General features: G+C 43.8%; 2 long non-coding RNA genes across 2 annotated transcripts; both read left to right on the top strand.

The window, feature by feature from the left end:
- The first annotated feature begins 39,264 nt into the window (after positions 1 to 39,264).
- LOC148315104 (uncharacterized) lies at positions 39,265 to 42,182 on the top strand. The gene is made up of 3 exons (XR_015841271.1): positions 39,265 to 39,325; positions 39,413 to 39,562; positions 42,005 to 42,182. It is a non-coding gene; the product is annotated as an uncharacterized LOC148315104 (long non-coding RNA).
- An 18,631-nt stretch (positions 42,183 to 60,813) lies between these two features.
- Positions 60,814 to 63,028, top strand: LOC148315103 (uncharacterized). The gene is made up of 4 exons (XR_015841270.1): positions 60,814 to 60,989; positions 61,650 to 61,769; positions 62,377 to 62,540; positions 62,881 to 63,028. It is a non-coding gene; the product is annotated as an uncharacterized LOC148315103 (long non-coding RNA).
- Positions 63,029 to 72,089: the final 9,061 nt, after the last annotated feature.

Here is a 72,089-nt window from a genome sequence, read left to right as displayed (position 1 = left end):
TATATGTTTATATTCAGTTATACACCTTGCGCCAATCAATATCATTTTTTACATTTTGACGTACTGCATGGTGCCCTTTTAACGAATCCGATTGAAAATTGGCTAGAAAAGACTCAAGACATTGATCTTACTCTATCCCTATTTTTATGACTTTCCTTCAAAGGGCGTGGCTATTACGGTGCCGCAGAGTCTGATTATTCTCCGTGGCAACAAAAGTTCCTGCAAAATGATTCAGATGATCCATCTTCTGGAAATCTTTCACATTTGAGGATATTCAGGCCCTGAAGACGGCTGCCAACTTATTTTTGATCGCAGTGGTAGCGCCACCAACTGGTTAAAACAAATACAAATTATTTTCGTTGATGTTTTTCTCCGGGCAGGTGAACAAAATCTACCTTATATTTGCTCGGATGAGTGTTTAGGCCTTGAGCATGTCACAATACAAAAGTCTTTCGCCTTCTTCAGAGTGTCACATGATGCTGTCTTGTGACCCGTCTTTATCAGCTGATGTTCCATGAGGGCGTGACTTACCTGTCACAAGAATGAAGGCAAGTCACGCCCCCCGCTGTCCGTTCACTCCGCCAAGATGCTGGTCCAGGTGGTAGAGAGGATGAAGGCTCCCTTGTCTCTGTTCATGGTTTTTATGCCTCGCTTGCAGATCTCAATGGCCTCTCTGATCCAGCGCTGTTGTTTGTTCTCTTCTGTGCGGATGACCCTGCCCTTCTCCCGGTCCATGATGTGGTTTTCCCTTTTGCAGTGGTCAGTGATTGCTGATTTGTAATGTTCATGTTGTGCTTGTTCTTTTACTGCTCTGATTTTTTTCATTTTTTTGACAGGTAAGTCACACCCTCATGGAACATCAGCTCAAGACACCATCATGCGACACTCTGAAGAAGGCGAAAGACTCGCCGAAACATGTCAGGTAAAAAATTAACCTAAAACATAATTGTCTGCTTTTAATGAATCAGTCAAATATCAATAATAAGAAGACAAAATGAACCTAATACAAATAAATGAATGCTTAATAACTCCCCTGCACATGCTCCTAAAAATCCAAACCTTCACCTGTAAATAAAACGTCCCGACCTGAAGACATCGTAATGTTATTATTTTGTTATACACACAGTGCCGCCAAGTGGAATCAAAAATTTGTTTTTATTTTAATTTTCACGTACTGCACGGTGCCCTTTTGACGAATCCGACTGAAAATTAGTCAGAAAAGACTCAAGACAATGATCTTACTCTCTGCCGAATTTTGTGACGTTTTGGCAAAAGGCGTGGCTATTAAGGTGCTGAAAAGTCCGATTGTACTCTGTGGCAACAAAAGCTCCGGCAACATGACTCAGATGATCCTATCTTCTCGAAGTTGTACACATTTGAGGATACTTCAGCCCTGAAGACATCTACCAACTTATTTTACATCGTAGTAGTAGCGCCACCAACTGGTAAAAGCTAATACAAGTTATTTTCTTGGATGTTTTTCTCCGTGCAACTCAACAAGGTCGCCCTCATATATGCTCGGATGACTGTTTCGGCCATGAGGATGTCACAATACGAAATTCGTCCTTTTTCGTGAAAAGTTGTGGGAGTGGCATTGCACTGTTCGGCAATAAAACAAAGCTGATTATGAGGTTCTAAATATGAACGACAACTCGTAAAACTTTACACACATATCAGGCCGAGCAAATTTATCAATATTTTATACGTTAGTTGTGCAGCTTTTTTGAAATGGCTCGCCATGGCCCTCGAGAAATGTTAAAAAAAGCAGCTCTGGTTGAGTGTTTCACCTCGCTTTTTGTAAATTTTATGGAGTACAGTGAACCCTCGGTTATCGCGGTTAATGGGGACCGAGACCACCCGCGAAAACTGAAAATCCGCGAAGTAGCGGCGCACCTTCAAAAATGCTTAAAAAAAATATACAATATATATTATATATATATATATATATATATATATATATATATATATATATATATATATACGGGGAGAGAGAGAGTGAAATTCATGTTATAACAAAAAAACCAAATTATTATTAAAACGTATTATTTTTTTATTCCCCAGCCATTCTTTTAGTATTTATTTAATTACTCCGACTTTTACCTGCTGGTACGCCGTCCGGTGTGCCCTGTGAAATGAAAGGTGGCATTCTTTATTTATTTATTCATTTATTCATTCATAACTGACAGCCTCGCGCTCCGCTCGTGCCCGGGTAGAAGAGGTGCTCCAATTTGGCTTAACTGTGACACACGCCCGCCCTCCTCCCCCGGAGCTTCCATTCGGTTAAACTTAGGGGCCGCTTGGCACCGCCCGTGCCCGGGGAAGGTGCTCCTCTTCGGCTTACTGTGACGCGAGCATGCCCTCCTCCTCCGGAGCTTCCATTCGGTTAAACTTAGGGGCCGCTTGGCACCGCCCGTGCCCGGGGAAGGTGCTCCTCTACGGCTTAACTGCCACGCACGCTGGCCGGAGCTCTGGTACGGTCCGAACCGCGCGAAACGTCGCCACCGATCGTGTCCGGGGGAACGTGCTCTTCTTCGTCCACTCTCCTCTTCGCCCACGCTCTTCTTCGGCGCACGCCGGCCGTCTAACCGCTCCAGCGCCCCGTCGTGCCGCTCGGCGAAACTACAATGCCCCCGAATATTTTTTAGACCCGCGAAGCACTGAACCCGCGAAAGGTTTAACCGCGAAGTAGCGAGGGTTCACTGTATGTATAAGACCAAGACCTACAAAAAAGTCTCTTGGAGCAATGAGCTAGGTTTTACAGGAAGTCGGCCATTTTGAATTTACTTAAAAGGGGGCGGGTCACCACAATGGACTTTGTGTAGAAATTATTATTGGGGCCCGAGCAGCGACCGCGGCGAGGTCCCTATTGTTTTTGTAGAAAATATTATTACTTTTATTATTATTATTATTATTATTATTAGGGCCTGAGCAGCGACCGCTGCGAAGTCCCTATTGTTTTTGTAGAAATTATTATTATTATTATTTTTCCGATTGTTCGATCGCATTTTTGACCCCCGAAACATGCACAAAAACTCACCAAACTTGGCAGTCTCATCGGGCATGGCGAAAAATTTGATATTTTAACGTCTAATATGAACAGGAAGTGAGTTATGAATTTTTGAAAGTCCGACTTTTGCCCTTTTTTGCATGTTTACAGGGGTCATTCTTTTGCACCCTGATCCTAAAGGCTTCATCTGATTGCCTTAAAATTCTGTCTGTAGCATCTGAAGACCTGGGACAAACACTGGGGCTAAAATATTTTGTTTCCGAAATACTATATGACGGGGGCGGGGCATCAAAGTTTTCACTTAAGATTTCCTTCGCCGCAATGGACAAAATGCTTAATAACTCTCCTGCACATGCTGCTAAAAATCCAAAACTTCACATGTACATAAAGAGTCTGTACCTGAAGACATCTATATGTTTATATTCAGTTATACACCTTGCGCCAATCAATATCATTTTTTACATTTTGACGTACTGCACGGTGCCCTTTTAACGAATCTGATTGAAAATTGGCTAGAAAAGACTCAAGACATTGATCTTACTCTATCCCTATTTTTACGACTTTCCTTCAAAGGGCGTGGCTATTACGGTGCCGCAGAGTCTGATTATTCTCCGTGGCAACAAAAGTTCCTGCAAAATGATTCAGATGATCCATCTTCTGGAAATCTTTCACATTTGAGGATATTCAGGCCCTGAAGACGGCTGCCAACTTATTTTTGATCGCAGTGGTAGTGCCACCAACTGGTTAAAACAAATACAAATTATTTTCGTTGATGTTTTTCTCCGGGCAGGTGAACAAAATCTACCTTATATTTGCTCGGATGAGTGTTTAGGCCTTGAGCATGTCACAATACGAAAGTCTTTCGCCTTCTTCAGAGTGTCACATGATGCTGTCTTGTGACCCGTCTTTATCAGCTGATGTTCCATGAGGGCGTGACTTACCTGTCACAAGAATGAAGGCAAGTCACGCCCCCCGCTGTCCGTTCACTCCGCCAAGATGCTGCTCCAGGTGGTAGAGAGGATGAAGGCTCCCTTGTCTCTGTTCATGGTTTTTATGCCTCGCTTGCAGATCTCAATGGCCTCTCTGATCCAGCGCTGTTGTTTGTTCTCTTCTGTGCGGATGACCCTGCCCTTCTCCCGGTCCATGATGTGGTTTTCCCTTTTGCAGTGGTCAGTGATTGCTGATTTGTAATGTTCATGTTGTGCTTGTTCTTTTACTGCTCTGATTTTTTCATTTTTTTGACAGGTAAGTCACACCCTCATGGAACATCAGCTCAAGACACCATCATGCGACACTCTGAAGAAGGCAAAAGACTCGCCGAAACATGTCAGGTAAAAAATTAACCTAAAACATAATTGTCTGCTTTTAATGAATCAGTCAAATATCAATAATAAGAAGACAAAATGAACCTAATACAAATAAATGAATGCTTAATAACTCCCCTGCACATGCTCCTAAAAATCCAAACCTTCACCTGTAAATAAAACGTCCCGACCTGAAGACATCTTAATGTTATTATTTTGTTATACACACAGTGCCGCCAAGTGGAATCAAAAATTTGTTTTTATTTTAATTTTCACGTACTGCACGGTGCCCTTTTGACGAATCCGACTGAAAATGAGTCAGAAAAGATTCAAGACAATGATCTTACTCTCTGCCGAATTTTGTGACGTTTTGGCAAAAGGCGTGGCTATTAAGGTGCTGAAAAGTCCGATTGTACTCTGTGGCAACAAAAGCTCCGGCAACATGACTCAGATGATCCTATCTTCTCGAAGTTGTACACATTTGAGGATACTTCAGCCCTGAAGACATCTACCAACTTATTTTACATCGTAGTAGTAGCGCCACCAACTGGTAAAAGCTAATACAAGTTATTTTCTTGGATGTTTTTCTCCGTGCAACTCAACAAGGTCGCCCTCATATATGCTCGGATGACTGTTTCGGCCATGAGGATGTCACAATACGAAATTCGTCCTTTTTCATGAAAAGTTGTGGGAGTGGCATTGCACTGTTCGGCAATAAAACAAAGCTGATTATGAGGTTCTAAATATGAACGACAACTCGTAAAACTTTACACACACATCAGGCCGAGCAAATTTATCAATATTTTATACGTTAGTTGTGCAGCTTTTTTGAAATGGCTCGCCATGGCCCTCGAGAAATGTTAAAAAAAGCAGCTCTGGTTGAGTGTTTCACCTCGCTTTTTGTAAATTTTATGGAGTACAGTGAACCCTCGGTTATCGCGGTTAATGGGGACCGAGACCACCCGCGAAAACTGAAAATCCGCGAAGTAGCGGCACACCTTCAAAAATGCTTAAAAAAAATAAACAATATATATAATAAATATATATATATATATATATATATATATATATATATATATACGGGGAGAGAGAGAGTGAAATTCATGTTATAACAAAAAAACCAAATTATTATTAAAACGTATTATTTTTTTATTCCCCAGCCATTCTTTTAGTATTTATTTAATTACTCCGACTTTTACCTGCTGGTACGCCGTCCGGTGTGCCCTGTGAAATGAAAGGTGGCATTCTTTATTTATTTATTCATTTATTCATTCATAACTGACAGCCTCGCGCTCCGCTCGTACCCGGGCAGAAGAGGTGCTCCAATTTGGCTTAACTGTGACACACGCCCGCCCTCCGCCCCCGGAGCTTCCATTCGGTTAAACTTAGGGGCCGCTTGGCACCGCCCGTGCCCGGGGAAGGTGCTCCTCTTCGGCTTACTGTGACGCGAGCATGCCCTCCTCCTCCGGAGCTTCCATTCGGTTAAACTTAGGGGCCGCTTGGAACCGCCCGTGCCCGGGGAAGGTGCTCCTCTACGGCTTAACTGCCACGCACGCCGGCCGGAGCTCTGGTACGGTCCGAACCGCGCGAAACGTCGCCACCGATCGTGTCCGGGGGAACGTGCTCTTCTTCGTCCACTCTCCTCTTCGCCCACGCTCTTCTTCGGCGCACGCCGGCCGTCTAACCGCTCCAGCGCCCCGTCGTGCCGCTCGGCGAAACTACAATGCCCCCGAATATTTTTTAGACCCGCGAAGCACTGAACCCGCGAAAGGTGAACCGCGAAGTAGCGAGGGTTCACTGTATGTATAAGACCAAGACCTACAAAAAAGTCTCTTGGAGCAATGAGCTAGGTTTTACAGGAAGTCGGCCATTTTGAATTTACTTAAAAGGGGGCGGGTCACCACAATGGACTTTGTGTAGAAATTATTATTGGGGCCCGAGCAGCGACCGCGGCCAGGTCCCTATTGTTTTTGTAGAAAACATTATTACTTTTATTATTATTATTATTATTATTATTAGGGCCTGAGCAGCGACCGCTGCGAAGTCCCTATTGTTTTTGTAGAAATTATTATTATTATTATTTTTCCGATTGTTCGATCGCATTTTTGACCCCCGAAACATGCACAAAAACTCACCAAACTTGGCAGTCTCATCGGGCATGGCGAAAAATTTGATATTTTAACGTCTAATATGAACAGGAAGTGAGTTATGAATTTTTGAAAGTCCGACTTTTGCCCTTTTTTGCATGTTTACAGGGGTCATTCTTTTGCACCCTGATCCTAAAGGCTTCATCTGATTGCCTTAAAATTCTGTCTGTAGCATCTGAAGACCTGGGACAAACACTGGGGCTAAAATTTTTTGTTTCCGAAATACTATATGACGGGGGCGGGGCTTCAAAGTTTTCACTTAAGATTTCCTTCGCCGCAATGGACAAAATGCTTAATAACTCTCCTGCACATGCTGCTAAAAATCCAAAACTTCACATGTACATAAAGAGTCTGTACCTGAAGACATCTATATGTTTATATTCAGTTATACACCTTGCGCCAATCAATATCATTTTTTACATTTTGACGTACTGCATGGTGCCCTTTTAACGAATCCGATTGAAAATTGGCTAGAAAAGACTCAAGACATTGATCTTACTCTATCCCTATTTTTATGACTTTCCTTCAAAGGGCGTGGCTATTACGGTGCCGCAGAGTCTGATTATTCTCCGTGGCAACAAAAGTTCCTGCAAAATGATTCAGATGATCCATCTTCTGGAAATCTTTCACATTTGAGGATATTCAGGCCCTGAAGACGGCTGCCAACTTATTTTTGATCGCAGTGGTAGCGCCACCAACTGGTTAAAACAAATACAAATTATTTTCGTTGATGTTTTTCTCCGGGCAGGTGAACAAAATCTACCTTATATTTGCTCGGATGAGTGTTTAGGCCTTGAGCATGTCACAATACAAAAGTCTTTCGCCTTCTTCAGAGTGTCACATGATGCTGTCTTGTGACCCGTCTTTATCAGCTGATGTTCCATGAGGGCGTGACTTACCTGTCACAAGAATGAAGGCAAGTCACGCCCCCCGCTGTCCGTTCACTCCGCCAAGATGCTGGTCCAGGTGGTAGAGAGGATGAAGGCTCCCTTGTCTCTGTTCATGGTTTTTATGCCTCGCTTGCAGATCTCAATGGCCTCTCTGATCCAGCGCTGTTGTTTGTTCTCTTCTGTGCGGATGACCCTGCCCTTCTCCCGGTCCATGATGTGGTTTTCCCTTTTGCAGTGGTCAGTGATTGCTGATTTGTAATGTTCATGTTGTGCTTGTTCTTTTACTGCTCTGATTTTTTTCATTTTTTTGACAGGTAAGTCACACCCTCATGGAACATCAGCTCAAGACACCATCATGCGACACTCTGAAGAAGGCGAAAGACTCGCCGAAACATGTCAGGTAAAAAATTAACCTAAAACATAATTGTCTGCTTTTAATGAATCAGTCAAATATCAATAATAAGAAGACAAAATGAACCTAATACAAATAAATGAATGCTTAATAACTCCCCTGCACATGCTCCTAAAAATCCAAACCTTCACCTGTAAATAAAACGTCCCGACCTGAAGACATCGTAATGTTATTATTTTGTTATACACACAGTGCCGCCAAGTGGAATCAAAAATTTGTTTTTATTTTAATTTTCACGTACTGCACGGTGCCCTTTTGACGAATCCGACTGAAAATTAGTCAGAAAAGACTCAAGACAATGATCTTACTCTCTGCCGAATTTTGTGACGTTTTGGCAAAAGGCGTGGCTATTAAGGTGCTGAAAAGTCCGATTGTACTCTGTGGCAACAAAAGCTCCGGCAACATGACTCAGATGATCCTATCTTCTCGAAGTTGTACACATTTGAGGATACTTCAGCCCTGAAGACATCTACCAACTTATTTTACATCGTAGTAGTAGCGCCACCAACTGGTAAAAGCTAATACAAGTTATTTTCTTGGATGTTTTTCTCCGTGCAACTCAACAAGGTCGCCCTCATATATGCTCGGATGACTGTTTCGGCCATGAGGATGTCACAATACGAAATTCGTCCTTTTTCGTGAAAAGTTGTGGGAGTGGCATTGCACTGTTCGGCAATAAAACAAAGCTGATTATGAGGTTCTAAATATGAACGACAACTCGTAAAACTTTACACACATATCAGGCCGAGCAAATTTATCAATATTTTATACGTTAGTTGTGCAGCTTTTTTGAAATGGCTCGCCATGGCCCTCGAGAAATGTTAAAAAAAGCAGCTCTGGTTGAGTGTTTCACCTCGCTTTTTGTAAATTTTATGGAGTACAGTGAACCCTCGGTTATCGCGGTTAATGGGGACCGAGACCACCCGCGAAAACTGAAAATCCGCGAAGTAGCGGCGCACCTTCAAAAATGCTTAAAAAAAATATACAATATATATTATATATATATATATATATATATATATATATATATATATATATATATATATACGGGGAGAGAGAGAGTGAAATTCATGTTATAACAAAAAAACCAAATTATTATTAAAACGTATTATTTTTTTATTCCCCAGCCATTCTTTTAGTATTTATTTAATTACTCCGACTTTTACCTGCTGGTACGCCGTCCGGTGTGCCCTGTGAAATGAAAGGTGGCATTCTTTATTTATTTATTCATTTATTCATTCATAACTGACAGCCTCGCGCTCCGCTCGTGCCCGGGTAGAAGAGGTGCTCCAATTTGGCTTAACTGTGACACACGCCCGCCCTCCTCCCCCGGAGCTTCCATTCGGTTAAACTTAGGGGCCGCTTGGCACCGCCCGTGCCCGGGGAAGGTGCTCCTCTTCGGCTTACTGTGACGCGAGCATGCCCTCCTCCTCCGGAGCTTCCATTCGGTTAAACTTAGGGGCCGCTTGGAACCGCCCGTGCCCGGGGAAGGTGCTCCTCTACGGCTTAACTGCCACGCACGCCGGCCGGAGCTCTGGTACGGTCCGAACCGCGCGAAACGTCGCCACCGATCGTGTCCGGGGGAACGTGCTCTTCTTCGTCCACTCTCCTCTTCGCCCACGCTCTTCTTCGGCGCACGCCGGCCGTCTAACCGCTCCAGCGCCCCGTCGTGCCGCTCGGCGAAACTACAATGACCCCGAATATTTTTTAGACCCGCGAAGCACTGAACCCGCGAAAGGTGAACCGCGAAGTAGCGAGGGTTCACTGTATGTATAAGACCAAGACCTACAAAAAAGTCTCTTGGAGCAATGAGCTAGGTTTTACAGGAAGTCGGCCATTTTGAATTTACTTAAAAGGGGGCGGGTCACCACAATGGACTTTGTGTAGAAATTATTATTGGGGCCCGAGCAGCGACCGCGGCGAGGTCCCTATTGTTTTTGTAGAAATTATTATTATTATTATTTTTCCGATTGTTCGATCGCATTTTTGACCCCCGAAACATGCACAAAAACTCACCAAACTTGGCAGTCTCATCGGGCATGGCGAAAAATTTGATATTTTAACGTCTAATATGAACAGGAAGTGAGTTATGAATTTTTGAAAGTCCGACTTTTGCCCTTTTTTGCATGTTTACAGGGGTCATTCTTTTGCACCCTGATCCTAAAGGCTTCATCTGATTGCCTTAAAATTCTGTCTGTAGCATCTGAAGACCTGGGACAAACACTGGGGCTAAAATTTTTTGTTTCCGAAATACTATATGACGGGGGCGGGGCTTCAAAGTTTTCACTTAAGATTTCCTTCGCCGCAATGGAAAAAATGCTTAATAACTCTCCTGCACATGCTGCTAAAAATCCAAAACTTCACATGTACATAAAGAGTCTGTACCTGAAGACATCTATATGTTTATATTCAGTTATACACCTTGCGCCAATCAATATCATTTTTTACATTTTGACGTACTGCATGGTGCCCTTTTAACGAATCCGATTGAAAATTGGCTAGAAAAGACTCAAGACATTGATCTTACTCTATCCCTATTTTTATGACTTTCCTTCAAAGGGCGTGGCTATTACGGTGCCGCAGAGTCTGATTATTCTCCGTGGCAACAAAAGTTCCTGCAAAATGATTCAGATGATCCATCTTCTGGAAATCTTTCACATTTGAGGATATTCAGGCCCTGAAGACGGCTGCCAACTTATTTTTGATCGCAGTGGTAGCGCCACCAACTGGTTAAAACAAATACAAATTATTTTCGTTGATGTTTTTCTCCGGGCAGGTGAACAAAATCTACCTTATATTTGCTCGGATGAGTGTTTAGGCCTTGAGCATGTCACAATACAAAAGTCTTTCGCCTTCTTCAGAGTGTCACATGATGCTGTCTTGTGACCCGTCTTTATCAGCTGATGTTCCATGAGGGCGTGACTTACTTGTCACAAGAATGAAGGCAAGTCACGCCCCCCGCTGTCCGTTCACTCCGCCAAGATGCTGGTCCAGGTGGTAGAGAGGATGAAGGCTCCCTTGTCTCTGTTCATGGTTTTTATGCCTCGCTTGCAGATCTCAATGGCCTCTCTGATCCAGCGCTGTTGTTTGTTCTCTTCGGTGCGGATGACCCTGCCCTTCTCCCGGTCCATGATGTGGTTTTCCCTTTTGCAGTGGTCAGTGATTGCTGATTTGTAATGTTCATGTTGTGCTTGTTCTTTGACTGCTCTGATTTTTCATTTTTTTGACAGGTAAGTCACACCCTCATGGAACATCAGCTGATAAAGACGGGTCTCAAGACACCATCATGCGACACTCTGAAGAAGGCGAAAGACTCGCCGAAACATGTCAGGTAAAAAATTAACCTAAAACATAATTGTCTGCTTTTAATGAATCAGTCAAATATCAATAATAAGAAGACAAAATGAACCTAATACAAATAAATGAATGCTTAATAACTCCCCTGCACATGCTCCTAAAAATCCAAACCTTCACCTGTAAATAAAACGTCCCGACCTGAAGACATCTTAATGTTATTATTTTGTTATACACACAGTGCCGCCAAGTGGAATCAAAAATTTGTTTTTATTTTAATTTTCACGTACTGCACGGTGCCCTTTTGACGAATCCGACTGAAAATGAGTCAGAAAAGATTCAAGACAATGATCTTACTCTCTGCCGAATTTTGTGACGTTTTGGCAAAAGGCGTGGCTATTAAGGTGCTGAAAAGTCCGATTGTACTCTGTGGCAACAAAAGCTCCGGCAACATGACTCAGATGATCCTATCTTCTCGAAGTTGTACACATTTGAGGATACTTCAGCCCTGAAGACATCTACCAACTTATTTTCCATCGTAGTAGTAGCGCCACCAACTGGTAAAAGCTAATACAAGTTATTTTCTTGGATGTTTTTCTCCGTGCAACTCAACAAGGTCGCCCTCATATATGCTCGGATGACTGTTTCGGCCATGAGGATGTCACAATACGAAATTCGTCCTTTTTCATGAAAAGTTGTGGGAGTGGCATTGCACTGTTCGGCAATAAAACAAAGCTGATTATGAGGTTCTAAATATGAACGACAACTCGTAAAACTTTACACACACATCAGGCCGAGCAAATTTATCAATATTTTCTACGTTAGTTGTGCAGCTTTTTTTAAATGGCTCGCCATGGCCCTCGAGAAATGTTAAAAAAAGCAGCTCTGGTTGAGTGTTTCACCTCGCTTTTTGTAAATTTTATGGAGTACAGTGAACCCTCGGTTATCGCGGTTAACGGGGACCGAGACCACCCGCGAAAACTGAAAATCCGCGAAGTAGCGGCGCACCTTCAAAAATGCTTAAAAAAAATAAACAATATATATAATAAATATATATATATATATATATATATATATATATATATATATACGGGGAGAGAGAGAGTGAAATTCATGTTATAACAAAAAAACCAAATTATTATTAAAACGTATTATTTTTTTATTCCCCAGCCATTCTTTTAGTATTTATTTAATTACTCCGACTTTTACCTGCTGGTACGCCGTCCGGTGTGCCCTGTGAAATGAAAGGTGGCATTCTTTATTTATTTATTCATTTATTCATTCATAACTGACAGCCTCGCGCTCCGCTCGTGCCCGGGCAGAAGAGGTGCTCCAATTTGGCTTAACTGTGACACACGCCCGTCCTCCTCCCCCGGAGCTTCCATTCGGTTAAACTTAGGGGCCGCTTGGCACCGCCCGTGCCCGGGGAAGGTGCTCCTCTTCGGCTTACTGTGACGCGAGCATGCCCTCCTCCTCCGGAGCTTCCATTCGGTTAAACTTAGGGGCCGCTTGGAACCGCCCGTGCCCGGGGAAGGTGCTCCTCTTCGGCTTACTGTGACGCGAGCATGCCCTCCTCCTCCGGAGCTTCCATTCGGTTAAACTTAGGGGCCGCTTGGCACCGCCCGTGCCCGGGGAAGGTGCTCCTCTACGGCTTAACTGCCACGCACGCTGGCCGGAGCTCTGGTACGGTCCGAACCGTGCGAAACGTCGCCACCGATCGTGTCCGGGGGAATGTGCTCTTCTTCGTCCACTCTCCTCTTCGCCCACGCTCTTCTTCGGCGCACGCCGGCCGTCTAACCGCTCCAGCGCCCCGTCGTGCCGCTCGGCGAAACTACAATGCCCCCGAATATTTTTTAGACCCGCGAAGCACTGAACCCGCGAAAGGTGAACCGCGAAGTAGCGAGGGTTCACTGTATGTATAAGACCAAGACCTACAAAAAAGTCTCTTGGAGCAATGAGCTAGGTTTTACAGGAAGTCGGCCATTTTGAATTTACTTAAAAGGGGGCGGGTCACCACAATGGACTTTGTGTAGAAATTATTATTGGGGCCCGAGCAGCGACCGCGGCGAGGTCCCTATTGTTTTTGTAGAAAATATTATTACTTTTATTATTATTATTATTATTATTATTAGGGCCTGAGCAGCGACCGCTGCGAAGTCCCTATTGTTTTTGTCGAAATTATTATTATTATTATTTTTCCGATTGTTCGATCGCATTTTTGACCCCTGAAACATGCACAAAAACTCACCAAACTTGGCAGTCTCATCGGGCATGGCGAAAAATTTGATATTTTAACGTCTAATATGAACAGGAAGTGAGTTATGAATTTTTGAAAGTCCGACTTTTGCCCTTTTTTGCATGTTTACAGGGGTCATTCTTTTGCACCCTGATCCTAAAGGCTTCATCTGATTGCCTTAAAATTCTGTCTGTAGCATCTGAAGACCTGGCACAAACACTGGGGCTAAAATTTTTTGTTTCCGAAATACTACATGACGGGGGCGGGGCATCAAAGTTTTCACTTAAGATTTCCTTCGCCGCAATGGACAAAATGCTTAATAACTCTCCTGCACATGCTGCTAAAAATCCAAAACTTCACATGTACATAAAGAGTCTGTACCTGAAGACATCTATATGTTTATATTCAGTTATACACCTTGCGCCAATCAATATCATTTTTTACATTTTGACGTACTGCACGGTGCCCTTTTAACGAATCTGATTGAAAATTGGCTAGAAAAGACTCAAGACATTGATCTTACTCTATCCCTATTTTTGTGACTTTCCTTCGAAGGGCGTGGCTATTACGGTGCCGCAGAGTCTGATTATTCTCCGTGGCAACAAAAGTTCCTGCAAAATGATTCAGATGATCCATCTTCTCGAAATTTTTCACATTTGAGGATATTCAGGCCCTGAAGACGGCTGCCAACTTATTTTTGATCGCAGTGGTAGCGCCACCAACTGGTTAAAACAAATACAAATCATTTTCATTGATTTTTTTCTCCGGGCAGGTTAACAAAATCTACCTTACATTTGCTCGGATGAGTGTTTAGGCCTTGAGGATGTCACAATACGAAAGTCTTTCGCCTTCTTCAGAGTGTCACATGATGGTGTCTTGTGGCCCGTCTTTATCAGCTGATGTTCCATGAGGGCGTGACTTGCCTGTCACAAGAATGAAGGCAAGTCACGCCCCCCGCTGTCCGTTCACTCCGCCAAAATGCTGCTCCAGGTGGTAGAGAGGATGAAGGCTCCCTTGTCTCTGTTCATGGTTTTTATGCCTCGCTTGCAGATCTCAATGGCCTCTCTGATCCAGCGCTGTTGTTTGTTCTCTTCTGTGCGGATGACCCTGCCCTTCTCCCGGTCCATGATGTGGTTTTCCCTTTTGCAGTGGTCAGTGATTGCTGATTTGTAATGTTCATGTTGTGCTTGTTCTTTTACTGCTCTGATTTTTCATTTTTTTGACAGGTAAGTCACACCCTCATGGAACATCAGCTGATAAAGACGGGTCTCAAGACACCATCATGCGACACTCTGAAGAAGGCGAAAGACTCGCCGAAACATGTCAGGTAAAAAATTAACCTAAAACATAATTGTCTGCTTTTAATGAATCAGTCAAATATCAATAATAAGAAGACAAAATGAACCTAATACAAATAAATGAATGCTTAATAACTCCCCTGCACATGCTCCTAAAAATCCAAACCTTCACCTGTAAATAAAACGTCCCGACCTGAAGACATCTTAATGTTATTATTTTGTTATACACACAGTGCCGCCAAGTGGAATCAAAAATTTGTTTTTATTTTAATTTTCACGTACTGCACGGTGCCCTTTCGACGAATCCGACTGAAAATTAGTCAGAAAAGACTCAAGACAATGATCTTACTCTCTGCCGAATTTTGTGACGTTTTGGCAAAAGGCGTGGCTATTAAGGTGCTGAAAAGTCCGATTGTACTCTGTGGCAACAAAAGCTCCAGCAACATGACTCAGGTGATCCTATCTTCTCGAAGTTGCACACATTTGAGGATACTTAAGCCCTGAAGACATCTACCAACTTATTTTTCATCGTAGTAGTAGCGCCACCAACTGGTAAAAGCTAATACAAGTTATTTTCTTGGATGTTTTTCTCCGTGCAACTCAACAAGGTCGCCCTCATATATGCTCGGATGACTGTTTCGGCCATGAGGATGTCACAATACGAAATTCGTCCTTTTTCATGAAAAGTTGTGGGAGTGGCATTGCACTGTTCGGCAATAAAACAAAGCTGATTATGAGGTTCTAAATATGAACGACAACTCGTGAAACTTTACACACACATCAGGCCGAGCAAATTTATCAATATTTTATACGTTAGTTGTGCAGCTTTTTTGAAATGGCTCGCCATGGCCCTCGAGAAATGTTCAAAAAAGCAGCCCTGGTTGAGTGTTTCACCTCGCTTTTTGTAAATTTTATGGAGTACGGTGAACCCTCGGTTATCGCGGTTAATGGGGACCGAGACCACCCGCGAAAACTGAAAATCCGCGAAGTAGCGGCGCACCTTCAAAAATGCTTAAAAAAAATACACAATATATATATAATAAATATATATATATATATATATATATATATATATATATATATATATATATATATATATATATATATATATATATATATATATATATATATATATTCGGGGAGAGAGAGAGTGAAATTCATGTTATAACAAAAAAACCAAATTATTATTAAAACGTATTATTTTTTTATTCCCCAGCCATTCTTTTTGTATTTATTTAATTACTCCGACTTTTACCTGCTGGTACGCCGTCCGGTGTGCCCTGTGAAATGAAAGGTGGCATTCTTTATTTATTTATTCATTTATTCATTCATAACTGACAGCCTCGCGCTCCGCTCGTGCCCGGGCAGAAGAGGTGCTCCAATTTGGCTTAACTGTGACACACGCCCGCCCTCCTCCCCCGGAGCTTCCATTCGGTTAAACTTAGGGGCCGCTTGGCACCGCCCGTGCCCGGGGAAGGTGCTCCTCTTCGGCTTACTGTGACGCGAGCATGCCCTCCTCCTCCGGAGCTTCCATTCGGTTAAACTTAGGGGCCGCTTGGAACCGCCCGTGCCCGGGGAAGGTGCTCCTCTTCGGCTTAACTGCCACGCACGCTGGCCGGAGCTCTGGTACGGTCCGAACCGCGCGAAACGTCGCCACCGATCGTGTCCGGGGGAACGTGCTCTTCTTCGTCCACTCTCCTCTTCGCCCACGCTCTTCTTCGGCGCACGCCGGCCGTCTAACCGCTCCAGCGCCCCGTTGTGTCGCTCGGCGAAACTACAATGCCCCCGAATATTTTTTAGACCCGCGAAGCACTGAACCCGCGAAAGGTGAACCGCGAAGTAGCGAGGGTTCACTGTATGTATAAGACCAAGACCTACAAAATAGTCTCTTGGAGCAATGAGCTAGGTTTTACAGGAAGTCGGCCATTTTGAATTTACTTAAAAGGGGGCGGGTCACCACAATGGACTTTGTGTAGAAATTATTATTGGGGCCCGAGCAGCGACCGCGGCGAGGTCCCTATTGTTTTTGTAGAAAATATTATTACTTTTATTATTATTATTATTATTATTATTATTAGGGCCTGAGCAGCGACCGCTGCGAAGTCCCTATTGTTTTTGTAGAAATTATTATTATTATTATTTTTCCGATTGTTCGATCGCATTTTTGACCCCCGAAACATGCACAAAAACTCACCAAACTTGGCTGTCTCATCGGGCATGGCGAAAAATTTGATATTTTAACGTCTAATATGAACAGGAAGTGAGTTATGAATTTTTGAAAGTCCGACTTTTGCCCTTTTTTGCATGTTTACAGGGGTCATTCTTTTGCACCCTGATCCTAAAGGCTTCATCTGATTACCTTAAAGTTCTGTCTGTAGCATCTTAAGACCTGGGACAAACACTGGGGCTAAAATTTTTTGTTTCCGAAATACTATATGACGGGGGCGGGGCTTCAAAGTTTTCACTTAAGATTTCCTTCGCCGCAATGGACAAAATGCTTAATAACTCTCCTGCACATGCTGCTAAAAATCCAAAACTTCACATGTACATAAAGAGTCGGTACCTGAAGACATCTATATGTTTATATTCAGTTCTACACCTTGCGCCAATCAATATCATTTTTTACATTTTGACGTACTGCACGGTGCCCTTTTAACGAATCTGATTGAAAATTGGCGAGAAAAGACTCAAGACATTGATCTTACTCTATCCCTATTTTTGTGACTTTCCTTCGAAGGGCGTGGCTATTACGGTGCCGCAGAGTCTGATTATTCTCCGTGGCAACAAAAGTTCCTGCAAAATGATTCAGATGATCCATCTTCTCGAAATTTTTCACATTTGAGGATATTCAGGCCCTGAAGACGGCTGCCAACTTATTTTTGATCGCAGTGGTAGCGCCACCAACTGGTTAAAACAAATACAAATTATTTTCGTTGATGTTTTTCTCCGGGCAGGTGAACAAAATCTACCTCATATTTGCTCGGATGAGTGTTTAGGCCTTGAGCATGTCACAATACGAAAGTCTTTCGCCTTCTTCAGAGTGTCACATGATGCTGTCTTGTGACCCGTCTTTATCAGCTGATGTTCCATGAGGGCGTGACTTACCTGTCACAAGAATGAAGGCAAGTCACGCCCCCCGCTGTCCGTTCACTCCGCCAAGATGCTGGTCCAGGTGGTAGAGAGGATGAAGGCTCCCTTGTCTCTGTTCATGGTTTTTATGCCTCGCTTGCAGATCTCAATGGCCTCTCTGATCCAGCGCTGTTGTTTGTTCTCTTCTGTGCGGATGACCCTGCCCTTCTCCCGGTCCATGATGTGGTTTTCCCTTTTGCAGTGGTCAGTGATTGCTGATTTGTAATGTTCATGTTGTGCTTGTTCTTTTACTGCTCTGATTTTTTTCATTTTTTTGACAGGTAAGTCACACCCTCATGGAACATCAGCTCAAGACACCATCATGCGACACTCTGAAGAAGGCGAAAGACTCGCCGAAACATGTCAGGTAAAAAATTTACCTAAAACATAATTGTCTGCTTTTAATGAATCAGTCAAATATCAATAATAAGAAGACAAAATGAACCTAATACAAATAAATGAATGCTTAATAACTCCCCTGCACATGCTCCTAAATATCCAAACCTTCACCTGTAAATAAAACGTCCCGACCTGAAGACATCGTAATGTTATTATTTTGTTATACACACAGTGCCGCCAAGTGGAATCAAAAATTTGTTTTTATTTTAATTTTCACGTACTGCACGGTGCCCTTTTGACGAATCCGACTGAAAATTAGTCAGAAAAGACTCAAGACAATGATCTTACTCTCTGCCGAATTTTGTGACGTTTTGGCAAAAGGCGTGGCTATTAAGGTGCTGAAAAGTCCGATTGTACTCTGTGGCAACAAAAGCTCCGGCAACATGACTCAGATGATCCTATCTTCTCGAAGTTGTACACATTTGAGGATACTTCAGCCCTGAAGACATCTACCAACTTATTTTACATCGTAGTAGTAGCGCCACCAACTGGTAAAAGCTAATACAAGTTATTTTCTTGGATGTTTTTCTCCGTGCAACTCAACAAGGTCGCCCTCATATATGCTCGGATGACTGTTTCGGCCATGAGGATGTCACAATACGAAATTCGTCCTTTTTCGTGAAAAGTTGTGGGAGTGGCATTGCACTGTTCGGCAATAAAACAAAGCTGATTATGAGGTTCTAAATATGAACGACAACTCGTAAAACTTTACACACACATCAGGCCGAGCAAATTTATCCATATTTTATACGTTAGTTGTGCAGCTTTTTTGAAATGGCTCGCCATGGCCCTCGAGAAATGTTAAAAAAAGCAGCTCTGGTTGAGTGTTTCACCTCGCTTTTTGTAAATTTTATGGAGTACAGTGAACCCTCGGTTATCGCGGTTAATGGGGACCGAGACCACCCGCGAAAACTGAAAATCCGCGAAGTAGCGGCGCACCTTCAAAAATGCTTAAAAAAAATATACAATATATATAATAAATATATATATATATATATATATATATATATATATATATATATATATATATATATATATATATATATATATATATATATATATATATATATATATATATATATATATATATATATATATATACGGGGAGAGAGAGAGTGAAATTCATGTTATAACAAAAAAACCAAATTATTATTAAAACGTATTATTTTTTTATTCCCCAGCCATTCTTTTTGTATTTATTTAATTACTCCGACTTTTACCTGCTGGTACGCCGTCCGGTGTGCCCTGTGAAATGAAAGGTGGCATTCTTTATTTATTTATTCATTTATTCATTCATAACTGACAGCCTCGCGCTCCGCTCGTGCCCGGGCAGAAGAGGTGCTCCAATTTGGCTTAACTGTGACACACGCCCACCCTCCTCCCCCGGAGCTTCCATTCGGTTAAACTTAGGGGCCGCTTGGCACCGCCCGTGCCCGGGGAAGGTGCTCCTCTTCGGCTTACTGTGACGCGAGCATGCCCTCCTCCTCCGGAGCTTCCATTCGGTTAAACTTAGGGGCCGCTTGGAACCGCCCGTGCCCGGGGAAGGTGCTCCTCTTCGGCTTAACTGCCACGCACGCTGGCCGGAGCTCTGGTACGGTCCGAACCGCGCGAAACGTCGCCACCGATCGTGTCCGGGGGAACGTGCTCTTCTTCGTCCACTCTCCTCTTCGCCCACGCTCTTCTTCGGCGCACGCCGGCCGTCTAACCGCTCCAGCGCCCCGTTGTGTCGCTCGGCGAAACTACAATGCCCCCGAATATTTTTTAGACCCGCGAAGCACTGAACCCGCGAAAGGTGAACCGCGAAGTAGCGAGGGTTCACTGTATGTAAAAGACCAAGACCTACAAAATAGTCTCTTGGAGCAATGAGCTAGGTTTTACAGGAAGTCGGCCATTTTGAATTTACTTAAAAGGGGGCGGGTCACCACAATGGACTTTGTGTAGAAATTATTATTGGGGCCCGAGCCGCGACCGCGGCGAGGTCCCTATTGTTTTTGTAGAAAATATTATTACTTTTATTATTATTATTATTATTATTATTATTAGGGCCTGAGCAGCGACCGCTGCGAAGTCCCTATTGTTTTTGTAGAAATTATTATTATTATTATTTTTCCGATTGTTCGATCGCATTTTTGACCCCCGAAACATGCACAAAAACTCACCAAACCTGGCTGTCTCATCAGGCATGGCGAAAAATTTGATATTTTAACGTCTAATATGAACAGGAAGTGAGTTATGAATTTTTGAAAGTCCGACTTTTGCCCTTTTTTGCATGTTTACAGGGGTCATTCTTTTGCACCCTGATCCTAAAGGCTTCATCTGATTACCTTAAAGTTCTGTCTGTAGCATCTTAAGACCTGGGACAAACACTGGGGCTAAAATTTTTTGTTTCCGAAATACTATATGACGGGGGCGGGGCTTCAAAGTTTTCACTTAAGATTTCCTTCGCCGCAATGGACAAAATGCTTAATAACTCTCCTGCACATGCTGCTAAAAATCCAAAACTTCACATGTACATAAAGAGTTGGTACCTGAAGACATCTATATGTTTATATTCAGTTCTACACCTTGCACCACCCAGTGGTGACAAAAATTATAATTTTTTACATTTTGACGTACTGCACGGTGCCCTTTTAACGAATCTGATTGAAAATTGGCCAAAAATGACTTTAGACATTGATCTTACTCTATCCCTATTTTTGTGACTTTGCTTCGTTGGGCGTGGCTATTACGGTGCCGCAAAGTCTGATTATTCACCGTGGAAACAAAAGTTCCGGCAAGATGACTCAGATGATCCTATCTTCTCGAAAATGTTCACATTTAAGGATATTGCAGCCCTGAAGTCATCTACCAACTAATGTTTGATTGTAGTAGTAGCGCCACCAACTGGTCAAAGCAAATACAAATTATTTTTGTTGATGTTTTTCTCTGAGCAGGTTAACAAGATCGCCCTCATATTTGCTCGGCTGAGTGTTTCGTCCTTCAGGATGTCACAATACGAAATTCGTTATTTTTTGTGAAAAGCTGTGGGCGTGGCATCGCACATATCACCAATAAAACAACACGTATTTTGAGGTTCTAAATATGAACGAAAACTCATGGAACTTTGCACACACATCAGGCCTGACAAAATCATGAATATTTCATTAGTTTCTCGTGCAGTTTTTTTAAAAATGGCTCTCTATCGCCCTCTAGAAATTTTCAAAAGAGCAGCCCCGGTTGTGTGTTTCACCTAGCTTTTTGAAAAATTTATGTTGATTGTATAAGGCCAAGACCTTCAAAAAAGTCTCTTGGAGCCATGAGCGAAATAGCACAGGAAGTCGGCCATTTTGAATTAACTTCAAAGGGGGCGTGTCACCACAATGGACAAAATGCTTAATAACTCCCCTGCACATGCTCCAAAAAATCCAAAACTTCACCTGTACGTCAAACGCGGACCTGAAGACATCTATATGTTCTTATTCTGTTATACACATAGCGCCACCTAGTGGAATCAATCTTTTTTTTTTTTTTTTACACGGAGCCCTTTTGACGAATCTGACTATATTTTTTGTCACAACCACCTCTAGACATTGAACTCTCTGCCAAATTTTGTAACTTTTTGGCGATGGGCATGGCCGTTACGGTGCGTACTGCACGGAGCCCGTTTAACACATCTGACTGAAAATTTGTCAGAACAGCCTCAAGACATTGATCTTAGTCAATGCCGAATTTTGCGACTTTTCAGCAAAGGGCGTGGCCACGACGGTGCCGCATTGTCTGATTTTTCTCTTTGGCAACACAAGTTCCTGTAACATCACTCAGATCATGCTATCATCTCAAATTTTTTCACATTTGAGGAGAGCCCAACCCTGAAGACATCGACAAACTAATTCTTAATCGTAGTGGTAGCGCCACCAACTGTTAAAATCAAATACAGGTTATTTTTGTTGATGTTTTTCTCCGAGCAGGTTAATAAGGTCTAACTCATATTTGCTCGGATGAATGTTTAGCCCTTCCGGATGTCGCAATACGAAATGTATCATTTTTTGTGAAATGCTGTGGGTGTGGCTTTGCATAGTTCGCTAATAAACTTAGGCTTATTTTGAGGTTCTAAATATTCATGAAAACTCATGAAACTTTGCATACACATCAGGCCTGGCAAAACCATCAATATTTTATTAGTTTCTCATGCAGCTTTTAAAAAATGGCTCTCTATCGCCCTCTAGAAATTTTCAAAAAAGCAGTTGGTTGAGTGTGATACCTAGGTTTTTGAAAATTTTGTGGAGTATTTATAAGGCCAAGACCTACAAAATATTCTCTTGGAGCCATGAGCTAAATTGCACAGGAAGTTGGCCATTTTGAATTTACTTAAAACATCGATGACGCTTTGACAACAAAAGCTGCTCTAAATTTAACAACGCAAAAATTTCTCTTGAAGGTTCCTCACGTTATTTCTCGTAAATATTTAACATTTCCAACAAAACTCGCCAAACTTGGCAGTCTCATCGGGCATGGCGAAAAATTTGATATTTTTGCGTCGTCATAAACGACGCAAACAAAATGGCTCTCTAGCTCCAACTAGAGTGGGAAACATCAAAGGAAAAACTGGCCCGTTTGACGTAGGCCTCCGAAAATTGCCAGGCACGTGTAGTACCCCGAGATGTACAAATACTTTCTTTGATGACAATAGTCTATAATGAACAGAAAGTGAGTTATGAATTTTTGAAAGTCCAACTTTCGCCCATTTTTGCACGTTTACAGGGGTCATTCTTTTGCACCCTGATGCTACAGGGTTCATCCGATTGCCTTACAATTCCGGCTGTACCATTTTAAGACCTGGGACAAACACTGGGACAAAAATCTTTAGTTTCCGAAATACTATATGACGGGGGCGGGGCTTCAAAGTTTTCGTTGAATATTTCCTTCGCCGCAATGGACAAAATGCTTGATAACTCCCCTGCACAAGCTGCTAAAAATACAAAACATCACAGGTACATAAAGAGTCGGTAGCCGAAGACATCTACATGTTTGTATTCAGTTATACACCTTGCGCCACCTAGTGGTGACAAAAATTTTTTTTTTTACAATTTAACGTACTGCACGGAGCCCTTTAAACAAATTCGGCTCAAAATTGGTCAGAACAGACTCAAGAAATTGATCTTACCCCATACCAAATTTTGTGACTTTTTGTCAAAGAGCGTGGCTTTAATGGTGTTGCAAAGTCTGATTATTCACCGTGGAAACAAAAGCTCCGGCAACATGACTCAGATGATCCCATCTTCTTGAAATTTTTCACATTTGAGGATATTCCAGCCGTTGAGACCTCTAGCAACTTATTTTTGATCGTAGTGGTAGTGCCACTGTCAGGTTTAAATGTCCTGACGCCTTTTGGGCGAGCTTATTGAAATGGCCAAGGCCAGAGAGGAACCAAGCTACGCTCATGTGTCACTCTTGTTACTCCTTTCAACCAATGAATTAGGCAGCCAGGATTTGCCATCTACCAATTTGCGGAACCTGTCCTCAGCAATGTTTGCACCTTTGTTATCCCAATGTGTGCGTTCAAATAGTGGTGCATTTTTCCTGGTGTGAGATCAAATTGTCAAGTTGATTTGCTGTTCAAACTTTGACTTTCTCACACCCGCCTACGCTCTTCCTGCTTATTCTAACAATTTCTCTCTAACAAGTTATCTGTTTTGTGACCTTGGTTCTCAAACGCTTCTACTTCTTATCAGTCTGGAATGTGCACCTGGTTTTGTGTCTTACAAGCCTGAATCAGTGCAAAACATTCTGCTGCTTGTCCTGAACATACAGATTTTAATATCCCTTGAAACTAAATTTCAATTTGCAATCCTAATAAAAATGTCTCTCCAGTCGGGAGAAAAGTGTCCAAAAGGTCAGGTCGCGGCTTGGTGGCAATTTGGATGCGGCCTCCACAGTCGTGAGGCATGTTCTACTGGTGCGGGAAAAAATGACGCAGAGCGCACCCCACCTTATCAGTGTAATGTGTCCCTGTGACAATTAGGTCGCCGTGCAATGTGAATGTGGTGGACAAGGATGTCATTTTTGGATTCCTTAAAGCAGCGGTCAGGACTGCTTGATCACACTCTGACGTGGCTCTCGCCACGGGATCCAATTGTTGTGACTAATATACAAATGGATTCACTTTGCCCTGGTTCCTTCAGTAACCCAGGCTAATGAAGTCATTTTTTGCAGTCACTGTTTGCTCAAATGGCTCATAGTAATTTGGTAGTGCGTTAAGATGCTTTGTCAATACAATCTTCTTTTTGGTCTCATCTTCCCTTGAACATTATGTTTACTACACACTAGACATGACCTACAATTTTTTTATTTTAATTTTTTTTTTAATTTGTAGAACTTGTGGTACAGCAAATGTCCTGTACTCTGGCTATCAATCATCATACTATGGATATCAATCATATCAATCATCATACTATGGATATCAATCATCATCCCCCCCCTGTTGAGACATGGGAGTTCCCATGACTCAATTTATCAATTAAATATCAAGTTGGTAATGCTAATACATTGTAATCAATGATTTCATGCGTGACAAGTTCAAAAGCTTTGTCAGCCGCAAGTGTTCAAACTATTTTTTGTCATTGGCTTGTCATAAATGATGTCCAGCAATGGTAATTTCAGAAATCAGAAATCCCTTTGTCATTGTACTCAAGTGTGCAACGAGATTAGAGAGTTCCCCTCTCCAGTGCAATACAACAATAATTCAGATAAATATATAAATTTGATAAATAAGAGAATAGTTAGTGCGGGAGGGAGAGCCGTTAGCCGCTGCGTCTATGCGTGCCGCCATCTTGTATTCTTGAGTATTCTGAGTAATTTGCAATCCATGCCCGACAATAATTGCACACTTCTTTCAAAGACATCATTTACTTCTCTTTTATTTCTTTTAAGGCTTTGGCACAGTTTTTTCTTTTTGCTTATCACTGACAATGCGCCCTTTTTTAATCGAAATGAGGCCTCAGTAAGTCACTTACTTTTGATACATTGTATCTGATAGTCCCTTGCAGACTAACCATGTGTTGCACGTCATCGCCCAAACAGACTCTATTGTGAGCTACTTCTAATAATTTATTGACGTCCTATTTTGTTCTTCCAAATGTAGCAACCGATACTAATGTGCCCTTTTAAAGTTTTGACGTTTGTTTGAATTCGCCCTTGCTTATTGACTCTGATATTAAGGTCCAATTGTGTCAGTGTATCACGGCCTAATAAGTAAAACGCACGTTGATGTAGAACTGCTTCTCCACTTGCTTTTTTTGTTTGTTTTTTACGTCACGTGATCCTCCGTTGCTTTCACGACTGGTCCTGACAAATCACAAATTTCTTATCAAACTTGATTCTGTCTGTGTAAATTGTAATCGGTTTTCCTGGATGGTTGACGGCAGTTTCGAGCAAAGTGGCCATGTTTCCTACAGTTGTAGCAGACGTCGTCTTTTGTTGGCAGGTGTCCTCTTCCTCTTCCACGTCCTTGGTAGAAGATCGGTGCTGACGGGGTGGTCGTGAGGCCCGCAGCCCATTTACGCATATTATCTTGGATTGGTGTGATTGTTTGGCAGGCCGCTTTGCATTCATCTCTTGTGGCAGGCTTCCCAGGGCGCTGTTGTCCACTTGTTGAGGCAATCCCGGCTCCTTTTCTCGCTGGCCCTCCTCCTCAGCTCTCTCACCCTGACTTCCTTTTTCACTGTCACTGTCTCTTTGATCCTCGGCTGGTGCATTTCCTCCTTTTTTTCTCGCTCCTGTTTCTTCGTCTTTCTTTATCTCCATATTAAGTACTTTCTGCTTCTTCTCTTAAACGTCTTTCACTCTCTTTCTAAATCAGCACACATCTTTCTTGGAGATGATAACCACCGGACTGCACCACTCCGACTTGGAAGGCTCAATGACTCCAAGCTTCAGCATTTCCTGGAGCTCCTTGGTTAGTCTCTCCACCAAGTGTTGCAGAACTCGGTAGGGGCGCTGACGAATTGGTAATCCTTCTTTGAGACGAATGACGTGTTCTACCACCGTCGTCTTCCCTGGGCTGGCGGAAAAAAGAGAAGGCACCGTCTTGAAAATTAAGCACATCTCTGTGACTTGCTTGGGTTTCCGACGTGCCAGTGCAGGCGCATCTGTCGTCGTCGAGGACTCCAGCTCTGCCTCGTCATCATCATCATCATCATCATCATTGTCGTCGTCCTCGTCCTTGTCGTCGTCGTCGTCCTCCTCCACCTTCCGCGCGAGTATGACCTCCTTTGGAGCCTGGTTTGAACGCTCCTTCCACTCTTTGAGGAGGTTCACATGATAAGTTTGTTTATTTTTTTTCTTCTCCGGATGGAAAATCTCATAGGTCACTGGACCCATCTTCCGGGTGACCTCATATGGCCCCTGCCACTTTACTAAAAGCTTGTTGTTGCATGTGGGGAGAAGCCGCAATACTTTTTGGCCGGGTTTAAACTCCCGGTGGCGAGCTTGCTGGTCATACCAGGTCTTCTGGCTTTTCTGGGCCTCCCGCAGGTTGACCTCTGCCTCCTACTGGTACCTGGCCAGTCTCTCCCTCATTTCCAGCACAAATTTCACCACCCCCCGATCACTTCACGTGGTGGAAGGTGCCTCCTAGGCCTTTCGGAGCAAGTCCAATGGCCCCTGAACCTCCCAAGCATGCAAGAGTTCAAAGGGAGAGAAACCTGTTGACGCCTGAGGAACTTCGCGATAGGCAAACAGCAAAAAGGGCAGCCACCGGTCCCAGTCTTTTCCAGTATCATCCACAAATTTCTGGAGCATCTTCTTTAAGGTCTGATTGAACCTTTCCACTAGTCCATCAGTCTATGGGTGGTATGGAGTGGTTTTGATGGCGGAGATGCCCAGTTGTTTGTTGAACAGTTGCATTAACCTTGAAGTGAAATTGGTTCCCTGGTCTGTTAGAATCTCATCTGGTATGCCAACTCTGGAAAGGAGTTGCACCAAGGCACAAAGTACTGCCGGAGCAGTGATTGTGCGCAATGGAAATGCCTCTGGGAAACGTGTGGCGTTGTCACACACTACACCACTGCTTTTTGTCAAAGGACCCACAATGTCCATAGCAATCCTGCGGAATGGAATGTGCAGCTTTTTTAAAATGGCTTGCCATGGCCCTCTAGAAATATTCAAAAACATCAGCCCTGGTTGAGTGATTCACCTACTTTTTGTAAATTCGATGGAGTATGTATAAGGCCAAGACCTACAAAAAAGTCTCTTGGAGCCATGCGCTAGGTTTTACAGGAAGTCGGCCATTTTGAATTTACTTAAATGGGGGCGGTTCACCACAATGGACTAAATGCTTAAAAACGCCCCTGCTCATGCTCTAAAAAAATCCCAAACTTACCCTGTACATAAAACGTCCCGACCTGAAGACATCTATATATTATTATACTGTTATACACACAGGTCCACCTCATGGTTTCAAAACAATATTTTTTTTTTACATTTTAATATGCTGCACGGATCCCTTTTCAGGAAGCCGAATGAACATTTGTCAGAACAGCCTCAAGACGTTGATCTTAGTCTATGCTGAATTTTGTGACTTTTCAGCAAAGGGCGTAGCCATTACGGTGCTGCAGAAATTTATTAATCTCTGTGGCAACAAAAGCTACCGTAACATGAATCAGATGATCCTAACTTCTATAATATTTTCAAATTTAAGGATAGTCCAACCCTGAAGACATCTACCAACTTATTTTTCATCGTAGTGGTAGTGCCACTTACTGGTTAAAGCAAATACAAGTTATTTTTGTTGATATTTTTCTCAGAGTAGGTTAACAAGTTTGCTTATTTTGAGGTTCGAAATTTAAATGAAAAATCAGGCCTGGCAAATTCATCAATATTTTATTAGTTTGTTGTTTAATTTTTTTTAAATGGCTCGCTATCGCCCCCTTGAACATTTGAAAAAAAAAACAGCCCCGGATCTGTGTTTCTTCAAACTTTTTGAAAATTTGATGATGCATGTATAAAGCCAAGACAGAATAAGAAGTGTCTGGGAGCCACTTTCTAAATTGACAGGAAGTCAGCCATTTTGGACTTACTTCAAACATGGACGAGGCTTTGACAACAAAAACTGCTTGAACTTTAACTCCACAAAAATTCCTTGTGAGGATTCCTCACGTTTTTTCTCGTAAATATTTCACATTTCCAACGTGCCGGTACCCCAACGTTGCCAGGGCTGCGAGGGCCCTTTATCGCAGCTCGCAGCGCTAGTTATTATTTTTTTTCTATTTTCCGATCGTTCGATCGCATTTTTGACCCCCTAAACATACACGAAAACTCACCAAACTTGACAGTCTCATATGGAGATGGTGAACGACCGTGGAAGAACAGTCAGTTAGCGATGACGCAAGAGAGGCTGTGCACCGAGAACGTTTTCTGAATATCACTATTGTGCCCTGACAGGTATGTGTTGGTAATGTATCAACCAAGCTGAGGCACGAACGAACTCTGAGGAGACGCAACCCGTGACGTCACTAGTAGTAGTTTCGTGTGGTTTTCACACCTCCTGTCTCATCCCTGAAAGCCATCCCTTGAATTCATCTCCACACTGGAATACCGTATCATACCCTCCCTCTATCGATGTATAAGGGCAGTCTATAATCAGATGGTCCATATTTTGACACTCATGGTTACACCAGGGGCATGCTTGCGTAGCCACTGCCCCCCATCTTTGCAAATTTTGGGCTGTACGTCCTTGTTTGCAAAGGATCCTGTTGTAGGATGTCCACTCTCTCCTGCTGGTTCCATTGTAGCCTGGGAGCTTCTCAGTGGGGTCTCCAATTCTCTCGCCTCCAACAGGTACATTTCCTCTCCATAGGTCGCGCCACCTATCTGCTGACGTGTGCTCTGATTCCCGTTCTTGGCTGAAGGGTCTTCTGGATCTCAGGCGGTGCCCTCCTGGGTTGTGTGCTAGGGCCCGACACAGGGGAGCCTCCTCCGGGAGTGCCAATATATTTTTTTGCATGATCTGTGTTGCCTGCTCTCTTCTAACTGCTGGAGGTTCAATGTTGCACATTGTTGGAAGCCAGTTTATAGGAGTAGAACGTATGGCGCCCGATATCAGTCTCATTGCTTCATTCAGCTGGACATCAACTTTGGATGTATGTGCACACCGGCCCCATACGGGGCTGCAATATTCAGCCACGCTGTAGCACAGTGCCATGACTGACGTCCGTAGAACGTTTTGGTTGGCACCCCAACCTGTTCCCGTAAGTTTACGGATTAGTGCCACTCTTGATTTCAGCTTCTGGGCTGTATTTTCTAGGTGTTTCCTGTAGGTGAGAGTTCTGTCTAGAGTTACCCCTAGATATTTTGGTTCACAATCCACCGGCAGGTTTCCCCCCTCTATTTCCACCCTTAGCTTGTAATTAGCTTGCTGGTTGGTTAGATGGAATGTTGTTACCACTGTCTTGGTTCTGTTCATTCTTAGGTACCATCTTTTAAAGTAATTTGAGAGCAACGCTATGTCCAGCGATAATGTTCTCTTGATTGTACCAAAATCCCTGTCTTGGGTTACCAATGCCCAGTCATCCGCATAACCGAATTTCCAGGATTCGTATCTGGAGGCAGGCCCTGGCATAAAGCGACCAGTTAATAGTTCGAATGGCGCAAAACCTGTTATTTTGTGAACAGTTTGGCGGACGACCAACAGGGCTAGGGGCAAAGCTTGCAACCACGTCATTTTTGTTTGAGCCATGATCTTAGCCAATTTTTCTTTCAAATTCCTGTTAAACCTTTCAACTTTGCCTTGGCTCTGGGGGTGGTAGACACACCCAAAGCGATGCTTCAGCCCCAACAGCGCCTCCACTTTAGCCAGCGCTTTGTTGTTAAAATGTGTCCCATTATCAGATCTGATTAAAGCAGGGAAACCATGTGTCGGAATATAATGATTTACCAAAGCTTTAAGGACTGACGTGGTATCTTCCTTTGCACACGGATACGCCTCCGGCCAGCGTGAATAAGAATCCACAATGACCAGAAGGAACCGCTTCCCGTTCACCCTGTCAATCATGTCCGTGAAATCAATTACAATTTCTGCTCCAGGCCAGGCCACAGGGGAGAACGCCCCTGGCTTGGGTTTTAATGTCGGTCGTGCATTAAATGTTTGACATAGTTCACAAGCCGCCACAAACTGCCAGACCACCTCCTGTAACCTTGGATGCCACCACTGACGAAGTTTTGGAAGCATTGCCTGAGGCCCCACATGTGCCACTGTATGGGCCTCAGCCAACACTGAGGTCATGAGTTGCCCTTCAGGGAGGACCGGCTGGCCCCTGGGACCCACCCGCCTGACCGCCTTAGATGCGATCCACATTTATTTTTGTTCCGGCGACGACTTACCTTGTGCATCCATAATATCCTCCAGTGCCACTTCGGGTGCCACTGGAAGATCCGGGGGTTCCCCATCCCAGACCACAGCTGGGGTTGTTAACATCATCCCGCCCTGAGGGGTGTATCCAGCCACCTCTTTCGCGAGAGCATCCGCCCTCTCATTACCTTTCGCCACCATGGTGTTGGCCTTTGAGTGTCCCGGGACCTTTACAATCGCCAATTCGTGTGGACCCTTAATTGCTTCATACAATCGCTCCATCAAAGTTCTATGAGCAATTTCTTTGCCTTTCGCTGTTAGCCAGCCATTGTGCAACCACCCCTTTAGGTCAATCAGGGCAGCTGACGCTGCATATGCCGAATCAGTATATACAGTTAATTGCTGTCCTGGACACTGTTCCAAGGCCAACACCAGCGCCAACACCTCTGCCGCCTGGGCGGAGGGTTTTATTGTCAACTTCTGAGCTGTCACTGGGAGGAAGAAAGAACCTTTCCACTCCACCACTGCCGCGGCCGCGTGGAGTGTCCCATCCTTGGCACGCCAACAACACCCATCGGTGAACATAACCCGTCCACCTTCCAATGGTTCCGCATACAAGTCCTCACGGACCTTCTGATCTTTCTGTACTTTCAGAGCGCACTCATGTGCCCCTTCCAGGAGGTGATTAGCCATGTTCACACCATCATGCACATAAGTAACGTTTGGTGCCATCAATGTTTTCATCATCCGTGTTTGTCGCAGGGGTGTCAATGTAAATGCCACCGATGCTACAAAAGCTGACACCCCATGATCTGTCAACACCTGGACGGGATACCCCATGACCACATGAGCTGTTTTCTGTAGGACCTTTGCCAGGCCTGCTGCGTACCTAACACAGTCTGCTTGTTTCTGTTCAATTCCGTCTGATGGCACACTACAATACAATAAAACTGCCCTGTCTGTTCCATGTCTTTGGTACAATGCCGCATTCACTGTTTTCTCACTGCTCGCAACGTCTAAATAAAACACCTTAGTGTAATCTGGAGTGGCCAAAGCTGCTGCTGATGCTAATTCCTGAATTAATTGCACAAACAATGCATCATCCTCAGGGGTCCACTGCAATGTGGCCTTCAAATTTCGGACCCCTTGTTGTTTGACCAGGGCCCGCAAGCCTGCTGTTTTATCCACATAACATGGGATGTATGCTCGGCTGTAGCCACACAATCCCAAGAAAGACAACATGTCCTGCACTGTGTGTGGACGTGGGTGTTGCAGGATGGAGCTGCGGTGATTTGGGGACATAGCCAAGCCGGCTGGGGTGATGACACGCCCCAGAAAAATCACAGACTTACGACAGCACTGTAACTTTTTCCTTGACACTTTGAAGCCCAGGTCAGCAAGCTTCAACAGCACTGCTCGTGTGGCTTCCACACACTGGTCGGATGTTTCGGCCGCAATGAGGAGATCGTCCACATACTGCAGGATCACTGAGCCTTGGGGTAGCGCACATGAAAATAACAAGTCCTTCAAGACCTGATTAAAAATTCCTGGCGAATTCTTAAAGCCCTGAGGGAGTCTTTTGTACTGCAATTTCACCCCTTTGTAAGAAAATGCAAACACGTGTCGTATTGATTCAGCCAGCGGTAAACAGAAATATGCATTCGCCAAATCAATTACCGTATACCACTGTTTCTGCGGGTCCAGGGAGGACAGGATGCGATGGGGGTCAGGAACTGGCAAAACTGGAGTTATAGTGATGTCATTCACTGGCCGCAAATCGTGGGCCATCCTCCATGTCACCCCATCAGCCTTCTGGACCGGCCTCAGAGGTGTGTTCCAAGAGGACGCCGACGTTTCCAACACCCCCGCATCCCACAATCCTGCCGCTGTGTCCTCCATTCCTTTGTCTGCTTCCTTCGGCCATCGATATTGAGGACGGCGAACCGGAATGGAGCAGTCAACTTCCAATTGGATTGGCTGAACCGTCCGACAAAAACCAACATCAAATGGACCCTGTGACCACACGGTCTGTGGCATTTGATCCAACATTGCCTGTGCGGACTCATGGTCCGTCTGTTCCCGCCCATGATGGCGGTCCAAGAATACCAATTCAAGGTCTGACTTATCTACCATTTTTGCCATTATCCTGTAACTTTTGGTTGCAGCTGAGTGCCACACATCTAGAATTTCAGTCATCATCCAGTCATGTTGTTGTGTTAATCGTTTCACCATGGGCCCCAATTGGCGGGGATCATGGCCTGGCGACACAGCTAGTGACACGTGAGGCAAACCTTCCTCACTCATTCGATACCATTGCTCTTGCTCCGGCGACAACTGCACATATGCTGCCACCCCCTCGGGGCCCACAAAGATGCATGGTGCGCGCAATATCCAACCATCCCCCTCAATTTCTTCGAACGCATCTCTATATATGTCATCTGATTCTCTATCATAATATAGAGTGCAGTGCAATGGATCCAGTGGGGGGTGGTACGGTGCCAATGTCTGGATCCACGGTTTCCACAAGAGGTATGTGGAGTAGACACCTCCCCCAAGTGGAGTCTCAGGATTCAATCTAGCCCAGTAGATCCGTGCCGTTTCAGGTACTGTGGGGAGTGGTGCCATCAACCACTGACCCCTAGGTGTCACAGGCTGGAAGCATTCCAGTACCTGTCCGTCAGGAAATGTCACTGTAAGTCCCTTCTCGCCGCACAATATCTGGGCTCTCAATGCTGACAACATGTCTCTGCCCATTAAATTGATGGGTGTGTCCATTGCATGAACATATGAATGATATAGTCTCTGTCCAGTGTTTGTAATTTCCGTTTTCAGTGGCCGAGTAAAGGGCAGAGTCTGAGGACGTCCCGAGAAGCCGACTAACGTTGTAACTCGCCTCGACAACGCTGTACTTGGCAGTGGCATGTTGATTGATGAATGTGTTGCTCCAGTGTCCACCAACATCTGGACTGGAGTGTCCGCCACTGTCAACTGAAGCATTGGCTCTGCCTGGCCAGTGCTTCCCGAGCTTCCCAGGCCCCCCTATTCGTCTGGGCCGTACCACTGGTCAGCTTGGAAATACTGACCCCTTGGATTCGGCTGTGGCCACGGGCGGGGCTGCTGCGGTACCCCTTGGTGTGGTGGCCCTGCTTGCTGGTTCTGCTGCTCCACCCCTGGTGGTGGGTTGCCATGACAATCACGTGCCCAGTGGTCAAGGGACCCGCAGTTGAAGCAAGTCCCTGGAGCGAACCCATTCCGCCCCCGGCCTGGGGGGGCGCCACGACCACGCCCTCTGTATCTACCACGGAACCCTTGACCTTGGCGCCGTTCAGCCCCCACTGGAGTTTGATACATCTGTTTTTGTTTCACCTTTTCTTGTTTTGCCTCACCATGCAACTTTGCCAACTGTAGTTTAACCAAACTAGTCGCCAGAGCGTCAGATTCCTTTTGATCTTTATTTGCTTTTTCCATGTAGATGCGGCAATGGTGTATCAAATGCCTCTTAAATCTCGGTTCCGGACAAACCAAAATGTCCGGATCAATTCTCAAAATCGCCTGCACCTCATTTGGGAGGCCGTTCAGCATCGCCGTCCTGAACATCATTTCAGCTTCAGGATAGTTGCCTGGGTGTTTACCTGTGGTCTCAATCCACAGCTCCAATGCCTGAGCATAATGTTGCTCGGGAGTCACATCTTTTCCGTAATTAAAAATTGTTGGCGCCACATCCACTGGGGAGGGAAAGGCCGCCCTCAGCTCCCGAAACAACGCCTCAGAAGTCTCAGCCAAGGGGGTTTCTCTCCCCAGCTGGCGGGTGCCAGCTGCCCCCTCAATATTCTGTAATTGAATCAGGGAACACAATCCCAAAATGGCTTGTCTAAAATCTCCCAATGCTACTCCCTGTCCTGACATGGCGGCTAAGAATTTAGTAATCCAGGCTCGTGCCCCTTTATGCAGCGGAGGCAATTTTTCCACCAATGCAGCCACATCCCGAAGCACCAGAGGCTCATAGTGACGGCCAGCGTGAGTCACCACTAGGGGTGCCATTGTTTGAGGCTGCTCCTGCTGTGCCATCATCTTATCTTTACTGCGTGTATTATAGCCTCGCTCAGCCCTGGACATGCTCTCCTCTTTATCGCCCAGCCTCTCTCCTTCACTCAACGCTCTGAGCATCTGCCGCTGTTCACGTAACACTACCTCGGCTTCCTCATCACTTTCCACTTCCTCCTCGCGGGGATCTGCGTCACTGGGCATTGCCTGCCCATGTTTCCGTGTCCCCGTCATCACTCCCTCTAACATCTCTCTTTCCTCACTTTGCACCCTGTGTCCTTCCAACAACTTTCGCGACGCCTCCTTCATCAGTGGTTTCGAATTTCTCTCACTCCCGGCACTCGGGGTGCCCCCACCTCCTGCGAGCGCTGCCCCTGACGTCAGCACGGGCGACTCCACATTCCCCTGCTGCTCTCCGCGCACTCTCTTCCTTTCATTATTCACAGCCTGTTCAATCAACTGTATGGTCGCTGGCGTCATCCGTGAATCGTGATCTTCTACATCCAAAACCATCCTGCCGCCCAAAGTGACTACGGGGGCCATTATTTGCGCCATCGGATACGGCGGCGGCTCATACACATACTGTCGCGAGTCAGGCAACTGTGGATAAATGCCTCTCCGACCTTCCGTCTTTTCTTCCACTTTTCCAATCACTTCATCCTTCTTTTTCACTTCATTCACACTCTCTTCCTCTTTTATTGCCCCCAGCGCAGTGGCAATAATTGCCAATTGGTGAATGCCTCGTCTATCTTTGTCCAATTCCTTCACTTCCTTCTCAAGTTTAATACGCTGTCGCCATCCAGCTTGGCTCTGATCCTCCTTCATATCTCGAATATTTGCCAACATTCTGGTTTCCTTTTTCTGTAACTGCCTCGCTAACTTCGACATGTCCCACGTTCCGGGACCACCGCAAAACAAATCATCCTTTTTTAATTTCAGAAACAACTTCTGACTCCGTTCTTTCACCTTCTTAATTTTCTTACTTTCCATTCCACTAATCAACTGTGATTCCAGCTGAGCATAATGACCATTAATCTCCGACCAGACTTCCGCCCGCTCGTCTGAAGCGCCAGACACAAGAAAACCCTCACATTTCCTCCCATTTTCCATCTCCAAATCCACTCGTGCGTGTCCCAAGCACTTCATACGCAGAACAAATTTAGGCTTCACATTCACACCGCTTCCACACAGACACGTAAATCCCAGATTTTAAACCGTGTCCTGATACGTAAATCCCAGATTTTATATCGTATCTTAACCACGAATAGTTCCAAACTATTCTAGTAGGTAAATCCCAGATTTTATATCCTCCTAACGTCCACACTGTTACACTTTTTTTTTTTTTTTTTTTTAATTTATTTTTTCTTTTTATTATGCCGTTCCGCTCCTCCTTCCTCTTATAATTTAGCGTTGCCAATGTGCAGAATTTGAAAAGGATCTGCTTACCTTATGTCACTGTGGGCCCAAAGAGGAAAGACGGTCGGATGTGCGGCTCCTATCAGGTCGTCACCTGGTGTGGACATGCGAGACCCAGTCTCATGTGGTCTTTCTCGAAGTTCCAAACTTCTTTTACCTCTCATGCATCGCGTCGGCGTCACCATAAATTGTTGGAATTTATCTTTAAATCAATGTTAGAATTTAATTTTAAACCAATGTAAACTCAAATTAATAATCTGACTCCAATTTGTGACTTTACCCAACTCTCACTCATCCAACAATATGCGCGCTCGTTCTGCAATAGAAAGGTATCAGGAAGCCGGCATTTTCACACACGAGTGGATTTATTCCTAACACACAAATCTACAACTTGAGTTTGGGTCCCTCTCAATACAGCTCTCTTTGTCTTCGCTGTTCAGCATTAATTTATAGACACAATATGCAAATGACACAGAGACAAAGGCATCCTGGCATGATTCTATTGGCTATGTGTATGCTGCAGTTAACTTTAGCTTGCTTCTCTTGGTCTTTCTTCAAGTGGTGGCCCCTCCTGCTTGTGGCTGGAGGGTCCAGTTTCTTGTGCATCCCTTCCCCCTCGAGGTATCTGTCTGCGCCAGGCACCGACCTAAAACCTCCCAAACCTCACATTCTTTCACTTTCTTTTTCCAGCTTCACCAGCCACCCACACAGCATTCCACAGAATAACAGTGACACAAGATGCAGGACATCGAATAAAACTAGCCAGGTTTAAACTCTTCCACTCCTTTAAAATATAGCACCACTTTTTAGTTTTCTTTGGTATCCTGCCTCTATGAATGTTGTTAGAGCCAGTACCTGTTCTGTGGTGCTTCTGTGCTTTCTAAATCCTGCCTGCTGGCAAGGAATATTCAGCTCCAGGGTTGGTGTTATTCTGGTTAGGATTATCCTCTCCATTATCTTATACATACTGCATAGCAGGGATATTGGTCTGTAGTTATTTGGGTCTTCTGGTGATTTCCCCGGTTTTAAGATGGCTATGACCCTAGCTCTTTTCCAGAGATGGCAGTATCTACCCATGTTTATTGCATCAGTGATAGCAGATGCCATCCATTTAATCGCAGCTGGACCCAGGTGTTTCAACATATCTGGGTAGATCCCATCAACTCCTGCTGCCTTGCCTGACTTCGTTGCTCTGAGTGCTGCTTTCACCTCCTCTTCGCTCACTGGGTGGGAGAACCCGTCTTCTTCTGGCATGTCTCTGATTAGCTGCTGGTACTTTTTCTTTATGGTGGTTTCGAACTTGTAGTCAGGGGTGTGAGCTCCTCTTCCTCTTATATTAATTGCAACACTATCAGGGCTCACTACGTTAGACTGTTTGCTCTTTTTTCCACCCCCGTCCAGTTTTTTAATCAGTTTCCATGCATGTCTACTGGATCTTGTGAAATCCATGCTCTCTACCGTTTCCATCCATCTTCTCTGTCTCTCCTCCTGCAGTCTCTCCAGCAATTTCTCTCCAGTATCTGGATTCTGGGTTTCCTCATAGGATTTTAATATTTCCTCACATTCTGGTGTCCAGCATGGTATATATCTTTTACGGACTCCCCGGGGTATGTGCTTTTTTCCACTGCTCTGAATGAGTTTATTGAACCTAATTATATTCTCCTGTTTTGCTGGGATTCGCTTGCATGTCTTATCAACTTGCTCTGCGAAACCCTGCCAGTTTGCCTTTCTAAAGTTTAAAGGATAATGTAAATGGCAGTCAATTTAAAAACTGAACAAAGAGTAGACTGCTAGGAACCACTTTTGTGATCCCGGCATGGAAGTCCATTGTTTCAGAGGGGTCTCGTTCACACCTCCTGTGGTGCAGCTGTGATCCAATCTTCCTGCATTCCAATCCTGAGGGTTTGGTCATTAGCATGGTCTAAACTTCAGTTACACTTAAAGGATTTCATACATTTGACTATTAAAGGAATATAAGAGTTTGAGCTTAACATAGTTCATTAGATGTTGGTGCATCCAATGTATGAAAATGTGATATTGTAAAATGCTGAGAGTGTGACTGGTGAAGCGAAACTGGTTGCGGGGGTTGTGCAAGAATGGAATGTTTTAGAAGCAGAAGGTGCTGAGCGAGACAAGATGACTCCGGGAAGGAGCGGCCATCGGGGGATCGCACGCAGGAGGAGCCACGGGATTCGGCGGGAGGAGAAAGACCAATGAGAGCGAGCTAAAGTTAACTGCAATAAACATAGCCAATAGAATCATGCCAGGATGCCTTTGTCTGTGCCATTTTTGCATGTTGTATAGTATGAATCAGTACTGGGCAACTCGGGGGTAGAACACATTCGCTGGTGGCAAGAGAGGTGTAGAGTTGTATTGAGAGGGACCCGAGATCCAGGTGCCATGTAGAAAATCTGTATTGGGAATAAATCCACTTTGTGCGTGAAAATGCCGGCTTCCTGATACCTTTCTATTGCAGAACGAGCACGCATATTGTTGGATGAGTGAGAGTTGGGTAAGGTCGCAAATTGGAGTCAGATTACTTATTTGAGTTTACATTGGGTTAAAGTTAAATTCTAACATTGATATCAAGATAAATTCCAACAAGTTCCATCTTGGCAGGGGTAGAGATTGTGTGACTGGTATGTTGATTCCTGTTTTTATCAATATTGGTCGGTGCTGGGACCTTGGGAAGTTACCCAGCACTCTTCGATGTGCTGGCATTGATATGCCATCTGTGTCCCTCGTAACGAAGGTCAGGTCAGGTGTGTATTCCCTCTGCCATCGTGCTGAGTGGAAGGTGCCTGGTTCATTTGGATGGTAAAGGAGGTGGAGATTATTTATTTCTGCCCAGTTGCTGAGCTGGATTCCAGCTGGGTCGGGCTCTGTGTATCCCCACGATGTATGGTGGCTATTGAAGTCTCCTAATATTATAGATTGATGTTGGTATTGTGGGAGGACACTAATTGGCCAGCTTGTATTTGGAGGCTTGTATATGTTGACCACTGTTGTACCCAGCACCTCAATCTCTGACCTGTGTATATTGTGTTCGTCCATAGAGGATCCTCTGTCTATGGCAGGGATGTCTTCATGTACATATATCATGGTTCCGTACTGTTGATGATCTATTCTCGTGATGGGTATGAAGCTGGATATACTGTATCTCGATGGGGGCGATTCTTTAGTCAGATGAGTTTCCTGCAGTGCCAACACTTGTACATCTTTCTCCCTCAGCATCTGCGCCATCAACTCACACTTAGCCATCGATATACCCTCCACATTCAATGAGATTATCCTCAGTCCTCCTCCTACTGTCACTACATTGTCATTTAGGTCATCATTAACTGAGTCTAGCGTATTTTTCGAAGTTGCAGGACTCTCTACTGCACCAACGCGGACCTGGTTATCCTGGGCGACGGCCGATCCAGTATGAATATTCCTTCTTTGAGCTTCCATTTCCATTTTTGAGGTGTGTAGTCGAGAGCAAGTTTTTAACGCTTGGTTCGACCACCAGGGTGGGATTCCTCTTAGTCAGGCCCCCAGAATGCTGGCTGCACTCCAGGGAGCCGCTCAAGCCTCCACACGACGACAACGTGGGAATCCCGGTCGTGGAGGGTGTCGTCACTTTCGGCGCGACATCTGTTCGTCTGCTTTCATCCACCAGGCGAGTAAACGCAACTATGGTTTCGTGCACCACCACATGCAACACTTGCACCATTCTCATGGAAAGACTCTCCCTGCTGGAGGGACGTGTCCGCCAGCTAGAGCAGAGTAATGTGGTAAGCGTAAATGTGGCGGACAGCACCGGTTAGCATTGGCCGTAAACGGCTTGCTAATCGCGTTGAGCCTGTTAAGACACAGAGCAGTTCCATTCCACCTCGGTCTCCTGGCTCCCGCACTTTAGTGAAAGGTGACTCCATTACTCGATACATTAAGCTTGAAAATCCAACCACAGAATGTGTATTGCTGGGGCCAGAGCACCCGACATTGAAGCTAATCTTATGGAGCTAGCACGCAAGAGACCTAGACACCAGCGCAGTGCAAACAACGCTAGCTATTCAGATATAGTGATACACGTCGGCTCCAATGACGCTAGTGTTACTGCCGTTTCAATGATACGCTGGCTAAAGAAAGTTTTAACGCGCACTCACTCACCATGGGTTGAAGTTGCGATGACGTTCGCTCGGCTTCACTGGTCTTGATGTTGATGTGTAGTTATGTATGTCACGTCAAACAGTCAAGGGTTAGTCTTAATCGTAGTCATTTCAGTCCAGATGTCATGCCGTGAAGTCAAGTAAATCAAATAAATAAATCAATGGCTACGGTCTTCCAAACTTCAAATCAAAAACATCCGTGCATATGCGGTAATCAATACAATATACTATCTTCTATCTTCCAGTTTGTACATAAATAATGCGTCTTGAGTAAGTGCGGTTGAAAAACGGTATCCGACCAGCGTTCCCCCACCTGTCCTGCATTTGTTATTTATGGATGAACGCAACCAGTGCTGACGTCATCAATTGCCCTAGTGGTGGTGTTGCCATACTGCATTACTCAAAAGAAAACTGCTCCAACAACTAGGATGAAGCAATCAGAGATCACAAAGAAAAAACATAGCAAGGACTTGTGATCTCGCCAGAAAGATGAGTCTGAGTCGAGTAATTGTCTCTGGCCCCTTGCCTGCGAGAGGCAATGATGAGAAAGATGGGGGTGTAGCCCTCATTTCCGAATTTAATCTAAAACTTAGTCCTCGTCCTAGCAATTCCTTCAAAACATTTGAAGTTCTCATTATGCGATCCACGGCCGCACTGCCGTTTTATCTTGCCGTTTTTTACCGTCCCCCTGGCTCTTACTCAGGCTTTTTAGATGAATTTTCTGAATTTGTGGCTGATTTGGTAACTCATGCGGATAATATATCATGGGCGACTTCAACATTCATATGAATCTCCCGTCGGAACCACTTACCGTGGCGTTTCGGACAATAATTGATATGTTTGGTTTCATGCAAATAATAGATGAAGCAACGCATATAAATGGTAACACGTTAGATTTGGTATTAACCCGGGGCTTAGCATCCTCAAAAATAATTGTATTACCATATACTAGTGCTATAGCTGACCATTACTTAATCAAATTTGAAGTCTTGGCGCATTGCCATCGTTCTGACCATGATCAAAGCTATAGCAGCCGCAACATTAGCTCCTTAACCACCGCTGCGCTCTCTGAGCTACTCCCTTTAGTAACCGATTCGTTTCCTAATTATATTGGTCCGATTGATGATCTTACAAACAACTTTAATGTCGCTCTGTTAAATGCGCCTGACTCCGTCGCACCTTTAAAAACTAAAACTTGTCCAAAGAGGCTGACTCCGTGGTTTAATGAGGAAACACGCATACTGAAACGATTCTTGTAGGAAGCTTGAGCGCAAATGGCGTGCGACCAAACTGGAGGTCTTCCGTCAGGCATGGTGCGCTAGTTTATACAAGGAAGCGCTCAATCTAGCCAAAACTAATTATTACTCTAGATTAATTGTTTTACATAAAAACAACCCTAAATATTTATTTGCTACTGTAGCAATGCTAACGCAACAGCAACCAACCTCGGATAGCTCTTCCTATTCAGCTCACGATTTCATGCAATTCTTTACTCAGAAGATTGAGTGTATTCGTGATGAGATTAAAGACACTGTTCTTACAATTCCGTTGAATTCCGTCATAAATGGTGTTAATAGGGACATTAGGGCTGATAACTGTCCGATAACCTTATCTCAATTTAAAAAAGTATCTCTTGAAAGCCAAACAAAATTGGTTAGTGGGGCAAAACCGACAACTTGTGTGCTCGATCCGCTTCCTGGCAAACTAATTAAAGAACTGTTTATGACCCTAGGACTGTCTGTCTTAAATATTATTAATCTATCACTTACCACGGGTATAGTACCAGCAGCTTTAGGACCGCCATTATGCGACCGCTACTTAAGCAACCAAACCTCGACCCAGAGAGTCTCAACAACTATAGACCGGTTTCAAATCTTCCGTTTATTGCAAAAATCTTGAAAAACTTAATGAATATATGACTAGTAATAATCAATTTGAACCTTTCCAATCAGGTTTTACCGAATGGAAGCTACGGAGGAGGAGGGCATGCTCGCGTGACAGTTAAGCCGAAGAGGAGCACCTTCCCCGGGCACGGGCGGTGTCAAGCGGCCCCTAAGTTTAACCGAATGGAAGCTCCGGAGGAGGAGGGCATGCTCGCGTCACAGTTAAGCCGAAGAGGAGCACCTCTTCCCCCCGGGCACGAGCGGAGCGCGAGGCTGTCAGTTATGAATGAATAAATGAATAAATAAATAAATGAAGAATGCCACCTTTCATTTCACTGGCATGATCCGTGCCTGTCATGCCGCGTGTGTTTTTGTTTTTTCAGCTGTGTGGGCGTTCCTCCAGCGATCATCTCGCGCCATGCGGTCAGCTGCTGCGAGACGCGCCCACCAGCCCCGCACCGGATTCCCATTCACTCACTGATTACACTCACTACCACCTACACTGACTACCTGGCGTCGGATTGTTATCCTACTTGTGTCTGCGTTTGGAGAGTCCTGCTCAATCCTCCAGCTCTGCTGGAGGATCATAACATTCACAGGGCACACCGGACGGCGTACCAGAAGTTAAAAGTCGAAGTAATTAAATAAATACAAAAATAAGTAATTGAATAAATACAAAAATAATGGCTGGGGAATAAAAAAATAAGAAGTTTTAATAATAATTTTTTTTTGTTATAACATGAATTTCACTCTCTCTCTCTCTACCCGTATATATATATATATATATATATATATATATATATATATATATAATTTAAGCATTTTTGAAGGTGCGCCGCTACTTCGCGGATTTTCAGTTTTCGCGGGTGGTCTCGGTCCCCATTAACCGCGATAACCGAGGGTTCACTGTATTACTCTGACTCGATCTTGGCGCCGCTTTTGACACTTGATCATAACATATTATTAAAACGCCTTGAAACTTGTGTTGGCATTTCAGGTTCAGCGCTTTCTTGGTTTAATTCGTATCTGTCGGAGAGGACGCACCGTGTAATTCATGGCAATGCGACTTCTGATCTTTGTAAGATCACACGCGGAGTTCCGCAGGGATTGGTACTAGATGCTACCGCTTGGTGATATTATACGGAAATATAACATTAGTTTTCATTGTTATGCTGATGATACGCAATTATACATGCCGTTGGATATAACGAATCCGTGTGATTGCTATAAATTAGAGGCATGCCTTGCCGAAATTAAACTATGAATGTCTTTCAATTTTTTGCGTCTTAACTCAGATAAAACCGAGATGCTGATCATTGGACCAGCGCGTCATCTGTACCTTTTTCAAAGACACCACTATGAGTATCGATAAATTGCCCAAAAGGATTCAACAAAAAATCTCGGTGTTATATTTGACACAACTATGTCGTTTCAAATGCACATTAAAAATATTACTAGAACTGCATTTTTTCATCTGCGTAACATTGCTAAAATTCGCCCAATTCTATCAACTTGTGATGCAGAAATCTTAATCCATGCGTTTGTTACGTCTCGCCTCGACTATTGTAACATTTTGCTCTCGGGTCTCCCCATGTCTAGTATTAAAAGTTAGTTCAAAATGCAGCAGCTAGACTCTTGACTAGAACGAGAAAGTTTGATCATATTACCCCGATACTTGCCAATTTGAATTGGCTTCCGGTCCACTTGAGATGTGATTTTAAAGTTCTGCTACTTGCCTATAAAATATTGCATGGCTTAGCTCCTTCCTATCTCGTTGACCTCGTGGTACCATATGTTCCGTCCCAAAACCTTCGCTCACAAAATGCTGGTCTTTTAGTGATTCCGCGAGCCAAAAAGAAGTCCACAGGTTCTAGAGCGTTCTCTATTCGGGCACCAATGCTTTGGAATGCACTACCCTCAGGTATTAGAGGCGCCACCTCAGTAGAAATGTTCAAAACACTATTAAAGACGCATTTATACTCTTGTGCATTTAGTTGAACTATTTGTTGGCCTGTTTACTGCCGCTTTTTCTCTTTTCTTCTCTATTCTGCCCCCTTTTCCCCGGCTGGGGGATTAGGTGACGGTGACCCACTAGGAAGTTTAAGGCATTGACAAACTGGGCATGCACCTGTTCCAGTGATGTCGTCTTCCTGCAGCGTGACATTTGATCAATTTATTTATATACTTTAGCATCTAATTTAATTATTTGTTGGCCTGTTTACTGCCGCTTCTCCTCTTTTCTGCCCCCTCTTCCCCTGCTTGGGAATTAGGTGATGGTGACCTGCTATGAAGATTACGGCACTGACCAACCGGGGAGGGACCTGCTCTCCCAAAGTCGTCTTCATGCAGCGCCTCTTCTGATTTCCCTATATTTCAGCACTTCGTTGAACTACTTGTTGGCCTGTTTACTATTTCTGTTCTTTTTTTTCTGTTCCCAATTCCACGGCTTGGGAATTAGGTGATGGTGATTCACTTGGAAGTGGCTGTTTTGAATTTACCCCAAACTGACTATTTCAAGATCGAAGGCTCATCCTCGGATATGCTGCCATGGAGATTACGGTCCTGGATGAGGACCCACTCCACTAAAGTCATCTTCCTGCAGCACTTCATTTAATTGACTCTCACATTATCTCATCTAACATTGTATAGCATCATTGTATGTGTCAAATGTTGCCCACTTAGCATCCAAAGCAGCCTGGTCATCCTGGAAGGGGGTTTCCCCCCCATCTGTGGTCCCTTCTCAAGTTTTCTCACTTTTCCCCCAATGGGGTTTTGAGTTTTTCCTTGCCCTCCTGGGGGTTAAGATCAGTGGATGTTGATTGTGGTTATGTAAAGCCCTTTGAGACTGTCTGTGATTAAGGGCTATACACATAAAATTGACTTGACTCGACTTGGACCAGAATAGAAGTGGATGAGGGAAAAAGGGAGGGGCGGTGTTGACTGATATTGTGCAGATGGAAGTAGGCTGACCGGGTTGTGTTATTATGCTTATGGAAAGATAGAGTGCTGTCAAGGATGACACCCAGACTCTTGACCCGAGGGGAGGGGAAAACAATGGAGGGGCCAACAGGAATGGGAAAACTGACAACTTTGGATTGTATTGATTTTGTACTGAAAAGAATAACTTCTGTTTTGTCGCTGTTAAGCCTCATGAAATCATTAGAAAACCAGTCATTGATTTCAGATAGACAGGAGGTGACGGAGGTGGGAGGGAGTGATATGCTGGGTTTGCAGGAGAACTAGAGCTGGGTGTCATCCGCGAAGCAATATAAAGCGATATTGAATTTTCGGAAAATGCTGCCAAGGGCAAGGAGGTATATGATACATAATAGGGGGGCTAGGACCGAGCCTTGGGGCAAACCTGAGGTGACTGGGAGGGACTTTGATGAGAAATATTTAAGCTGGATGAACTGAGTGCGGTCTTTGAAGTATGAATGGAACCAGTTGAGGGCGGTGTGGGTGATGCCGATGGAAGAAAGTCTTTTGAGAAGGATGGTGTGTGAGATGGTGTCAAAGGCCGCAGTCAGGTTAAGAAGGATGACAATGGAGAATGAATCGGAGTCAGCTGCAATGAGGAGATCAGAGGTGACCTTGAGTAGAGTTGATTCAGTGCTGTGAAGTGCACGGAAACCGGACTGAAAGGGTTATTGCAGGTGAGATGAGAGTGGAGTTGAGTGGCGACTACATTATCTAGGACTTTTGAAATGAATGGGGCAGAGGTTCAGGAAATAGTACTGAGCGGCTTTTTCTTAATCTCATGAGAAAATGTACTCGGGCAAGCACAGTCGAAAAGAGTCGTGCGTTATCTCAGCCCAGCCTCACATTCTTCCCCCGACACGGGTCTACGTCCAAGGGAAGGTCCTCTCCAGATTAATCATTGTCTGGATGGTTGATTCCCAGCTGGTCCCCAAGACTGGTATTCCACGGCTGGCCTTCTCCGGCGGGCAGTCTCTCCGTCTCTCCTGCTGGTATTCCCCTGTAATCTTGTCAGTGTGCATGTATGTGTGCTCCAAAATCAAATTATGTCTTTCAGAATGTGTTTTTGCAATGGCGTCCCAGTGAACCCTCCAATCAATCAATCAAATTTTATTTATAAGAGCACTTTTCATACATAAAATGCAGCTCAAAGTGCTGTACAATAAAAACATCCAAATTACAACGAAAAACTAAAACCCATTCCACCCACTCAACATAAACACAAGACACATCAACATACACGCCTGAACTCGCATACACACAGAACACTCGCATTCACACAACTTAATAAACCATCTTAGTAGAAAGACAGGGTAAGGCACAGAGAAACCATATGAGAAAATGTACCCAGGGTAGGTAATCCGCGCTGAGAGGGATGACGGCTCACGCCCACAGGGAGCTGCGCCAACACACAGACCCCTAGCCCAGACTGACCGGGGTAGACCCTACACATAGTGCAGAGGGCCCCGGGCCTAAGGAGCCTCCGGGATGAAGCCCCCTGTGAGAAGGCCAGCCACACCTCCCAGCGCGGAGGCCCCCCTTGAGGAAACACTGGAGCTAAAATATATAAAAGAAAATGATAATGCTAAACAAAAAAGAAGCTAAAAATTAAAGGACAATAATATAAAAAGACGAAGCTAAAATATTTAAGAAAAATTATGATACTAAAAGACATAGAAGAAGCTAAAAATTAAAAGACAATAATATAAAACGACGGAGCTAAAATGTATAAGAAAAATGATACTAAAAGACAAAGAAGCTAAAAAAAATTAAAGACAATGATAATAGATAAAATGACAGTCCTGAATTAAAAGACTAAGATAAATTATTTAAAAGCCAAACAAAAAAGGTGAGTCTTGAGCAGGGGTGGGCAATTATTTTTTCCATGGGGCCGCATAAGAAACATAAAATATTGTGGAGGGCCGGGCCAAAAGGCTGAACTCAATTCTGCATAATATTAATTGTATTTCTTTTTTAAAAAGCAGTAAATAGCACTGTTTTGACAAGCTGGCAAGAGTATATATTAAAGTTAAGCAATGAAACTAAATACCAAATAAACTGAAAAAATGAGGTTGCCTTCCAAAAATTTATTCATTCAAATTTCTCAACACAATGGTAGACAAAATATTAAAATTTTTTACTATTTGTGACTCATATTAGTAAACATATTCTGTCACATTCACTTCAAAACACATTTTGAGTTCCATATACTGTTGGATAGTTGTGTAAAGGTTCTGAGCATTTTAAAGACATCACAATATTGTCTTTTTGCACCAAACATTAAGCAAGATACAACATATTGACTGTCACTGAACTGTGATTTTGAGAAAAAGTGTCCCAGTTCATTGTTATCTGGTGCCGTTTTTATATTTCTCTCCATGTTTCGTCTGGTAATGCCGACTCAAATTGTAGTCCTTCAACACGGCGATCTGCTCCCCGCAAACTAAACACACAGCTTTACCTCTAACTTCAGTAAATAAATACTTCGCTGTCCAATTTTTGTTGAAAATTCTACATTCGGCATCTACCTTTCTTTTTTTAGCCTGAGCGGACATTTTTGAGGGCGAACGTCGTCTTGTTGTGATTCAATTGCGCGCATGTCTTGATAAACGCATTACGTCATTATGTGCGACGCACATTGTGCGGGAATAAAAAAAAAAAAACAATTTCAGAATAAAAGCAGTGCAGCTTTAGCCCATGAATGAGGTGAAATTAAAAAGTATGTTTATTTTGAAATTTCCAATTAACCTTACACTCGCGGTCAGAGTCAACCAAAGGTATGTGGCCCGGGCCATACAATGCCCAGGTCTGTCATACGGGCCAGTCAGTGCCACCCGGCGGGCCGGATGTGGCCCGCGGGCCGTGCAATGCCCAGGTCTGGTCTTGAGCCTCCTTTTAAAAATATCAACGGTCTCTGCGGACCTGATGTCCTCCGGCAGGCTATTCCATAGACGAGGACCAGAATGGCTGAATGCAGCCTCGCCATGTGTTCCAGTCCTCACCCTAGGAATAATTAACAGGCCGGTGCCAGAGGACCTCAGGGTCCGCGAGGATGGCCCAAGACCGTTAAGGCATTTAAAAACTAATTGAAGCACCTTAAAATCAATCCTGAAACACACGGGGAGCCAATGCAGCGATTTTAAAACTAAATCCAGTGCCCAATTTGGTATGTTTGCATCTCTATGGCCTACGTGGAGAATGTGCTTTGTCATATTTGTCCATGAAGTGCTGTCTGGCTTGTCATCAGTTTGTAATGTGCAGACTGAATATGTATGATGTGAATGTGAGTGTAGGTCATGAAAATACTATGTTCACACATTTATAAACTAAGTAATATAACGTTAGCATGTGAAAATAATATCATAAAACAGTAAAGACCATGACTACAATCAGTCATTCCTATGCGTAGTAGAATTAGAATTAGAATTAGAAATCCCTTTATTGTCATTGTACTCAAGTGTGCAACGAGATTAGAGGGCTCCCCTCTCCAGTGCAATACAACAATAATACAGACAAATATATAAATTAGATAAATAAATAAGAGAGTGCAATGGAATTTAGTACAGAATAGGGTATATAAAAACACATCACGATGCTGTTCTGCAAGGTAGGGGTGTTCTCGTGTGTGTGTGAGAGTTCAGAATGGAGATGGCTCTCGGAAAGAAACTGTTTCTCAGTCTATTGGTCCTCGATTTGATGCATCTGTAGCGCCTGCTAGAGGGCAACAGGTCGAACAGGTGTGAGTTTGGGTGGGTATTGTCTTTGACGATGTTGAGAGCCCTTCTGAGGCACCGGGCGGATTAGATGTCCGACAGTGAGGAGAGAGGGCAGCCAATAATCCTTTGCGCTGTTTTGACTGTCCTCTGGAGCCTCACTCTGTCCGCCTCAGTGCAGCCGCTGTACCAGGTGGAGACACAGTACGTCAACAGGCTCTCAATGGACGAGTGGTAGAAGGCTAGCAGCAGCTTCCTGTCCAGGTTGAATTTCCTGAGGACTCTCAGGAAGTGCAGACGCTGGTGGACCTTCTTTACCACTGCTGTGGTGTTGTGAGTCCAAGAAAGGTCGTCGGAGATCTGTACTCCGAGGAACTTGAACGTGTGGACCCTCTCCACACACACGCCTTCGATGCAGAGGGGGGGCGGCACCGTCTTGTTCCTCCTGAAGTCGACGACAATCTCCTTTGTTTTTGCAGTCTGTTGTCCTTGCACCAAGCTGTCAGTCTCTTTACCTCCTCTCTGTAGGCTGTCTCGTCACCTTTCGAGATCAGACCGACCACTGTCGCGTCGTCAGCAAACTTGACGATGCTGTTGTTGCCGTGGGCCGGGCTGCAGTCGTAGGTGTAGAGGGCGTATAGGAGAGGGCTCAGCACGCATCCTTGAGGGGAACCGGTGCTCAGCATGCAGGTGGAGGACGTGTAGGGGCCGAGCAACACAGTCTGGGGTCTGTTGGTCAGAAAGTCCTTAATCCAGATGCGTGTGAGGGCAGGGAGGCCGAGAATGTCCAGTTTGGCGACGAGGATGTCTGGGATGATTGTGTTGAATGCCAAGCTGTAGTCCACAAAGAACATCCTTGCATAGCTCCGCTGTTGTTTCAGGTGGCCCAGCACAACATGCAGAGCAGTGTTGATGGCGTCCTCAGTGGATCTGGTATGCAAACTGGTAGGGGTCCAGAGTGGGAGGAAGGCAGTCCCTGATGTGCTGGAGAACCAGCCTCTCGAAACACTTCATGATGACTGGTGTGAGAGCAACAGGACGGTAGTCATTCAGGTGGACGGCTGGTGACTTTTTGGGGACAGGAATAATGGTGGAAGTTTTCAAGCAGGAGGGGATGACTGCTTGAGCCAGGGAGCGGTTGAAGATCCTGCAGAAAACATGTGACAGTTGGTGTTTTGAGGACCTTGCCTGGTATTCCGTCGGGACCAGTAGCTTTCCTGGGTTTAACAGCCAGGAGCGCGCGCCTCACATCGTGTTCCTCTACGGTGAGTGGGGGGGAGTTGGAGCATGAAGTGCGGGGGTGTGACGGTTGGGACGAGTCAAAGCGAGCGAAGAAGCAGTTAAGCTCCTCTGCCAGCGATGCACTCGGGTCTGCAGAGGTCGTGCTGCTGCCACGGAAGTTGGTGATGCTCCGTAGACCCTGCCACACCTCCCGTGGTCTGTTACTGGCAAGGTGGGCCTCCAGCCTCCCCTTGTAGGTTGCCTTGGCTAGCTTGATGCCTTTGCTCAGGTCAGCACGAGCCACCCTGTACTGGGCTTTGTCGCCTGACCTGAAGGCAGCGTCACGGGCCTTGAGGAGAGAGCGAACCCTGCTGGACATCCAGGGCTTCGCATTTGGGAAGGTCCGTATAGTCCTGTGTAGGGACACAGTTTCCATGCAGAACTTGATGTAGTCCAGTACACAATGTGTGTAGACATCAAGGTCCTGATGATCAAAGAGGCCCCAGTTTGTGTCTTGAAAGCAGTCCTGTAATTCACTCATGGCGCCGTCACGCCAGGTTTTCACAGTCTTTGTGGTGGGCCTGAATCTGCGCCTGAGAGGGGTGTATGCAGGTGCGAGCTGCAAGGACAGGTGGTCTGACTGGCCGAGGGGGGCGAGTGGGAGGGCCCTGTATGCGTGCTTGATGTTCGAGTACACATGGTCGAGAGTGTTGTCTCCCCTCGTTGGGCACTTGACATGCTGGTGAAACTCTGGGAGTACAGTCTTTAAATTGGCCTTATTAAAGTCTCCCGCTACTACGTGAACGCCATCAGGGTGGGCCCGCTGATGTTTATTGATGACGCACGCGAGTAGCGAGAGCGCCGTGCTAGTGCTAGCGTCGGGAGGGATGTAAACAGCTGTGACAATCACGACCGTTAGCTCCCTCGGGAGAAAATAAGGCCGGCATTTAACGGACATGAACTCGATGTCGGGGGAAGAGTGCTTCTCGACGATCGTGCTATCGCCGCACCAGTTCTCATGCACGTAAACACAGAGCCACCCCGCCCCTTCTCTTACCGGTGTCCCTCGTCCGATCCGCGCGATGTAGCGAGCGCCCGGCCAGCTGGATGCTAGCGTCGGGGACGTCTGCGTGCAGCCAGGATTCCGTGACGACGATCACACTGCTGTCTCGCACATAGCGGTTTCCCAGGATTTGTAATCCCAGGTCGTCGATTTTGTGGACCACGGATCTGGCGTTGGTGAGGTACAGGCTCGGCAGTGGTTGCCTATGGGGCTGCCGTCGCAGCCGTTGCAAGACACCGGACCTGCAGCCCCGCTACTGCTTCCTCTCTCTGCGTCGCCTGCGCCGCCTCCCGGTCCCGATGACAAGCCACGGTGAGCCGGGCAGCCTCGCCAGTTCGTCCGGAATTTTGCGATCATAGCATATTCAGTAAATATAAACCTGCTAAATTAAATAATTGACATTCTGTCCCATAAATGTTTAAAATGCCGGTAATTGCCATACAATCCTTCAAGGGTCGACGAGCGATGTTCGGGAGGAGGAGCAGTGGTGGTGGTGCGTTTCCCTCGGGCATGTGTCGGTAAATCCAGCGGAGTTCAGCGGCAGTGGATTGAAGTTGTCCTGACACAGGTTGATGACATGACAGGAACAGGCAGAAGTGCGAGAAGCAGACTGGCCTGCGGGTCCACATGGCAGACAGGTGCTAACTTTGATAGGTAAGCTAAACTTTAGCCACAGTAGACGCGTCAGCGACTATGCAATCGGTGGGTGGCATTCATGAGAATCGGGATCGCTCAACATACAGATAATAAATAAAATCACTGTAACTGGAGGGATTGTAAACTGCTAAAGCAGGTACAACAAGCGGATCCAAAAAATTTCTGAGAGTTACCGGTGAGCAGTGGCAGCCAAACGTGCCAGCGTCCACCCAACCGGGAGTTGATTCAATATTCACAATATTTTATTATTTTGTCGTACAGTTGTTTAAAAATGGCTCGCTATCGCCCCCTAGAAAAAAAAAACAACAAAAAAAAACAGCCCCATATCTCTGTTTCACCAAACTGAAAATTTGATGAAGTGTGTACAAAGCCAAGACCTAATAAAAAGTCTCATGGAGCCGTATGCTAAATTGAACAGGAAGTCGGCCATTCTAAATTTATCAGAATCCGAAATCCTTTTATTGTCATTGTACAGTGTGCAACAAGATTAGGGAGCTCCCCTCTCCAGTGCAATACAACAATAATTTAATCAAATATATAAATTAGATAAATAAGAGAATAAATATTGTGATGGAAAATAGTATGAAATTGGAGAAATACAACACAATACGTCGCTGTTCAGCAAGGCAAGGGTGGTCGTGTGTGTGTGCATGTGTGTGAGAGTTCAGAATGGTGATGGCTCTCGGAAAGGAAATGTTTTTCAGTCTATTAGTCTTTGATTTGATGCACCTGTAGTGCCTGCCAACAAATTAACTTCAAACATTGACGAGGCTTTGAAAACAAAAGCTGCTCTAACTTTAACTACAAGCAAATTCCTCTTGAAGATTCCTCACGTTATTTCTCGGAAATATTTCACATTTCCAACGTGCCAGTACCCCAACGTTGTCCGGGTGGCGAGGGCCCTTTATAGCTGCTCGCAGCTCTAGTTTTTAATTAATTTTTTTAAATCAATGGTGATGACAGTGAAATATGTCTGGTCTGGTATCATGATAGCTGGAGGATATTTTGTCATGATATTTTAGTCAGGCCTGATAACAGTGATGTATGCTGATTTCAGGCTACTTTTATTTTGAAATGCCGTATCACATTTTGGTGGGACCGCAATTGATGGACAACTGGGGTTGTCGAGTGTCCCCCAAAATGGGTCTGATATCACGATAGCTCGAGGGTATTTTGAAATGATTATTTTAAAATCAGTGTTGATGACAATGAAATGTGCATATTTCAGGTGTTTTTTTTTTATTGTGAAATTACACCAGATTTTGATGGGACCACTTTTGATGAACAGCTGGGGTCGTCGAGTGTCCAACAAAACTAGTCTGGTATTACGACAGCTCCAGCTCTTTTATTTTAAAATGCCTCCTTACATTTTGATGGGACTACTTTTGGTGGAAAGCTGTGTTGTCTAGTGTCCTCCAAACCTGGTTTGGTATTACCATAGCTAGAGGATATTTTTTAATGAAATTTTAAAGTCAGGCATGATGACAGTGAAATGTGCAGATTTCAGGCAACTTTTAGTTTGAAATTACAAATTAGATTTCAATGGGACCACTTTTTATGGACAGCTGGGGTAGTCTCGTGTCCCACAAAACTGGTCTGGTATCACGAAAGCTCGAGCTATGTTTTTTTTTAACTCAGTGGTGATGACCGTGAAATAAGCGAATTTCAGGCTACTTTTATTTTGAAGTGCCACATCACATTTTGATGTGACCACTTTTGGTGGACAGCTGGTGTGGTCTAGTATCCCCAGTCCTGGTTTGGTATCACGATAGTTTGAGGATATTTTTTAAAGATTTTTCTTTTAAATCAGTGTTGATCACAGTGCATATTTCAGGTGATTTTTTTATTTTGAAATGCCACATCAAATTTTGAAGTGACCACTTTTTGTGGACAACTGGGGTGGTCTGGTGTCCCGCAGAACTCGTCTGGTATCACGATAGCTTGAGGATTTTGTAATGATTTTAATTTTTTTAATCATTGGTGACGACAGACAAATAAGCAAATTTTCACGCTTTTATTTTTAAATATCCAATCAGATTTTGATGGGACCACATTTGTTTTTCCGGTTCCGTCGCCACGCGAGTGGCTACCTGCTAGAGCAGCACGGCTCACTATTTGAGCCTTTTTCGCGTGTTTTTCCCTTTACCCAGTTTTATTTATTTTACCTCATCGCAGCAATGGACATCCAAATTGCGGTGGTTTTATTGCTGCTGAGGGCTGTTTTTTGCGTGATCGTGTCCGGAGATGTCACTGGGAGCTACGGATCAATCGTTTACACAAGAGATCAGCTGTTAGCACTTCGTGCTAACCCCGTGCCGACTCCCGGAGCGAGACCCGATATCCCCCGCGAGTTGAGGAGGAAGAGACGGGGGATGTCGCGCGGGGGCGAAACGCCAGGCAAAGAGGAGGCGTGACCACCCCGTCCTCCCGTCCGTTTTTATGGGAAATGTTAGATACCTTCCCAAGAAAATGGACGAGCTAACAGCGCTAACGCGGCACGAGAGGAACTTCCAATGAGCTAGCTTGCTGATGTTCACGGATTCATGGCTAACAGAGCTAACGCCGGACACCGTTGTGGAATTTGACGGCTTCCAAATACTACTTGCGGACAGGACACTGGAAAGCGGTAAGAGGAAAGAGGAGGGCTGGCTGTGTTTGTTAATGATAGATAGTGTAACCCTAGGCACATCACAGCTAAGGAGCAACTTTCCAGTCGGGACAATGAGCTGCTAGCTGTTAGCATGCGTCCATACTTGACAAGCATCGCGAGTTAACAAGGACGCGCACGTAACAGGTGCGTGAGTAAACTGCTTAAAACTTTGATCGTCATTCGGCTGACCTACAAATTGAGACGCTACAGTCAGTTTGACGTTTTTGTTTGCTTCATTGTGGATTGACATGGAGGAACAAGACAGTGGAAAGCGGACATTAAAAATGACGGAGAAAAGCTGTAGAAGATCACAAGCCTAAACGGATGCAGGCACGCAGCTGCAAATTTGCTCAATTGACCTCCATGCAACGTCAAATTGAACAATTGATGGAGGATGATGCAAATGTTGACGCTGTAAAAAACTGAGGTTCGTGTTTGCTTTAGCGGCATGGAGCAAGAATTTGTGGACCTCAATTCCGGTCTGCAAAATTTAAAGACTGAAGAGGATTTTGCCGATGACCAAAATAACTGGTTTGATCCAAAAAATGTAATTAATGGAAATGTGAGCAATGGAAGAAGGACGTTTTGAAACGTGCAGAGGAAGGATGCAATAAACAAATATCACCTGCTGATAGTAGATCTGCATCAACTAACTACACCCATAGAAGTAGAAGTAAAGAATCTAACAGACAGAAGCTCACTTCTGTCAACGTCTTCAATTAAATTAAAGGCTCAAATGGAACGAGCATGTTTAAAGGCAAAGGCTGCTGATTTACAACAAAGGTTGGCACTTGAGCAAGAAGAAGCTGCAATTAAAGCAAAGAAGGAAATGCATGCAATGCAAACGGCACTCCCTGAGTCTGATGGATGTCTTGAGAAGATATGAAAATACCCAGGAGGATGGTATCCACATTCCTGATGAGTGTGTTACAATTTAAACAAGGAAAAACATTCAATTACCATCACAGCCTATCAGAGCAACAAGCAGTGTTGACCTGAAATGCTCCCACTTCGACTATTCCAATGGTTAGATTTCCACATCAGACAGAAAGTAGAGAACAACAGGGACAGGTGCTTGATGGCCTTTGCCACGCAATCTCACAGCAAGCCAGTGTCGCAGAATACTTAGCAAAGAGTCAAAAAGCATCGCTTCTTCCCGAACTTTCCATTCCTACGTTTAAAGGCGACCCTCTGCATTATAAAACCTGTATAGGTGCCATTGAACATGGGATTGAAGGCCGTACAAGTGATAACCGTGATCATCTTCAATTTTAGCTGCAGTATACTAGTGAACAACCACATGAGTTGGTGAAGAGCTGCATCCATATGGAACCTCTGACAGGATATACCAAAGCAAAACAAATCTTGAAGGAGTTTTATGGTGATGACTTCATGATAGCAGAAGCATATTTAAAGGAAGCCATGGATTGGCCAACAATCAAGTCTGAAGATGGTGTTGCACTTCAGTCTTTCACATTATTCCTTATGGGCTGTTCGAACATAATGGCAGATGTTAATTACATGGAGGACTTGGACAACATGGCTAATATAAAGGCATTGGCAAACAAACTTCCATACAGACTTATAGAATCTTGGAGAAAATTTGCCTGCAATCTCCAAGAAAGAACAAATAGAAGAGTGAAGTTTAAGGATTTTGTTGACTTTGTTGACAAGCACGAAAGATTTCTATAAAACAGAAAACAAAATCACAACACACAGAAACAACAAAATCAAAGAAAGTCTTCACAACAGTCATTGTGCCCGCCAAGATGGAAAACAACAAAACCACCACGCCAAAGGCAGAACCTGTTTCAGTGGATGCTATTGCCAAACCATGTGCTAATTGTAATGGAGAGCAACACAGTCTCACAATTGGTAAGGAATTTAGGAGAAAGCATCACAAGGATAAGATTGACTTCTTGAGGAGCAAGGGTCTGTGTTTTGCATGTTTGATGCACGGTCGCATTAGCAGTTGCTGGAAACAAAAGCTTCAATGTCAAGAATGCTCTAGACTGCATCCTACAGCACTACACATTGTCCATAAACTTCTGCAAAGAAACAGCCTAAGACGATTGTGAATAGCAGTACCTATTAAGCGCCCTCGTACAAACAACAGAAACCTGGGGTGTCACTGGGGCCTGTAAATAGGACTGCATCCTTTCAATAATTCCGGTATGGGTCAAGGCACAAAAAGGAACCAAGACAGTGGCGACTTACTGTCCGGTTTAAAAATGCCCTGACGCCTTTTTTAGACTGAAATAACTTACTAAAGTTTTCGTTTTGTGCCATTCAGAATGGGAGAGGGAGCCAGGAGGCGAAACAGCCGTCTTGCCAGTTCAATCCCGCACACCCTCTGACTCTCACCCTCCGTTCTGCCTTTTTATTGAAACTAACTCATCAATAACTAATCACCAGAAGACAGAAAAGCATCAACAACTAATCACCAAGAGACAGAAAACATCAATAACTCACGGTATAAAGGTCAGTTTAACTAAAGCATCAATAACTAATCACCAGGGACTCCAGCAGGCAGAAAATCATAACCCAAGGTCAGTTTAACTAAACACATCTTCAGGATACGGTGTCTGTGTGTGTGTGTGTTAAAATAACAAGTAAGTGTCTCTGTGTGTGTTCAACATTAATGAGTGTATAAAAACATGATTATGAATACACAAACTGATTACCTATCCTCAGCCCATCTTACATTTCCCTCCTGTTGTGGATTTAAAAATCATGTCCTTACGGCTTTAAGACAGATCATCATAATGAAATCATACAACAGTGTGATCATCAGTGGAGGAGCGAAAACCTCACATTAGGGAAAAATTCCCCTCCTCCCTTCCGGCGTAGAATGAGATCCTCATAATTTGATGACCATCAGGGAATAAAACTTGTCCCTGGGGTGACTTGGTGGAGGCCCTTGCCTCGTTGTAGGAGAGATAAGATAAGATAAGATAAGATAAGATGTCCTTTATTAGTCCCACAATGGGGAAATTTGAGGTGTTACAGCAGCAAAGATATAGATCACACAGAGTCGGCGGCGTAATGTAGCCGTTAATGTATAACATTAGCAGCAGACATTCAGAAAAAGCATGCAAATATACACAGTATAAACGTATCTAAGTGTAAGGAAACACTCCTAATGTTTGTCCATTATACGGAGGGGGAAACGCTGTAATGATAAAAACTACTGAATGATTGAAAATACTGCAATCATAAAAATATTGCAATGATAAAAGTACTGTAATGGTAAGAGTACTGAAATGATAGAAAAGTACTGCATGATAGAAAATACTGCAATGGTAAAAGTACTGTAATAGTAAAAGTACTGCAACGATAGAAAAATACTGCAATGATGAAAGTACTGCAATGGTAAAAGTACTGCAATGGTAAAAGTACTGTAATAGTAAAAGTACCGCAATGATAGAAAAATACTGCAATGATAAAAGTACTGCAATGATAAAAGTACTGTAATAGTGAACATCCTGCAGTGGTAGAAATACTACAGTGATAGAAGTATTGTAATAAGAATACTGTAATGGTAAACAAAATACATCATTGGTCAATATTTAAGTACACCCTTGGCTGAAAGTACAGTAGTAGTTAATATTGCATCCTAGGACTGCACAATTGCACTAATGCCCTCCCGTTTGTAGGCCTGACCCAATGTTCTTGTTAAAAAGTCTGACAGCAGTTGGCAGGAAGGAGCGGCGAAATCTCTCTTTGGTACAGCGAGGGTGTAAAAGTCTGTCACTGAAGGAGCTGTAAAGTGTTCTCAGAGTGTCATTGAATGGGTGGGCTGGTTTGTCCAGCATTGATGACAGTTTTGCCGTCATCCTTCTGCCCCCCACTGAGTCCACAGAGTCCAGGGAGCAGCCCAGGACAGAGCTGGCCCTCCTCACCAGTTTGTCCAGTCTCTTTTTGTCTCGGCCCGAGATGCCTCCTGCCCAGGAGACCACTCCATAGAAGATGACTGATGAAACCACCGAGTCATAGAAGTTCCTGAGGAGTGTTCCCCGAACGCCAAAGGACCTCAGCCGCCTGAGTAGGAAGAGTCTGCTCTGACCCTTCCTATAGAGAGCGTCTGTGTTGTCGCTCCAGTCCAGTTTATTGTTCAGATGAACACCCAGGTACTTGTAAGTTGAGACCCTCTCAACGTCTGTTCCCTGGATATTCACTGGTGCAGGTGGAGAGTGCCGACGCTTGCGGAAATCCACCACCAGCTCTTTGGATTTCCCAGCGTTGATTTGGAGGCGGTTCTGCTGACACCAGTCCACGAACCCCTGCGTAACCCCTCTGTACTCCCGATCGTCATCGTCAGTGATGAGGCCAACAATCGCAGAGTCATCAGAGAACTTCTGCAGGTGACAGGTTGTGGAATTGTATTTGTAGTCCGAGGTGTAGAGGGTGAACAGGAAGGGAGCCAGCACAGTTCCCTGCGGCGCTCCCGTGCTGCAGAGGAGCACGTCAGACACACAGTCCTGTGTTCTCACGTACTGTGGCCGGTTTGTGAGGTAGTTGTGAATCCATGTGATGAGGTGGTGGGCCACTCCCGCCTGCTCCAGCTTGTCTCCCAATAAGGCGGGCTGGATGGTGTTGAAAGCACTTGAGAAATCAAAGAACATGATCCTCACCGTGCCCCCCGCCTTCTCCAGGTGGAAGAGTGAAGTGTGGAGCAGGTAGATGATGGCATCATCCACACTGATGCCAGGCTGGTATGCAAACTGGAGTGGGTCCATTGAGGAGCTGACCAGGGGGCGCAGATGGACGAGGACCAGTCTCTCCAGGGTCTTCATCAGATGAGACGTCAGCGCCACTGGTCTGAAGTTGTTGAGCTCCTTCGGATGGGGTGTCTTTGGAACCGGAACCAGGCAGGATGTTTTCCACAGCTGGGGGACTCTGCCCAGCTTCAAGCTCAGGTTGAACATGTGCTGGACGATTCCACACAGCTGGTCTGCGCAGGATTTGAGGAGCTGGGAGCTGATCCCATCTGGGCCTGCCGCCTTCCTCGCCTTCATCTTCCTCAGCTGGTTCTTCACCTGAGATGTTGTGAGGAACAAGGCTGAGCAGGAGGAAGTGGTGGTTGTCTGATGAGGCTGGGAACTGGAGCCTGTGGAGAGAGAGAGGGGCGAGAGAGGGGGAGAGAGGGTCTTGTTCGCAGTGGCAGGAGGGGTGGGTGGGGGCTGCATCAGGGAAGCCTGAGCGGGGTCAGACATTTGATCAAACCTATTGAAAAATAGGTTCAACTCATTTGCCCACTGAAGCCCCCCCCCCTTCTGGGTCTTACCTGCTTGTCCGTGGCCTGAGATGGTCTTCAGGCCCCTCCAGACATCCCTGGCATTGTTCCGCTGCAGTTGTTCTTCCATCCGCATCCTGTAGGACAGCCGTCCTTACCTCCCGGATCTTCGTGTATGGTGTGTGTGTGTGTGCACGTGTGAGGACAGGGGCAAGAAGTCCATGTGTTTTTACGTTTCAGTGTCCAGTTTGAGTTCGTCATTCTCAACATTAATCAGGTTGTAATGGTACATTTGGGCAACAAACCTACGATTAACCATCGTCTTTGTCATAAAAATAATGCAACATGAACAGACTACACATAACAAAATGAAAACTATAATTATCCCTATATATAGTTTTTTAAATTCTTCATAGTGGTCATAACATCAATAATTGTTTCATTTTTATTAAAAATTTAAATGCAGTAATGTACTCCAATCAAGGCTGATATTCCTTTATGTACGTCATTAATTTCCAAACAATATCTAATCTTTTTGTTCTGTGGCTTCAACATATTTATCATCTCATCAATATTAGCACCACAGAGTACTGAGTTTCGAGATCCTCACAATAGTCGTTCTCAAAATGATATTTTATTTTTATCAATTTAGCTTTGTTAAGGTAAGATATTTTATTGACAATCTAACATTAATATGCAAAGAACATGTACATTAGTACGAAATGTAAAAGAAAATTGTGGTGGGGGGGTGCGAATTGTTTTCTTCTTGGTAGGGGGGGCATGACAGGAAATAATTGAGAACCACTGGTCTAGTCACACACCAGCTCGGGTTCATTCCCTACCAGAGAAATGACATTCCATGTCCCCAGAGCTAGGCGCTTTATGTTGCCGGGGATTGGACTGCCTTTGACTGCCTCCTAGCTCAAAGGAAACCCAAATTCTTTGGTCCCGCCCACTGGTAGTGAGCCGAAGCCCTTGTATTAAATAATAAATAAATACATAAAATAAAAAAATTAATAAATTTAAAAAACGGACCGATCCACTGCTTGGGTTAGTTTGACCCACCTTGAGATCCGTTCCCACTCAGTGACAGTGTCTACAAGCCACTGCCACCAGGCCAGTGAACCCAACGTCCAGGCAGTGACAAAAACGTGATCAAATTACATTGCTCATCATAAGGTGTTTGTGAGACGCTCTTTGTATGTTTCCTCAATTAAGACCTGTTTTCCATTGGTGTATTTGAAAAAAGTGGTGAACCTGTTAAATTCACTACAAAACGTTCAGAAGATGAAAGTAATGTTTGAAGGAATATTATTTTTCTATCGACATGCCGGCGGGCGGGCACAGATAGAGAGTGATAAAGCAGCACCACCCGCGCGGGGCGTGCTGACGAAAAGGCAAGCGCTCCTCCTCTCATCGCGTCCTTATTAAGACAGAAAAAAGACGCTGTTGAATTTTACCTATTCGCAGTTCGAGCAGGTGCTTAACGCTGGAGAATATCACCACTTCGAAGTTCGAACTGCTGTTGAAACGGAGAGGTAAGTGTTTTTCGTTGGGTTTTTTTCAAAACATGCGTCGAGTGCATTTGTTCATAGTTAGAGATAGTTGTGTGGAAAACACTACACAAAGTAGCACCATGGATGTGGGCCTACAACACTGGCCTAGCAAACATGTGCTCCTACATTGACATAATTGACGAGCTCCAGTTAAGCATTGAATAATTATAAAACGTCATGGTGCTTTTACTCATTTAAAGAACTAAACCGACGCGTATTGTCATCCGGTGGTCAGGTTTGCATTGAATGTGAGCACGAGGGACGCTAGCTTGTTGCGTTAGCTTTGCGGAGCTAACAGCTTGCACTTTTGTTATAGAACAACAGAATGCAAGTACCATGATAATTTCTGTCATTAATTTTTGTGTAAGACACGATGTTCACTGGTTAATTACATGATTCTTAAAGCAAAGGTTACTGTGAATGCAATTTTGGTAAGATTTTTGTAGTCACACTGCATAAATCTGTCTGTGTCTGTTGTTTAAACTTCAATATAAACTATTATGGTTGAAATCGTTAATTGGGATGGAGGAATTGATATTTTTTTAATTTATAATTTATTTTTCTTACACTGATATTGTTAAAACTCCATTTAGCCCATAGTATTAATAATTCTCAACACAATACTGTCTTTTTTCTTTATAGAATAAACAATGCCTTCCCTGAGATGCAGGAAGTCCCCAAAGCAGGATACTATTGAACATGCAGTCAAGGGTCTGGACAAGACTGCAGAGTTAGAAGCGAAGTATATAAACTAATTTAAAGGTATGATGTTAACGCTTTTGCTAAGATATATTATTGTTTTCTGATAACCAAGCTGACATCGTTTTTTAAGTGGTTATTTTACATTAAGAGTGTCTTGACCTTTTCTTTTGCCACTTTTGTCAGTTTCAAGTTATTTCAGTGAGTGTGAAACCTGATGGTAGGAGTTCTATCTAAATTAAGGCTGTACTTGATGACGCCCTCCGGCATTTTTATACCACAATAGACCGGTGAACAAGTCCGATATTGATAGTCTAGTGTAAAGCACGTAATACGTCACAGAGATCACGTGACGCGATCCAATATGACTGTGTACAGTGTATGTCATTGTTTTGAAACTAAATAATCTTAAAGTTTTTTTTTTACGTAACCAGGTGCAATTGACATTTGTACTTTCAGTCCTAATACATACTGGCTAATGCAATGCTGGAAAATGAATTTTGGCTGGTCTGTTCCTTTAAAATCATAAAGAAGGGCTCTGCTCTATCCCTCACAAGAAGCAATGTTTCAAACCACCCTACATTAGTATAGTGGCCCAAATGAATATGATGACTCCTTATTTGTGTGCTTAAAAATATGACGAAGCTAACTTGATTTCCCTGTTAACTAGGTCGAGGAGTATTTACCAAGGCCCCTTTCAGGAAAGACGACTTTATTCTTTATTATGGAGTACAGAGGAAAATTGATAGATTCTGATGAATCTCAACGCAGGAAGATGGATGGAAGAGGCACTGTCTTTTTGTTTGACTTCCGCCGGCAAGAAAAAACTTGGAGGTGAGGCAAAGATTGAGATGTTATCTTATTTTTGTTTTTATTTAAAAAAATAAACACATACTCATCCCATAAGTGTTAGGGGAAAAATCATTCTCTAAGCAAAAATGTATAATTACTTTTATTCATGCGTTGAATCTGTACAAATGAAAATATAGATCATGAAGTCTCAAAGACAAGCTGTTAATAGGGTCTGATTCCAATAGAAATTTCTTGTATGATTTGATTTAGATTTAAAAATTGTGGATTTCCTATTTTTATGTTTTGTGTACACAAGATTGTCTCAAAGATTAATTTCTGACATTGATTGAATAATTGTTTTTTTTTTTTAATCTATTTTAAGTGTTGATGCAGCTCAAGAAGATGGCAGTCTGGGAAGACTGGTTAATGATGACCACATGCACCCCAACTGTAAAATGAAGAAGATGACAACAGAGGACAGACCACACCTCTGTCTGTTTGCGCTCCGAGACATTGATGTTGGCGAAGAAATAACTTAAGACTATGGACCAGCTGGCCTTGGAGAACACAGGTTTGTAAGATGCATCTTTAAGTACAATAACAGAGCCCACTTGTGGTGTTCTGGTGATGTAGTTTCCAATTAGTTTGGCAATCTAATAAATGTATGTGAGGTTTCTATGGAAGTTGAACATGCTGACTGACTGGGGGAGTTCTCCATTGTCCACTATCTGTAATTCAAATTTGTGGGTCTGAGTCAAAGTTTGGCTCTGCAGGAACAACGAACTGGTCAGGGAGTGACAGTATTACAAAGTTCTGCGTTACTCCTTTCTGGGCGGTGGCCCTGTTAGGCCATCATATGCCATATTGCAAATATCCCCATTGTGGGACTAATTAAGGACATCTTTATGTTGTGGTTTCCCTACCAGAACCAGCACCAACCCTGTATATTCATGATATAAAACACTGTTTCAATTTGATATTTAGCCTTTCTATACTGTAAAAATAGAAGACCCCAGGCTTTCCTGCGCGCCCTTGCCCAATTGGTGGTGTTCAGGAGACAACCTGGGACTGAAATATCAGTCACAACCAATGTTGTTTTCGTCACTGATGACTATGACGAAAATACTTCGTTAACGCCCCTTTTTTAATGACGATGACAAGCTATACGAGGTTCTTTTATGACGAAAACATGACGTGATGTACATGAATTTTTTTCGTTGACTAGACAAAATTGTTAGCATGTGGTTCATAAATTATTTTATGTTGCTTTTAGTGAAATAAAGCCACAACAGTTGCCCAACAAAATGTTTTGCTTCTCTGCTTATTTTGGAGCAGTGAGTATTGATTCCACTGTTGCCACTTTTTTCTGTTTGTAATGAAGAATCCTTAGTAGTCCATCCAAAAGTCTTTGTTATTGGGTGGAAACCTTGAATGCCTTGTTTTAACTCAAATGGACTTAAACCCATCCATCCATCCATCCATCCGTTATCTGTACCGCTTCTCCTCACTAGGGTCGCGGGGGGTGTTGGAGCCTATCCCAGCTGTCTTCGGCAGTAGGCGAGGTACACCCTGAATTGGTGTCCAGCCAATCGCAGGACATGCATAGACGAACAACCATCCACGCTCACACTCATGCCTCGGGGCAATTAGAGTGTCCAAGCAACTTGCCATGCATGTTTTAAGAATATGGGAGGAAACCGGATTACCCAGAGGAAACCCACGCAGGAAGGCCGGAGCCAGAATCGTACCTACGACCTCAATATTGTGAGGCCATCATGCTAACCAGTTGGGCCACCGTGCCGCTTGGACTAAAACCTTTGTGAATAAATTGACGAAAACTAGGGTAAAACTTTTTTTGCGTTTCCGTCGATTAAAACTGGACTAAAACCCTTTTTTTAGTTTTCGTTGACTAAAACTGGACTAAAACTATAACGAATTGGGATGACTAAATGTGATGTAAACAAATCAGCACTTTGTCCAAATGACTTGGACAAAATCTAAAATGCCTGCCAAAAACAACACTGGTCACAACACGTGTCTACAGAAGATTAATTGGCATGGGCGAAATTAATTAGTTTTATTTCATTCATGAGCTTATGTTTTGTTTTGGGTGGCTAAGGCTTAAAATGTGTAAAAATCTAATCCAACCTCAAATATAATTAATTCAATAAATTTATGATGCTACTAAAACATCGAAGCAGCCTCCTCCAGGCTTTACAGACTCAGAAATGGAGGTATGCGTATCGTGTGCTCATCCTGTCGTGTCTCGAGATGTTAAAATTGCAGTTAGATAGACGTGTGCTGATTAGACAAGACTTCTAATATATCTGGTGTCACAGGATATTTGTCAGTGAATGTGTATGTCTGGTTTGAGGCTCACTCAGCTTTTTCTTGTGTTGTGGGGTCCAGTTGAGTTGAATTGCGAGTCAGGTATGTTGGCCATCTGACACCCAACTGTCAGGTTTGCGTTCGTGGGGACCCCGTAGAGCCATTTTTATTGTTGACATAAATCATAGCTAATCATCTTTTCCTTCATTATCATATGAAATACAGTTAGGAGTTGTATGTGCCTTTACTATGTTATAATCTTAGAACCTACCAGCCACTACAGCTGTCCGACAAGAAGACTTTTGGCTGTCCTGTGCTCCATTGCGGCCCTGGTGGCGTTCAAAAGACAACCTGTGACTGAAATATCAGTCACAACATATCTCTACTGAAGATTAATTGTCATGCGCTAAAGTAATTGGTTTTGTTTCATTCGTGAACTTGTTCGTTAAAATGTGTAAAATTCTGATCCATTTTCTTTTTTTTAATTCATTAAATTAATATTCAACTTGTTCATTAGGATGGAGGACAACCGACAATGACTGAATCGGCTGAGGTTGATGCCACCAGAACATCGAAGCAGCCTTCTCAAGGTTTGACAGACTCTGAAAAGGAGGTATGCGTATCATGTGGTCATCCTGTCGTGTCTTGAGATGTTAAAATTACAGTTAGATAGACCTGTGCTGGTTGGACAAGTTTTCTAATATATCTGGACATAAATCGTAGCTAATAATATTTTCCCTCATCATCATATGATATACAGTTATGCGTAGTGTATGTCTTTACTATGTTACAATCTAAGAACCTACCAGCCACTACAGTTCTCTCATTGGGAGACTTAAGCTTTCGTCAGGCTGTCGACTGCTGCATTGCCCTCTTATTGGCTTTAAGTACACAACCTGTAACTGAATTATCTGTCAGAACAGAACCTATGTGTCCACAGCAGGTGATTTGGCATGTGGATTCTTCAGATTTTTAGAAAATAGGTAAAATTGTGATCAAAAGTTTAAAATGTATAAAATTCTGGTATAGTTTGCAATAGTATATCTATTAAATCATTTCAAAACTTCTTAACAAGGATGGAGAACATTGGCTGTGACCGAATTGGTTGAGGTTTACATTACCAGGACCATTGAGCAGCCTCCTCGGGATCTACAAATTTAGGAATGAAGATATGCATCCCATGTTACAATCCTGTTATGGCCCGAGGTTTTGAAGTTGCAGTTACATATTGGGCTGGGCGATATGGCTGATAAGTACATAGCGATATAAGTATTTCATATGGGTCCATCGATACACATTGAATTCTTTTTTCAAATTATTTTATTCATTATTTTTTTTATTTTCCAATATTTTCACTGCCCTGTTAAAAAAACATTTAATGTAGTTTTCCTCCCGGGAGCTTTTTGTTACGGTCAATTAAGTGTTTTTGTTAAATATAGCTGCGTAGAATAATTATATGCATTATTATCGTACCACAATGTTTTGGTTTTGCAAATAATTTCCTAAAATCATTCTAATTTTGTTATTACATTATTTTGTCATAATATCATTCATCAATATTTTAGTTTTTTTTTTTTTTCAAATAGAATTAAGACCTTTTTCTGTGCAGATTCCTCTGGGGATTAAGTATTTAATGGGTTCTCAATTTTCTCTTGGACTCTGATGCAACCCAGTCTCCTCCCTTGGACAAAAAATATGGGCTGAATCTTCCTTGGAATAACGACACAGATTCTGACGAATCATTGTCAAATCCTGCCCCTGAACTTTGTGCCTCAGACCCAGACCATATTACTATCCCAAGGCTCAGGAGGACCAAAAGTATACAGGTAAACAACCCATATAGATTTCAGGGAATCTTACAAGCAAATTGCATATATTTTATTGGTCTCCTGCCTTCTATCCTTTATATTTCGTTGTTGTTGTTGTTTTTTAGATTAAAAAAACAGGCTGACTTTGGAATGGATAAGCATTATTACTCCAACTCAGATGACAGTGGAGATGAATATATTCCGGATACAAGTGAGGCCTCTGATTCAGACGGAAGTGAATCTTTGAAAATTGTGGACCCTCTCTTGAAGTCTAAGAATGCCTTCAGAGATTTTTCTCCCACACCACGAATCTCAAAAGCCACCTCAACGCAGGTTGTTAATCAAGGGCGTTCACCCGTTCGGAGGAGTAGCAGCACTGGTGTGATTCTTGAATTCTATGGCTCTTCAAATATTTGTGCAGTTTAACACAAATCATCCAAAATAGAATTCAAGCACATCTGTGACAGAAATTCAAATTCAGAAGTCAAAGAGAGAGAACAAAAAAAAAAATCTAATGCTGCGCTTCTTCCGAAGACATATACTGTAAACATTAAATGTATGTTAGGACAATCTTGAAAAAAGTATTAGAACACCCTTTACTTTTATTTCTTGTTAATTTTATTAACCAAAATATGTCCATTTTTATTACAGATTAATGAATACAAAATTAAAACTCTAATCAGCTACTTTTTAATCGTTATATTTGTATAAACAAATGTTATACATCTGTGTGTTAACTTATACAAGAAATGACGGAAAAGCAAGGGTGGTTTAGTATTTTTTTATCGTATATAGTCTGTATAATATCTTTAACCTATGCTGATGCTGTTTAATACTGATTTAAATAATAATAATAATGTCATAATCTGTTGGTTTTACATGAACAAAACCTTTCAAGCACTTTTTAAAATTCTAAATACTACCTCTTGTCAGTAAGTTGGTTCACAGCACTGCCTTGGAGTGAAAGTGTGTAGTGCTGAGACAGTCGGTATGTGCTGAGTCGTCTGACGTTTGTGTGACTGGTACCCAGGAAGGTAGCAAAACCAGGCAGTGTGTATGTCGTACCCAGGAAGGCAGAGAAACCAAGCAATATGTATGTGGTACCCACGAAGGCAGAGAAACTAAGCAGTGTGTATGTGGTACCCGGGAAGGTAGCAAAACCAGGGAGTGTGCATAGATACAGACCCCAAAAGTGATTAAAACCAAATAAAGTCCCCAGAAGATCATCTGTAGTCAGGTGAAGGACCCTGTACTTTGTTCAACTCATTTACTCCCTTAGACATACAAAGACGTCTTTTAATGCAATGGCGCCCTCTACCAAAGACGTATAAGTACGTTTCCTGTCTTTTTTACGTCATAGTGTACATAAGGGTCTGATGCAACCTCTGACTGAGAATCAGCCTTGTCCGCATTGTGAATCATGTAAAAATCACCCAGCAGGGGGCAGAGGTGCAAAAGATCCGCCTTGAATCTGCGCCAGAGGTACAAATGGGGCGGCGGGATCCTGGGGTAGACTTATAAGTGTGGAGAGCAGCGTGGGTAGCAGCAGCATCGGCAGCACTAGCAGCAGTCGCATTAGTAGCGTTAGCAATGAAATCCTCCAAGCAAATGACGATCGAGGAATGCTTTTTTGTAAAAAAAAGCTTCCTAAAAGCATCAAGGCGATGGAGACGCTTTGGTTGAGAGGATGACGCTTCGTCGTCGTCACAACAAAACGGCGTCTAAAGAGGGTGCGCGTGCCTTGCGGCCTGCATCGCCTGCCTTCGGACAATAGCCAAAGCAGCTGAGAGTCCTCACCAGATCCCCCCGAACGAGGAGGTAAGCGCTCGCAAGTTACCATTGAACATGTGGTTTTACCCCTCATGCTTTTATTGTACATATCATGCATCTTGCGGGCAGAAAATGTCGCGTAAATGTGCAGTTAGACGCGAGCTTGCTCGCTGACTTCCTCGTCCGGCCGCCTCTATTGCACAATTACACGCGAGCGTAAGTCCTCGCCGACGAGGAAGTAAACGCTCGCAAGTTACCATTAAACATGTGGTTTTAGCCCTCATGCTTTTATTGTACATATCATGCATCTTGCGGGCAGAAAATGTCGCGTAAATGTGCAGTTAGACGCAAGCTTGCTCGCTGACTTTCTCGTCCGGGCGCCTATTGCACAATTACACGCGAGCGTAAGTCCTCGCCGACGAGGAAGTAAACGCTCGCAAGTTACCATTGAACATGTGGTTTTAGCCCTCATGCTTTTATTGTACATATCATGCATCTTGCGGGCAGAAAATGTCGCGTAAATGTGCAGTTACGCGCGAGCGCATCTCCTCCCCGACGAGGAAACAACAATACTGAATGGTGTGGTAATCATGCATACTTTCTAAAATTCACAGATTGTGCATCCCGCGGCAAGAAAGTTCCTCCTCGTCTTGTTGGTGTAAAGAAAGGTAAATTATAATATGAAACTTCACACGCCAGCAATAAAATGCAGCAATAAATATATATTTCCAATTGTTTATATTTCTGTAATTTACAGGTTGTGCATCAGGAAGCAGTGGTTCCGGATGGCGTCACACTGGATGGCAACCGAGGAAAATCGACTTTACAGCAACCCCTGGACCACTGAATGCCGCTGCCCATTTGGAGTCTGAGGAGCCAGCTGATTTCCTGGAGCTGTTTCTCACGGATGAGCTTCTGCAGCACATCGCGGATGCCAGCAATCACTTCCCAGACAATTATTTTCACACAAACCCCAGTGGACAAACACAAGCTCGCCTATTTTCCACGGACCAGCAAAGCCAGACCACAACGAAAGTGTCGGGTCTGTTTGCGCAAAGGCAAACGGAGTGAAACAAGAATGTGGTGTGAACTATGTTGTGTGCCCTTGCATCAAGGCAACTGTTTTATTTTGTATCACACAAAAAAAAAGTATGTATGACACTGATGTATTTCATTTTTGTACATAGTTCAACAGTTCAGTCGTTTAGTGTTATGTGCAAATAAATTTATTTTATCAAAAACATTTTTTGTGCTTTTTTTTGTTATTTTATAGAAGGCATGCATTATTTAGATGTTAGAGGTGTCATAAAAGCCATAAATAATAGTGTCAAAGTTCAAATTATGGTCAAAATGCATCAGTTTACAAAAAGCTCATTTTCTCAGTTTTTTCCCCAGGGATTGGAGTTTTCATGAAATTTAGCTATTTTCAAATGCCGATTGCTCAAGAATGGAAAAAGATAGGAACAAACATTTTTTTCTGTTGAAAGAAGAGAGTCTCATCTTTCTTCGGGTGTGCTCCATGTCTATATAGCATTAGAATACAATATTCTGTGGGCCTTGCAATATTAGTCAAAACCCAGGAAAACGCTGGGATTGAGCGGGTTGCTCCAGTGAAAATGGCTGGTATTTAATGAGTTAAGACTGGTTAGGACATCCGGCTCGCAGTCCCAAGGTGCAGGGTTCGATCCCGGGACCCAGCTTTCCTGTGTGGAGGTTGCATTTGTGAGTGAGTTTGAGCGCAGATGGTTGTTCGTCTTTGCGTGCCCTGCGATTGGCTGGCAACCACTTCAGGGTGTGCCCCGCCTACTGTCCGTTGACAGCTGGGTAGGCTCCAGCACGCTATCCTTGTGAGAATAAACGGATTGGATATTACATGTATGTGTTTATGCCCTAGGCCAGGCGAGGGCAAACTACGGCCCGGGGGCCACATGCGGCCCGTTAAGTTTTAATCCGGGCCGCCGAACTTGAAAAAAATTTAATGAATAAACCTTGTTAATGTTTTATTTTCTAAACACTGTGGTTTTCAAAGACAAATATTATTGTTGGAATGCTTTTATTCACTTTCATTTCAAATTAAATGTATTTTTTTTCTCAGATGAGGTGAGGTTTCCAAAACACTCCATCCATCTGCTCCTGGTCCGGCCCCTCTGTCATATTTTAGAACCCATTGTGGTCCTCCAATCAAAAAGTTTGCCCGCCCCTGCCCTAGGCTTTGTGTCTTTGCTTGGTTGACTGTGTAATGAGTGTATGAATGCATTTCTTTCTACCAGACACCTTGGACTTCCCATGGCAGATTAATAATCTATTTTATCTATCCATCAGGGTCACGAATGTCATTTGATGAGTAGAGAATTTAGAGTCTCCAATTAACCTAATATACATGGATTTGCGCATGGAAACCTGAGAAAAAGCCCTTAGTCCTACTTTTCCATCTGAACCACTTTATCCTCACGAGGGTCACAGCCGTGACATCCCAGCTGACTTCAGAAAGTAAGTGGGCGACGACTCATGATCTCTTGGTTGAATAATATTGTTAGGGGCTCAAAATGGCCCTCTACAATAAAATGGCAGAAGAATATTACATACTCTCTGGCAGAAGAATATTGCGTTTTTTTTGTTTTGTCCAATTAACTTAAATAAAACTTGGGAAAATTTAATGATTACATGTAAACCAGCTGGTCTTCCCCATACCAAGCCCTGGCTAAAACTGACTGAAAAATGCATGATGTGTGCCTTTTAAACTCCTCGGCCCATCCACTATGCCAGGGATGGGCAAACTTTTTGATTGGGAGGGGGGGGGCACAATGAGTCCTAAAATACATTTAATTTTAAACGAAAGTGAACAAAAGCATTACAACAATATATATGTCTTTGAAAAACCACAGTATTTAGAAAATAAACCATTAACAAGGCTTATTCATTTAATTTTTTTCAAGTTTGGGGGGCTGGATTGAAACGTTTAACGGGCCACAAGTGGCCCCCGGGCCGTAGTTTGCCCAAGTGCCCTAAGCCAATTGATTCTAAAAAATAACAGTTTTCTTCATCAAAACAACATTTTATGATCAACATAAATGTTAGTGAGTACATAAAGGTATACTCATTCGATCTATCATAACCCCATGCACTTAGACTGTACAAAAAAAAGAAAATTTTTATTTTAAAACCTAGTATTTCGCCATGACGTCACACGCTAGCGTCAAGTGCTTGGCGCTAAAAACCCGGAAGTAACAGCGGCGCTCGGTTTGAAAGTGGAGAGTTGTGCATGGTAGGCGAATTCGGGAGAAATGTTTGTTGAACACGAGGACTGTGGCGTAGAAGATGGTTTAACAGCGATCTAGTGCGCACCCAACCGTGATGGCTGACCAACGAAATAAATGCGGACCGACGGAGTGGACTGACAGGACGTGGAAAACAGGTGTGTGGCATGTGTGCGTGTGCACGAATGTGGGAGCGCGTTCTCTATGGTGGCAGCGATCGCAAAGCAGCAGCACCACTCCTTGACAAAAGTATTGTACTTTCTCTGATGTTTTGGGTTTGCTCTGCTTTGGGGTTTGTAGTTCTGGCCACGCAAAAGTAACAAAGCAAGTTCTTGGATGTCTGCTTTTTTCTTGAACTGTTAATTGGTTAACATCGTGGCTCTTATTTTTATCTAATGTATGGAGTTTGGTGGCTATCTATATGCACA

The sequence above is a fragment of the Idiotropiscis lumnitzeri genome, unplaced genomic scaffold, assembly GCF_059441095.1.
Source record: "Idiotropiscis lumnitzeri isolate Australia: NSW breed Sydney's pygmy pipehorse unplaced genomic scaffold, RoL_Ilum_1.0 HiC_scaffold_123, whole genome shotgun sequence".
NCBI classification, from domain to species: domain Eukaryota; kingdom Metazoa; phylum Chordata; class Actinopteri; order Syngnathiformes; family Syngnathidae; genus Idiotropiscis; species Idiotropiscis lumnitzeri.
Note: the sequence above shows the minus strand (reverse complement) of the source record. Positions and strands in the feature narration are given on the sequence as shown.